The 72,089-nt window shown below is 37.0% G+C and overlaps 1 protein-coding gene and 1 long non-coding RNA gene across 4 annotated transcripts; one reads left to right on the top strand and one right to left on the bottom strand.

Moving 5' to 3' along the window:
- The first annotated feature begins 17,743 nt into the window (after positions 1-17,743).
- On the top strand, positions 17,744-20,854 carry LOC110778126 (uncharacterized). Its single transcript, XR_002530674.2, has 4 exons — positions 17,744-18,086; positions 19,796-19,968; positions 20,172-20,264; positions 20,398-20,854. It is a non-coding gene; the product is annotated as an uncharacterized lncRNA (long non-coding RNA).
- Positions 20,855-23,727: 2,873 nt separating this feature from the next.
- On the bottom strand, positions 23,728-40,013 carry LOC110778124 (RNA pseudouridine synthase 2, chloroplastic). 3 transcript variants are annotated; one of them, XM_056828218.1, is made up of 9 exons: positions 39,646-40,013; positions 38,657-38,713; positions 31,144-31,287; positions 30,165-30,419; positions 29,851-30,053; positions 27,357-27,435; positions 26,246-26,421; positions 25,922-26,162; positions 23,728-23,942 (listed from the first exon to the last, which is right to left on the bottom strand). In XM_056828218.1, the coding sequence occupies exons 1-8, from the start codon at positions 39,994-39,996 to the stop codon at positions 26,063-26,065; spliced, it is 1,365 nt and encodes a 454-aa protein (XP_056684196.1). In that variant the 5' UTR covers positions 39,997-40,013; the 3' UTR covers positions 23,728-23,942; positions 25,922-26,062. The 3 variants fall into 3 exon arrangements, with proteins under 3 accessions (XP_056684196.1, XP_021838373.1, XP_021838374.1); XM_021982681.2 differs by lacking the exon at positions 23,728-23,942 and adding an exon at positions 24,493-24,950; XM_021982682.2 differs by lacking the exons at positions 23,728-23,942; positions 38,657-38,713 and adding an exon at positions 24,493-24,950 and having other exon boundaries at positions 39,646-40,011.
- Between the last annotated feature and the right edge of the window lie 32,076 nt (positions 40,014-72,089).

Genomic DNA, 72,089 nt, shown 5'->3' with positions numbered 1-72,089 from the left:
ACCTCCTTTTACGGCATGGCGTTTAACAACGTCAAGGTTAAAATAATTGTCTCATGGTTATTAAGACACACTCATGTCTCGGGAATCCACTAAATATAGAAGTTTGATTCTACTTTTAGAATCTAGTTAGGTCATGTCTCAATGCATCAAGTATACATTCATATAATCAATTAGACATTACTATGTCTCCATACCCCATAGAACTGCACTATCAATTAATTACATTTTAGTCTTCACATAAATCACTTATGTACAATTTGAGACTAGGGACTTTAATAAGTTGTGATTTCAGTTCACTTTATAGGGTTCCATTATCAAAATGTTTTCGATAATCCTAATTAAAAACACAAGTTATGCGGACATTTTATTTAATACTAAACCAGGCGATTAAATAAGATTGAATTTTTATTGATAAACATTGAAATCATAATAAATGTCTTTACAATTGTAAACATGAAGTAAACAACCTAAAGTCATTCTCCCATATGCCTAAGCCCCATATGAAGGAAATAATGCCCTTGGTCCAAGTATGCATTCAATGCTAAATCTAATAAATGCGGTTCAGTATTAATTATGCAAGTTAATAATTCAGTGAGATCAAGTGAACTGTATGCCTAGCTAGAGGCCGTTTCAATTCAAGTGGAATTAATAATATTAATCCACAGCTTACTCTTGACTGAACCCGTAGCACAAATAGTACGTGAACGGATCAAGTATTTAAGTAAATTAAAACTCCATTTATGGATATTCGGAATCGACGGATCTCGGTTCCAGTGGGAGCTGAAATCGTCAAAAGGCAAATTATGAATACTCCGGAAACGATGATATTGCCGGAAACAGAAATATGGATCGTATCGGAAATATAAATATCATCCAAGTCGTAGATGTTGCCGGAAACGGAAACATGGTACGTATAGGAAATTATTATCGGAAATGGAAATATTGCCGGAAGCGGAAATATTACCAGAATCGGAAACATTGTCGGAATCGGAACTATTAAATATTTATTCGAAACGGAAATTAATTCCGGAATCGAAAATATTAAATAGTGTTCGAATAGGAAATGAATTCCAGAATCGGAAAACGAATCGGAATCGCGACGTACGAAATAAACATCGGACGAGCTTGCTAGACGCAAGGGCCATCACGAAGCTAGGCCCCCGCCTAGCGAAGCCCGCGCAAGCGAGCAGCAACAAGCAGCACAACCCGCCAAGCAAGTAGGCCCAGTCGAGCACGAAGCAAGGCCAGGCCCAGCGAGCAAGGCAAGGCAGGCTGGCAGCGCCCTTGCAATGGGCCGCGTGCCAGCGCTGCTGGGCCGAGCCGCGCGCGCGCACAACGCCCCTCGTGGGCTCCTCGTGTGTGTGTTGTGTTCGTACATGCTACGAATCCTTAGACGCTTAGGATTTGTCCGGTTAGTTGTTTTCCTAAACACTAAAATACAAAGGATTTATTTTAATAGAATTCTAATCGAATTAGTAAATTGAATCCTAGTGGATATCTAAGTCCGATAATTCCTTCCTATAAATAGATGATACATAATCACAATTTATAACACATAATCATAAGTATTCATATAGTTTTAAGATTAAACTAACCTTAATAATTTTCCAAATAATTAAGTTCGAATAACATAAAACCTTAGACTATATTCTAGTTAATTGAATCTAAGGCGGATCCGAACATGATGTGGACTATCTACGGAGGGACTACACTTGAAGTCCTAAACTTGTTCTTGTTCGGTTCGGAAGCAGCTAGGGAAGGCACGCGTCACATGTATCTATCCTAAATTATGCTAATTGACTATGTGGCAATTAATTTGGATTCTTGGCTTTATGGTTTTTCCGCATGAAATATATGTTTTATATTTGTCATAACCTAACAGTGGTATCACGAGCCTCTAATTAATTCCATAATCAATTTTAGTTAACATGGTTAAATTTGTAAATTTGCAATGAATTAAAGGGGTGATTAATTTCGTTGAATGTAATTAATTGGAAATTCGTGCGATTATTTAATTATATGTTCGCAGGATTTTCGGCAGTTTAGTCAATTATGGTCGGAAACGTATAATTTTATAATGAATTTCGCATGTAAACGACGTTTTAAATTTTGACTAAAATCAAGGATTTGATGCGGAACCCAGAATTCCCAAATTCAAAGCCTAACTATGACTTTTCAGAGGTTTTAGTTTTTCGAACGCAAAATTTATAATTTTTATGATGTTAAATTAAATATTTGCGAATCTTGTATGTAAATCTTGAATCTATGATTGACCTATTGTATATGTTTAACAATTTTAAAGCCTAATATTGTTAATTATACAACCTAATTTGTAATTGTAATTAATTTGTTGAAATTCGAATAATTTAGAATTTGATTTGATTTTCATAATTAATTAGCAATTTAATTAGGATCCTATGATTAAAACCACCATAAAATTTGTTACATTTGGTAAATTTTAAAATTTTATGACCTAGATTTGAATCCATGAAAATAAACTTGATCGGAAATTAATTTGAATAATAAATTTTTGATTTTTCGCCCTAAATTTATGAAATTAATATGATTTATTAATTCCTCTATAAATTTAAATTAAAAAGTTTTGATTTTTATGTTATCTGCTCATAAATCTTGCAGGCACAAAGCAATGGACGCTAAGTGTTACCCTTAAGGGGTGTTGTATAATGCGGGCATGCGACGACGAGCAAGGGAGTTCATCGCCCATGCGGTACAATGTAACGAGCAAGGCCGTGGCACACGCGCGCAAGGCAGCAGCCCTGCTATGCGTTGTGTGCTACGTGCACGTGGGCGGAGAGGCGAGAAGCAAGGCAGCGAGCACACATGGTCGCGCGTGCGGGCAGCGAGAGATGGCTCGACCATCGAGCGCTGCCCAGCCCAGAGAGGGATGCCTCGCCACAGCGAGCGTGCTGCGCGCAGGCGTGGCTTGCTTGGCTTGTTGCGTCTGCCCGTGGCTGCTCATGTCTTACGGTACGATCAGTCGAGTGGCAGCCCAATGGGGGCTGCTGCTACGTGGGCTCGACGAGGCATGGGCGCGAGCCCATGGCCTTGTCTTCGCCCGATTGGTTCGTTTTTAAAATTTGATTTTTCGGTTGAAAACGATTTTAATTAAATTTAAATCCGTAATTTAATTTTTTTCTCGGAATTTAATTTTGAATAATTTAATTATTATAAATTTATTTATACTAATTATTTTACTAAAATTTAAACCTTGATAAAATTTAAATTAATTAATTTAATCAACTGAGAATAAAATAAAGGATTTAAATAATATTTTATATGAGTTTTAAATTTTAATTAAATTTGTAAGTTTCCGGTTGGACTAGGAAATACAATTTTATGTTTATAATTCGTAAAGCATGTAAATTTCTTGGTTTTAGTGGGAGCGTTTTAGTCATAAACTCTTGATTAGGTCTACATTCCTTTAAGGTTAAAACAACTCGATTAGAATTAATAAGGATTGAATAATTTGTAGATTATTGGAAGCCTTGATTAATTGTTGCAAATATTTATGTGATGCATAATATGTTCTACTAACTTGCTATGTGGGCCATTCATTGATAAATGAATGGGTGAATGGTATATTGTAAATGTACTGTTTTGCAGGTTATGGAAAGTGACTAGTAATGCCCAAATAGGATAGAAAATATGGTATGCGTACCATTAATTTGAATGTAAAATTGGTCTAATGCACCAAAGTTTTTTATTTAAATATGGTATTCGTACCATCAAATAGTTGTAATTAGTTTAAATTATAGCTTATCCTATTTGAAGAAAATGGCGCCTCCCATGGTGAAATTCAAGACGGAGTTTCCAATCCATTTTCAAGACGGAGTTTGAAGTTGAAGCTTCAAGATGAAGTCGGGCCATACTAGATCACATTCATATCTTATGCATGCTTTAAGTTATTTATTGCTTTAAATATGTCTTAAATATGCATGAGATTATGGCTTGATTATGTTGCATGATTAAGGATTTTAGTTCACTTAAAATCTAACCAACATAGTAAGAGCCTTAAGTTCCAAACTTTAAAATTGAGTTAACAGGTGCCATGCCAAAATAACACTTACTTGGATAACCTTTACATCAATCTTAGTAATAGTTTTCCGCCATAGCGAGGTGTTACTTAATGATCCTAAAGGGGTAAGGTACACAAATAATTGTGAGTACATGTTAGTTTTGGTGAAACTCGACGATATAAGTAAGGAGTCCTTTTATGTCGTGGCAAATGAGATAGGTTTACCTAATAAGTTCTTAGACGTACCTAACAACCAAGAGTAGTTTCTAGACTATTAGCAAAGGATTTGCTTGCCTAAAATATTTTAGAATTGAGTCTAAATACATAATGTGCTTAATTCTTCAATGATTTAAGGATCTTGGAATCATTTTATTCACACCTGCCGGAACAATAAAATCGAATAAAATGCCAATGACTTGTTTAAATTGCATGATTGCTTTAATTTTCAAGTTATTACTCATGATAAATGTTTAGACTTTGCATGCTTCAATGTATGTTTTAATTATTGTTTATAATTAAATATCTTGCACTGCAGTAAATCTTTTTAGAAAGGTAACAGTAAATTTCCTCGATTGGTAGTGAATCCAAGAACGATTCACGGAAATGAGAGAAAGTGAGCAATTTAAAATGTACGTTTCTTTGAGCGACTTTTATGGTTGTTTTCGAGTATCAAAGTCGAATGGCAAACCGATTGGTGCTTGTGAATTCAAAATACAATTTAGTTTTGAGATCATAAAGCATTGAGTTTAAACGCTCAACATTACCAATGGTTAACAACCTAATATCTTTGTCCATTTAAATTCTCGAATGAGTCTAGTCCCTAGACATTCGAATATATCGATGCTTAAAGAACTTTAGAAGCTTCTGGTAAGATCATCTAGTTGAAGCATAAAATATTCAACATAAATTAAATGGTAAGAACTTTGTTGGAGTGACATTGGACATGTCTAACAAAGTATAAAAGTCAACACTAGAGAAGTCAATTCTTAAGACTATAAGAAAGGGTACAAGAAATAGGAAAATAAGGAACAAATGAAAGGGATTTACAATTCTGTTTCTACCTAAAAGTTTATGTTTAAAGAGAAGTGACCTAGCAATCAAACTTCTTTGGTATCATATACCGCTTGAGGTGTTTACTTCGGTAATAACTCAAACAATGGAAGGTAGGATGCACTAATGACCTACAAGTGAAAAAGCATGGCATTGCTACATTAGTTGTAGGGTCATCTAGTTTGTTTTAAGTCCTTTCTAGGCTGGAACTTAATGGCTATTTTGTTCCATAATCAGCATACCTAAATTTCTGTTTCAAACACAGAAAGACTCACATTCAAGAAAAAAAAAACAATGTTTGTTTGTTTATTTGAATAAAATGGTCATTTACGGGTTGAGTCAATATGTTTGATTAAAACAAACAAATCTTTAACAATAAGAAGTTCACTAGGTTCAAATCAATCTCTTGATTTGAGTTCCACAAACCTTTAGCATTGTTTCTTAGACCATGTCAACAAGTTAACATTCAAAAGCTCTATTTTGATGGACTTTCAAAAGTTGGTTGATTTCTAGATCAATTCAAGACAAGCTAGTCTTACTTGTTGAAAGTAACAAAAGATATGAACTATTGTTAGAACGCTTAGACGATAGAGTTCAAAGTTAAAGAAAGATTTTATGACTTTATTATTTCAAATGGTTTTGAGTGAATATGGGTTTATTTACTCAAAGTGATATAAGTTTGAATCTGTTTGGCTAGTTCAAAGATTCATTGAAAAGTATAAAAACGTCCACTTGGTAAGAAATCATAAAGATCTAGGTTAGATCATGTTGATGATTACTTAAGTCAAGAATGATCATCAATGATTGTGTGTTTTAATTTCACGATCGAGCTCCATAAGATATGGTTTATCTAAATTGGAATGATCGAAGTCATGAAGGAAATATTTCCTTCACCCAAGGTGCATTAAGTCTAATACCAATGTTCAAAATAATTGCGAACAATTAATTCAGTGAGATCAAGTGATCGGAACAGCTAGCTGGAGCAATGCTTCCGATCAGTGAGTTCTAATGAATATTAAGCTCACAGCTTACTCTTGACTGAACCTACAAGGTCACACCAATGACACGTAACAGATCACCGGATTAAATGAATCGGAAATTCATTTAATAGCTTTTCGGGAATTAGTTGGAAAACGTATTATACGATACGACCTTGCATGGTAATCGTATATCGTATCGCGAATATTCGTAAGCTAGGCGAAACGAATAAATCGTATCGTACGACGGTGATTCGTCGTATACGAAACGATAAATAATATATCGGAAATATATTTAATCGCGGATACGAAGAGCGGCCCACGAGCCGAGTGCACGAAGCACTCAAGGCCTATGGGCGCGCTGGGCAAGCAAGCAGGCCACGACACAGCAGCGCTGGCCCATGGCCGAGCAGCTGCGTGTGTGTGCGCGCGGGCCAAGGCAACGACACAGCAGCAGCAGCGCGGCCCACGGCCCAGCTCGTTGTGCGTGCTCGTGTGGTCTTGCGCGGGCTTGCTGGCCGGCCTTGCCTTATGGCTTGGTCGGTTAGTAAGGTTATGTTAATAACCTTCTAACCCTTTTTCCAACACAACACAATTCAGTCACACAAACCCTAGAGTCACAGAGAACCCTAATTTTCTCTGTGCCTCCAAAGTGTGTTCATCCCAAAAAGAAAAATCTCTTGATCGATTGTCTAAGCTGCGATAATCAAGACGGATCTGATCGTGTCGGTGAACCAAGTAGAGGAAATTTGTGGAAAACACGCTTCTAACGCAAGTCTGCTTAATCTGTGCTTTATACATGCTTCCTGGCTTTGGGGATTGTTTCCGCACATGTTATTATGTTTAACTGTATTCCCCAACAGTGGTATCATGAGCCTTATGTATTCAAAGCATGTTTTAGCATGATTTATTTGTTTTTGCATCTGTCGAAATTTTGGATTTTTTTGTTGAATTTTCGGAATTTTTACGAAATATTGGATGAATTGCATAATAATCTGTTCCGAAATAAAAAAGATTCGGTTTTTCGATTTTTAAAACCCTATTCTGGTTGAAAACGATTTTCTAAGATCAACTCAAGAGAACGGAATTGCAAAAACAGGCCTCGAAGTGTCGTTTTTTAGGCGTTTTTGTTAATTTTTTAATAAAAATTAAAAGTGTCGGACAGTAATTCAATTAAAAGGTCGACCTAAACTACTCGGAATTGCTTGAAATTTTGACACAATGTTTCTGGGTATATCCTTGATCAATGGTCATTCAATGTTTGCATACGTTAACTCTCAATTTTGACAGTAATTTAATTCAATGTTTCTGGGTACATTCAGAAATCTAAACTATGAGAATAACCTGAACATAAGTTAACTCTCAACTTTAACACCAACACACTGCTCAGGAAAAAACAAAAAACAGAACCAAATTACGAATCAGGTAAAAAAAAATTGCATACGAAATACATAATCAATTAAAATTAAATTGCTCAAGAAAAACAAAAAACATAATCAGACAACGTTGAAGCACAAAGGATGCGAAAATCAATTCATCTTTGAATAAAGTGAACCCATTGAAATTGCAAAGAGATGACAGGTTAAAACCCATGATTGCAAATCATCAAAATCCTAAATAGCAAACCCTAAACGCAATTCAGGACAGAAATTTAATCAAAATAGGAAACCTTAACGCAATTCAGGACATAAATTTAATCGAAATAACAAACCTTGCGAGAGTTTTTGAATCTGATGTACGGGATTACTGTTTGAATGGGATGACCTGTCTCATTCTTTCGTCGTCCCCTTCCTTCTTCGTGGTGATGTTGCAGGCCTTCTAAACCCTTCACTTGCAAATTGCAGATACTGTAAACCCTAGAAATGTGACTGCGAATTGCGAATCCTAAATTGCGAAGAAGGAGCGTCGACCTAATTCATGAATTTCTCGAGTCTCCCTCCTCTCTCTAGAATAATTAGTCTCTGTGTTTTTAATTTCTGTTTGCCATTTCTTTTCTTTCTTTTTTTTTGGTAACAATTCAAGTTGTATGAAAATTTTGGGTATGAAAATTTTGGGTGAAATTTTACAAGGGCGGGGGTTTAAAATTTTGGGGGGAAAATACAAGGGGGGTTTTAAAATTTTGGAAAACAATGGGAGGGAAAAGACTAATATTATGACAATTTAATGCGTGGTAATATTTATTTTCACAGGCGTTACATTAGCCTCAAAAGGCGTTGTATTAGACAATCTAATGCGACGGTTTATCACAACCATCGCATTAGTCCAACTTCATGGTGTATTATAGAGGAAACCGTCGCATTAGCCTCATCTATTACGACGGTTCCACGTGAGGTGTCGCATTACACCTTCTTAAACCGTTGCATTTGATTAGAAATGTAGTAGTGATGGTTCTTCATTGCAAAATGCGTAGAAGCACTCTTGAAGCAAGAAAGACTAGATAACAAAATAAACATACTCAAAAGATCTGATCATCCTATCTCGAAAAGCATTCGATGAAAAGGATATTAAGATTGGCAAAGCATGTAACTAAACCTATGCAACAAGTGAAATAACTCTCACATTGTGGCACTGGAAGTCAAACATAGTTTTGAATTCCTTTATTGTGTAAAGATGGGTTTGAGGCCCGTGGTTGTAAAACATTGGGGTTGAACATTTATCATATATGAAATGTATTTTCATATTCCATTTAATCTTGGTTTAGTATCAAATGATGAGTCTCTTCAATTTGACGATATATTCAAGATAGACTGTCAGGACCAGTCCTGTGACTAAGAAATGTCTATCAAGTGAACTTGAATGTCAAAGTTGAAAAAGGTCCCTGGTCGGAGTTTTCTATAAAGGTGGACGCATAGAAAACACGAGACGATTAGAATGCAAGATGAATAGTAGTTTTGTTTCTTGAACTATGTGGACATGGCAATGTCGCAATCATTTGCATAGATACATACTTTGAGAAGACTAGTATCGGAAAGACCTATGAAACTTTACTGTAAGAGATGAAAATCTGTCATAAGTAAATTTCATTACATTATTAGACACTAATCCTCAATACCTGAGTGATTTGAGATTACTTGTTTGAGAACTGATTACTTTGACGTTGTCAACCGTCGCACCGTAAAAGGAGGCTATAACGGCAACGCTCGGGTAATCACCTATCAAACGAAGTCTAACCTCAAGATCGCAAGATTGGGATTTTCCTCCCATAAATCGGGATGAGATGCTGAAAGTTGTACAAGGCCACTCGGAGAGCTAGAAACTGTAAAATGCATGGCCGTGCTTAGATGAATCATAGACTATGATTATTTGTTTATTTGATCAGTTGAACTCTGAAACCGAGAAATACCTCTGGACATAATAAGGATGACAACTCTTACCTTATGTTCATGAGCAAGCATCAAGCGACAAAAGGAATTAGGCAATGCACACTTGTCCCTAAGGACAAGTGGGAGACTGAAGGAAATAATGCCCTTGGTCCAAGTATGCATTCAATGCTAAGTCTAATAAATGCGGTTCAGTATTAATTATGCAAGTTAATAATTCAGTGAGATCAAGTGAACTGTATGCCTAGCTAGAGGCCACTTCAGTTCAAGTGGAATTAATAATATTAATCCACAACTTACTCTTGACTGAACCCGTAGGGTCACACAAATAGTATGTGAACAGATCAAGTATTTAAGTAAATTAAATACCCCATTTATGGATATTCGGAATTGACGGATCTCGGTTCCAGTGGGATCTGAAATCGTCAAAAGGCAAATTATGAATACTCCGAAAACGATGATATTGCCGGAAACGGAAATATGGATCGTATCGGAAATATAAATATTATCCAAGTCGTAGATGTTGCCGGAAACGGAAACATGGTATGTCTAGGAAAATATTATCGGAAATGGAAATATTGCCGGAATCGGAAATATTGCCGGAAACGGAAATATTACCGGAATTGGAGATATTGTCGGAATCGGAAATATTAAATATTTGTTCGAAACGGAAACTAATTCCAGAATCGGTAATATTAAATATTGTTCGAATCGGAAATGAATTTCAGAATCGGAAAACGAATCGGAAGCGCGACGTACGAAATAAATATCGGACGAGCTTGCTAAACGCAAGGCCCAACACGAAGCTAGGCCCGCGCCTAGCGAAGCCCGCGCAAGCGAGCAGCAACAAGCAGCACAGCCCGCCAAGCAAGCAGGCCCAGCCGAGCACGAAGCAAGGCCAGGCCCATCGAGCAAGGCAAGGCAGGCTAGCAGCGCCCTTGCAATGGGCCGCGTGCCAGCGCTGCTGGGCCGAGCCGTGCGCGCGCACAGCGCCCCTCATGGGCTGCTCGTGTGTGTGTTGTGTTCGTACATGCTACGAATCCTTAGACTCTTAGGATTTGTCCGGTTAGTTATTTTCCTAAATCCACTAAAGTTAGTCGTTTGATTAAACACTAAAATACAAAGGATTAATTTAATAGAATTCTAATCGAATTAGTAAATTGAATCCTAGTGGATATCTAAGTCCGATAATTGCTCCCTATAAATAGGCGATACATAATCACAATTTATAACACATAATCATAAGTATTCATATAGTTTTAAGATTAAACTAAGCTTAATAATTTGCCAAATAATAAGTTCGAATAACATAAAACCTTAGACTATATTCTAGTTAATTGAATCTAAGGCGGATCCGAACGTGCTGTGGACTATCTACGGAGGGACTACACTTGGAGTCCTAAACTTGTTCTTGTTCGGTTCGGGAGTAGCTAGGGAAGGCACGCGTCACATGTATGTATCCTAAATTATACTAATTGACTATGTGGCAATTAATTTGGATTCCTGGATTTATGGTTTTCCCGCATGAAATATATGTTTTATATTTGTCATAACCTAACACCATATACCTAGTAAGACTCTCATGCTTAGGTTGAGCAAGCGGTTTAGTCAGAGGATCAACCACATTATCCTCAGTATGAACCTTGCTTACTTTCACATCCCCTCTTTTAACGATCTCTCGAATAAGATGGAATCTCCTGAGCACATGTTTGGACTTTTTGTGTGATCTGGGTTCCTTGGACTGAGAAATGATACCATTTTTTTTACAATATAACTCAATGCAATTTTCATTGCTAGGAACTACACCAAGTTCAATAATGGACATTTTGTTCCAAACATGTTATTTTGCTGCATCACTTGCTGCAATATACTCAACCTCTGTTGTAGAATCTGCGATGGTACTCTGCTTAGAAATCTTCTAGCTCAAAACTCCTCCATTAAGACAAAAATGAAACCAGATTGTGATCGGAAGTCATCTTTTTCACTCTGAAATTATCTCCACCATAAACTAAGAAATTATCCTTAGTCCTTCGCAAGTACTTAAGGATATTCTTTGCTGCCATCCAATGCACCTCTCCTGGGTTTGACTAGTATCTTTTGCACATACTCAAAGCATATGCAACATCCGGTCGAATGCATACCATGGAATACATAATGGATCCTACTGCAGAGGCATAAGGAATATTACTCATACGCTTGACCTCATCAGGTTTCGAAGGAAACCGAGTCTTGCCAAGTTATATGCCATGTTGCATGGGAATGAAACCTCTTTTGGAGTTTTCCAGCTTGAACCTTTCAAGAACCTTATCAATATAAGTCTATTTGCTAAGTCCAATCAGCCTTTTGGATCTATCTCTATCGATCCTTATTCTCAAGATGTACTTAGCTTCTCCCAGGTCTTTCATGGAGAAACAACTTTTAAGCCATTCCTTGATCCACTCAAGCATGGTCTTGTCGTTTCCTATGAGAAGTATGTCATCCACATACAAGACAAGGAAAGCAATACTAATCCCACTCAACTTCTTATATATACAAGATTCCTCTTCATTTCTGAGAAAGCCAAAAGATTTGACTGCCTCATCAAATATGAGGTTCCAACTCCGAGATGCTTGCTTTAGCCCATAAATGACTTCTTAAGCTTGCAAACCTTCCTTGGACCGTTTGAATCTTCAAAACCTTGTGATTGTGTCATGTACACATCATCTTTAAAGAACCCATTCAAGAAAGCAGTTTTGACGTCCATCTGCCAAATCTCATAGTCATGAAAGGCAGCAATCGCAAGGATTATCCTAATGAATTTCAGCATGGCTGCCGGTGAGAAGGTTTCATCATAGTCAATACCATGAATTTGTCTAAAACCTTTTTCCACTAGCCTTGCCTTAAAGACATCAATGTTTCCATATTTGTCCTTTTTCAGTTTGAAAATCCATTTTCAACCAATGGGTTTAACCCCATCTGGCAAAAGAACCCAGTCCCATACTTGACTTTCAAACATCGAATCCATTTTGGATCTCATGGCTTAGAGCCATTTATCGGAGTCTTGACTCGTCAAAGCATTTGTGTAGCTAGTAGGTTCCCCATGTTCTAAAATATCTATTTCACAACCTTCAGTCAAAAGGAAATCAATATATCTCTTTGACGGAATGACGGTCCTACTAGACCTACGTTGGGGAATAACAAGAAAAGTTTCTACCTTGTGAGGTTGAAGGACTTTTGCATGGATTATCTCCAAGTGCGACGGTAGAAGGCGCGTGAATGGAATGCACCGCCTCCAGAGCATTTTCATGTTGGGTCGCCTCTGACGAGGTGTGAACCTCATCCATTTGCTGCTCATCTTGAATTTATTCGAGATATACATTACTCTCACTTGTTTTTCTGGAAATGAAATCCTTTCCAGAAAGACACCACCGCGAGCAACAAACACTTTGTTTTCGCTTTGGTTGTAGAAGTAGTAACCCGTTGTCTGTTTTGGGTAACCCACAAAAAGACATTTATCGGACTTGGGTGAAAGCTTATCAGAGAGTAAACGTTTTACATAAACTTCACAACCCCATGTCCTTAGAAAAGACAATTTTGGAACTTTTCCGGTCCACATGTCATATGGCGTCTTCTCTACTACTTTGGACGGAGCTCTATTGAGTGTGAATGTTGATGTTTCAAGTGCAAATCCCCAAAATGAGACAGGAAGGTCAACAAGACTCATCATGGACCGAACCATATCTAATAGAGTTCGATTCCTTCTTTCGAAAACCCCATTCAATTGTGGTGTCCCTAGTGGAGTCAATAGCAAAAGTATGCCACAATCTTTCAAATGATCGCCAAACTCTTGAGATAAATATTCACCATCACGATCAGATCGTAATGCTTTAATTTTCTTTCCAAGTTGGTTTTGTACTTCATTTTGGAATTCCTTGAACTTTCCAAAGGATTCCAACTTATGCCGCATGATGTAAACATATCCAAATCTGCTCACAGCATCGGTAAAAGTAATGAAATACCCGTACCCTCCCCTAGCCAAAGTACTCATAGATCCACACACATCAGTATGTATGAGGGCTAAAAGATCATTGAACATTTCACTTCATTTTTCCCATTAAGAAAAACTCACATATACTTCAAATGATTTGAGAATTACATCCTTATGAAGTTTCTCTATGCGCTTTGAGCTTATGTGGCCTAATCGGCAATGCCATAGGTAAGTAGGGTTCAAGTCATTTGGTTTATGTTTCTTCTTGTCTATGTGATAGATATGGTTTTCTAAGTCTAGCACATATAAACCATTTGATAATTTAACAGAGACATAGAACATACCATTCAAATATGCTGAACAACAATTATTCATAATTTGAAATGAAAAACCTTCCGAATCCAAAATCGGAATCAAAATTATGTTCTTGGTTATAATCGGATCGTGATAACAATTATATAGTTCTAATATTAAACCAGAAGGCAAGCGTAAACTATAATCGCGTATAGCTAAAACAACAACTCTTGCTCCATTGCCTACTCGGAGATCCACTTCGCCTTTGCTCAAGCTCCTACTTCTTTTTAGTCCCTGCACATTACCAATAATGTGAGACCCACAAGCGGTATCAAATACCCAAGAAGCAGTAGTAGCTAAATTAACTTCTATGAAGTTGAAGTACCTGTCTTCTTATCCTCCAGATACTTGGGGCAGTTCCTCTTCCAATGGCCAATCTTGTGGCAGTGGTAGCACTCATGTTGAGCAGCTACCTTAGCCTTAGGAGTGGTCTTTGGCTTGGTTGAAGAGTTGTCATTGGCAACCACCTTGCCCTTGTTCTTCTTCATGGGAGCCCCTTTCTTCTTGAACTGCTTACCTTTTCTAACCATTAAAACATCCTTATGTTCAGGTTCACTTGGTAAGTTCCTCTCAGCCTGAACCAACAAACCATGCAACTCTTGCAGGGTAGCCTCCCTTCCTTGCATATAGAAGTTTAACTTGAAGTTACGAAAAACTTCAGGCAAGGATCTGATGACTATGTCAATTGCCAAGTCCTTGGGATAAGGGAAGCCCAATTTCTCCATGGTCTGAAAATGTCCAATCAGATCGAACACGTGCGGACCAACGGACTTTCCCTTTTCCAACTTGGAATTCAGATGTTAACAGTTTGCTTAAAATCTCTCCAATCTAGCATTTTTCTGAAACAAAGTTTTCAGTTGCTGGATTATGGTGTAGGCATCCAAACCATCAAAACGTTTTTGATATTGTGGTTCAATGCAAGCAAGCATCAAGCATGTTACTTGCAGGGAGTTATCATCTAGAGTTTGTCTAGATCGCTTTTGAGCTGCAGTAGCATTTTCTGAAGGAAATAGTGCCCTTGGTCCAAGTATGCATATAATATTAAGTCTAATAAATGCGGTTCAGTATTAATTAACAAGTTAATAATTCAGTGAGATCAAGTGAGCTGAATGCCTAGCTAGAGGCCGCTTCAGTTCAAGTGGAATTAATTATATTAATCCACATCTTACTCTTGACTGAACCCGTAGGGTCACACAAATAGTACGTAAACGGATCAAGTATTTAATGGCATTAAATACTCCATCTATGGATATTCGGAATCGACGGATCTTGGTTTCAGTGGGAGCTGAGATCGTCATAAGCAAGAAATGAATACTCCGGAAACGATGATATTGCCGGAAACGGAAATATGGATCGTATCGGAAATATAAATATTATCCAAGTCGTAGATGTTGCCGGAAACGGAAACATGGTACGTATCGGAAAATATTAATGGAAATGGAAATATTGCCGGAATCGGAAATATTGCCGGAAACGGAAATATTGTCTGAATCGGAAATATTATCGGAATCGAAAAATAATTCCGGAAACGGAAATATTAAATATTTGTTCGAAACGGAAATTAATTCCGGAATCGGAAATTTTAAATATTGTTCGTATCGGAAATGAATTCCGGAATCGGGAAATTAATCGGAAGCGCGTCGTACGAATTAGCATCGGACGAGACTTGCTAGACGAAGGCCCAGCACGAAGCCAGGCCCGCGTCCAGCAAGCCTGCGCGCCACACAAGGCAGCCAAGGCCACGCCAGGCCCAGCGCAAGGCCAGGCCCAGTAGGCCAAGGCGCGCATACGAGTGGGCTGCGAGCTGCGCTGCTCGCGTGGGCCGCAAGGCTTGCGTGGGCTGAGCGCTCGCGAGGGTCGTGCTCGTGGGTGTTTGTGTCCGATACAAATCCTAAATCTAAAGGGGTTTGTTCAAAGATTAAATTCCTAATCCTAATAGGATAAAATAGTTAATAAGAGTTTTAATATAATTCTAATTAAGCTAATTAGTATCCTTAGGATTCCAATTCCTTTCCTTAAACTCTATAAATATAGGCCTAGGGTCACATATTTAACAGACGATTATTGAAGTATTCAAGGTAAGATTTTAAGCAAAAATCAGCCAAACACTTGCACCCAAATAGCCGAAAATCTAAGAACCTTAAGGGCGATTCTAGTTGGTCAATCTTAAGGCGGATCCGGACGTACTGTGGACTATCTACGGAGGGACGACACTTGGAGTCCTAAAGACTTGTTCTTGTTCGGTTCGGGCGCAGCTAGGGAGGGCACGCTACAAAGAGTATGCATCTTAATTATGCTATATGATTATGTGTAAATAATATGTTTCCTGGCATTATGGTTTTTCCGCATGATTTATGTTTATTCATATGTATCATAACCTAACATTTTCTTGCAGGGGTTCAGCAGGGAGAGGATTGTCAAGAACAATTTCTTTTCCTTCCGCTCTGAGATCAATTCTCACAGCCATTTGCCATTGTAGGAAGTTGGTAGAATTTAGTTTTTCTTTTTCAATTAGAGGGTGCAAGTTAAAAGTAGAGTTGTTGTGCACCAGGCATGACAACTACAACAAAATAGTAAAGCAAGATTCAATAAATGTTTATCAAAAGCATCAATTAAACAAATTTAATTAACTACTACTACCCTTATTCAAAATTAGAAGTCCCCACTGAATAAAGAAATAACCAAGATCCCCTCCCACTACAATCAAACGGACTTTGGCCCTGCTTCTTTAATTTATAATAGTTGAGGTAAGTAAACATTTTACTAATTATAACTCTTGGTAGACAGGTTAACAACTCTTTGTATTTTCCTATCTCTTAGCTTCAAAACCCAAAACTTTGTCTTTTGATGTTTTTTTGAGTTAAACCAAACATTAACATGTAAGTTTCAAAACCCTACCCTACTATCCCCGGAATTACGAGAAACACCCTACTTTGGCAGAACCTACTACTCATGATCTAAGGCTTTATAGGTGTTGTATGGAAAAGCACTTGGGACCTAAGTTTACTATGTTGGTTAACTAAAAGTGAACACATAGCTTAAATAACCACATACATAAACTTAATAAGCATTTTAAGGAAATATAAAATGCATAAAATTAAATGTGGTCCTAGTATGGCCCCTAATATGTAAGCTCAAATATTCTTCGGTTCCTATTCACCTTTCTTGGATCTCCATCCTTGATTTTCTGATTGAACCTTCTTACTCCATTGTGCTTACAATAGTAACTTTAGAATTTAATTTGAACATTTAAAATTAAATTATAATTATATATAACGATGCTCGGATCGTATTTAAAATTTACAAGAATACACAAACGATAGCAGATCGTATTTTCTATCATATTTTGGGCTATACTAGTCACTTGCTTGTAACAAAATATCATATATTCCATATACACATATTATATCAAAATATAACAAACACAAATTACTTGTTAACTGTTATTCCCTCTGTCCCAGATTAGTTGTTACACTTACCTTTGCACAAAGTTTTAGGTGATAAGTGGTTGTTTGGTTATCAATTGTTATTTTATTGAAAAAATAGATGTGATAGTAGTTAGTGGGGTATTTTTTTAATTGAATGAGAGAGGGTGTGGGGCCAAAAGAAAGTTAGTGGAAAGAGAGAGACAATATAATAATTGTGGGTTCATTCCTAATTTAGAAGTGTAACAACTAATCTGGGACGGACGAAAAAGGAAAATGTAACAACTAATCTGGGACGGAGGGAGTAATAAGTAAACAACCATTCAAAAACAATTATAAAATTAAACAATTTGAGTTTAACATTATTTAGAAAACTTTATTATTTTAATTCAATTACGGTGTAACATTTAAATATGGCTAGAATAATCTCATTAGTCACTAGTTTACATTTCAAGAAAACTTATCAATTTATGCTCAACTTAGAAAATATAATTTTCCAAAATATAATAAAATATTATTAAAATTATCAAAACTGATTTGGGAAATTGTTCAATTTATAAAGGTTGATTTTGGAACTTTTCCAACTTTTTGAACCTGAATTAAGAAAATATGATTTTCCATTTTAATTTTTTTTTATTGTGTGAGTTAAACGCAGCAGCAACAATAACTTCAGGGGACGGCTTTCCCAAAGCCTTTCAACATGGACAGCTGGCCAGAAGCCACCAAGGTCGCAGGTCATCTTCCACGGGCATAACATAGCCACGTCGGCCGACCCGACCACCAGCAACTGCCAGGAGCAAGACCAACAGCGTGGCCAGGACAACAGCAACAGAGCATCAGCGTTTGGTTGCTCTTTCGCCGCGATACCTCCGACCGTCGCCCTAATCACCGCCGGAACACGATCCTAATTCACCCTCCACCGTGGTCCACCGTCGCAGGTGGGGACACCCATCCATGGTGGGTAATTCTTTAAATTTGTGCAACAATTACCCAATTTAAATTAATCTTTATCCAACATTTGTGTAAAGATTAAGTAATTTAATTAGGGTTTAATAATCCGAAAATTATGGCAAAATATTCGATTTAATCAACAAACCTTAAACTGAATTTTAGGGTTTTTAAGAATTAGATTTCAATTTATAATCTCTATTAAAATTAAATCTAATAATAATACAAAATTTAGGGCATATTATCTTACTTTTTTCAAAAAATTCAGAAAAATAACAATTTCGAAAATTTTGAAATTAAATTTTCTTAACAAATAAAATCAGAAATTTTAACTGTTACCCTTAAATTTTATGATTAATCGAATTAAACATAAAAATTAACTAAATTCAATAATTAATATAGAACATTCTGAAAACTAGTGGAAAAATTACCAAAAAATTTCTGCTACTATATAAAAATCAGGGGATGATCAGTAGATTTATTTAACAAATTAATAATTAAATCTTTAATTATTAACAAATTATTTTCATGATTTTTATTAACCAATAAATTATTTAAAATCTAACGAATTTAATTTTAAAAAATTCCGAATTTTTTTGGAAAATTAACTTTTAATTTCGGCCCTACATTAAAAAATTCGGAATTTTATAAAAAAATTTGAGCATGATTTATAAATTCCAATCAATTTATATCATATGTTAACTTTGTAAATTCAAGCCGTAAATAAATCTTCCCTGAATTGAATTAAAATAATAATGTTTCATACAATCATGATCACAAAATATTATGCAAGAGGTTAAAACTGATACCACTGTAGGATAATATAGATGCATAAAGCGAAATTTTAGGAAATGATTTCCTAACATCTATCACAGGATCACATACATAACAATAATATGAATCAGATTATAATGAAACAATAATCACCTTTATAGCGTGTTCTCCCGTTTGTATGCAAACTTCGAATATCTTAGAGCCCCAAGTGTTACTCCTCTATTTAGTCCACGAACACCAGTTGAACACCAACATCGGCTATAACGGAAGAGAAAAACTTCTCTTGCTTTTGGTGGTAGTCTAAGGGGCGTTTACAAGGGAAGGGTTGTTTCAAATTTACTGATTAACTTGTTGTTCGTAAAACTTAATATTGTATCAATATATAATATTAGAGTTTTAGGTTAATTAGGAGAGTCAAATCTCCATGCCCTTTCCCTTATGGTCGGTTGGTACAAGGCCTACTAATGGGATTGTTTGCTTTTGTTCAACTAATGTTGCAATGTGTGACCTCATAGGATTAATATATTTTAGTTGTAGGTCCAATCAATATTGTCCTACTAATCACATATATTCTCCAACAAGCAGATATGATTACTAAAATAATTAACTTATTATCTTCATAATTAATTTCTTTTTATATTTAGTGATTGCCAGAAATGTCTAAGGACATAATTCCTTCAATAATATGGTAACAACTAAATTCAAAATTGAAGGAGAGAATATTACAAAGTATAAATACAAACTTTTAAGTAAGGCGGTCTTACAGGAAAGACCGCCTTGATGGCACTGATAGTGACACGTAATTACTGACATACTGCTTATGTCAGCAATATATATAGACATTTTTCTTCCCTTTTGCAAACCCTAATTCATTTTTTTCCCTCCCCTAAACACTCTGATCCTCTCTCTCTCTTAAACACTCTGATCCTCTCTCTCCTCTCCAGACCTAATGACGGTTGTCGGAGGCAAGAAAGTGAATCTCCGCCGCGATCGACGCCAGCGAAGTGAACAAATTTAGCGTCGCCGTTGACCGTTGTGATGAGTTCGTGGTTGCACGAGGAGCCATCAGCCCATCAATGGTCGCGTTAATGGTTACATGGCCAGGGTGGTGGTTAAGGTAATTTCCACCTCTCTTCTTCATCTCTCCTCCATTCTTCTTCCTCATGTAGTTTTAATTTCGAAATCTTGACTTGGATTTTCGATCGATTTTCGATTGATTTTTTCGATTGATTCAGGTTTTTGATCTTTTATGGTTTTTTAATTTTTTTTAAAACTTTGTTGATTCTAGTTTTTGTATTTGATTAATTTTGTCGATCGAAGGTGAGCGGGAGCATCCACCGCAAGATCTGTTCCTTCGGTAATGCGGCGGCGCATAAGCTTGACAGATCTTTGATGGCGGAGCTTCGAAATGAGGTAGCGTAACTCGTTCATCTCTCCTCCATTCTTCATCAATAGTTTTAGGTTTTTGATTTTTCAGCTTTTTAATTAATTCTGTTGATTTTACAATTTAGGTTTTTGTTTGATTTTTTTTTTATTTTTCTAGCAGGTGGTGCTGTGATGAAGGTGGCGCCGGTGATCGCCTTGTCGCAACAGCCGTCGGAGATGGGAAAAGAGAGAAATGGAATGGAGGACCGAGTGGCGGTGGCTGAGGTGGAGAAATAATAAGCGGCGAAGGAGATAGAGAGAGTCGCGGGGATGCTGGTGGCTGTGGTTGCGCGTCGCCGTCGAAGATGGGAGGAGAGCGGAATGGAACAGCGTCGGGCCTGTGGTGGCTGAGGTGGAGAAAGAATGAGCCGCCGCCTGATGCTGAAGGTGCTCAGTCTTGCCATAGCTGCGAGGCAAACGAAGGGAGTTGTTGATGTTGGTGATTTAATTTTTTTTAGTTTCAGTTAAGAACTGTGATCTTTTAGTAATGCTTTTGTTGGATTTAGTTAAGAAATAAATGGTTTTAGTTGATTTTTTCTGAATTTAAGTCAATTATTGTTTAGTTAACATTTATTCTCTTTTAGTTAAGAACAGTTTTGTTTTAGTTATGTTGATTTCATTTTAGTTAAGAATATTGCTGTTTTAGTTAAGATTTTTTTTTGTTTTAGTTAAGAATATTATCTTTTTAGTTGTGGTTAAATTTGTTTTAGTTGTGAATAATTTTGTTTTAGTTAAGAATTTTTGAGTTTTAGTTACGCTTATCTCGGATATAGTTAAGATTTTTTGAGTTTGATTTACGTATTTTTGTGTTTCAGACCAGTTTTAGTTAAGACCACAATTTTTAAACAATGAAACTAAATAGTTCAGCAATAAAACCAATTAGTTAAGAAATAGAATCAATTAGTTAAGTAATAAAACTAATTAGTTAAGGAATGAAACTAATCTAATAACTGATAAAGATTTTTTTTTCTTTTGAAATCAATTAATTAGCATTGAAACCAATTAGTTAAGCAATAGAACCAATTAGTTAACCAATAGAACCAATAAGTTTATATAAAGAAAGTATTGTTAAGCTTGAATTCAATTAGTTATGCAATGGAATCAATTAGTTAAACAGTGAAATCAATTAGTTAAGCAGTGAAATCAATTAGTTAAGCAATGAAAGCAATTAGTTAAGTACTGAAACTAAGTAATTAAGCAATGAAATCAATTTGTTAAGATTTTATGAGTTTTAGTTAATAAGAAGTTTGTTTAAAAATAATAACTATTCGACTCATAAGTTTAACTAATCGACTCATAAGTTTAACTATTTTGTTATTCAATTAGTTATGACATTTATTACTTTTAGTTATGTTTTACACTAGTTTAGTTAATATCTAAAAAATTGAAAATTTTAATTTCCAAAAAAAATTCGAAAAAAAAAAATTCGAATCGAAAAAATAATAATTTAAGCCTGAAATCCAATTAGTTAAGTTTGAAGTCCAATTAGTTAAGCCTGAAGTCCAATTAGTTAAGCCTGAAGTCTAATTAGTTAAGCCTGAAAAACAAAATTCAAAATTTTTTTTTTCAAAAAAAAAAAAATTAAATTTGTTTTTTTAAAAAAATTATATGCTGACGTCAGCATGACGTCAGCAAATGCGCCCACATGGCTGCCAGCAAGACTGCCAACAAGGCGGTCTTTCCTGTGAGGCGGTCTCACACAAAAGTTTCTCAAGTATAAAAGATGTTCTATAGCGCTTTTACGTATTGTTATAGGCTTATAGCCATGCGCGTTTAAATCCTCTTTAACTCTATTAGGTAAGTTCATTATATCACAACCATCAAATGTAACCAAAGATTAAAATGGCACTTATAGGAAAGTAGAATATAATACATGGGTGGGGTTTTTAATGCATTTTTTTTTATTAATATAGTACATGAGAAAGTGAGGATCTTAATAACCAAAATTAGAAACATGACTGTAATTTTGAGACACCCGATTTGAAAAACGGGACTATAATTTTAGGATATAATAGAGTGCAAATTTTGTTACAGTGGGACTCAAACCTGGCCCGTCTAGACATTTGATGAGGTTTAAATCTAATGTCTAATTGCTTAATATTATAACTCTACACTATGGAGTTAATTAGAAACTCTAGACTCAATCATATTTTTATCTTGCTCTCTGATCCACCTTATGGCACTTATCCTTGCATACCAAACCTGATTTGGCACGAAACCACTAACTACACTTACTAGTGGAGTTATCCGTTTATTCCCTTGGGATCTATAGGGAATCACGAGTTTTAGATCGTTGCTTATTGTAATACCATAAATGTATACTCCCTCCGTCCCGGAATACTCGACCCGGTTTAACCGGCACAGGGTTTAAGGGACTTGAATTGACTTATTTAATTTAATAGGTAGTAGTTGATAGTGGAGTATTATTTTAATGTAGTTAGTGGGAGATGGGTTAAAAGGTGGGGTTGGGGGAGAGTAGGGGTTGAATTTTTAATTATTTTTTGTATGGAGTAGGGGGTAGGTGGGTTAATAGGGGTGGAATGAGAAATAATATAATATTGTTATAATATTTCCATTTTTAGAAACAGATCAAGTATTAAGGGACGGCCCGATAAGGAAAACAGGTCAAGTATTCCGGGACGGAGGGAGTATGAAAAAGTTACTCTAAAAATACAACTTTTAAGTGGTCAACTTATAAAGGGTTGACTTTTTGTTTAACTAAGAATAAATCAATGTTTTAGACCTTTCTTTTGTTAAAAGGCTCCCCTCAATAATGACTTACTACAACACGTAATATGAAAACCCACTAGACAAATTAAACACTTTGTCTTTATAAAATTAACCAGAAGATTAAAAAATATTGTAATTTATTACTCGTTGTAGCAAGTCATTGTAGATGAGAGCCCTTTAAAAGAAGATAGGCCCACAAATTTATGTTACTTTTAGTTAAACGAAAAATCGGCCCTTTTTAAACAGAGCGCTTAAGTATATTTAGAATCAATTTTTCCAGATGTATATGTGTAGTATTTCCTCATTTGTTTTTACTCGCAACGTTGATCACTTTCACGTATGTTAATGCACAACTTTAATAATTAATATCTTAAATTCTCTTTAAGAAAAAATTATAAAAAGTTGATATTTTAAAAATACATGCATATTAAGATGAATTTAACAAGATCCAATATGAATATGTTTTATCCTACATATAAATCACGAACAATGGTCAAAGTTAAATATGTGAATTCAAACGTTACGAGTATTAAAAAACGGAAGAAGTATATGTTACTGCACAATATTTTAGTGTTATGGTGGAAATTTTACAAAATGCCATTGCTGCTTGATTTAATGAAAATTGTGATAAGGTAAGAGCCCCTGTGGTCAGTTAGCTTGGGTTAAATGAACAAGAATAGAAGAAGTAGAGTAACCATCTACTTCAAATGCAATTATCTAAAAGAAAAGACACTTCCCTGATGATCTCAATATTCTCTTCCTTATTTATACTGCTGTCACTCGTTACATCTTTCTCTTGTATTTTTAACTTGTATTTTAAACAAGGCATCTCATAACAGAATCTCAATATAATTAACTGGGATTCCCAATCTCAAGTGAATGCCCGTCCATTATATTTTATATCACCTCTCCATTGTCGAAAATTTGTTGAAGTCCCTACCAAATACATGTCATGTCAACTGAAGAGTTTGACAATATGATGTCCAGTAGCGGCAAGAGCTGGACTATGCAAAATCCAATTCAATTCACATAACACATCAAGAGAGCATATAATAGTTAATTAATGGTAAAATGAAACATGACTACATACATGTCATCCCATCACCACGGAGCCGTGAAGAGTGCAACTGGTAAGACGGGTTATGGTGATGGGTAACTAGGCGGTTGATATGGAAGAATGATTTTAGTTTTTTTTTTTTATCCATTTCTTTTATATTCCCTCTATTTCTCTTTACTTGCACCATCCCTTTGTGCATAAGATTTCAGGAAAAACAAGTTGGTGAGTCACACGAGAAATATGCAAGAGAGAAGCAAAAAAGTAGGTCTTAATTATTACCACTACCTTCTTCTTTTGTCATGCTCAAATCCCAAACTTAACCATAAAATCAAGGAAAAAAGAAAAAAAATATGAGAAATACAACCAGTTCCCTTCCCTTAATTTCTGTATCAGCCTACTGAGAGTAAATTAGGCGTGATGATTCATGTGTAATGGTAAAGGAGTTCACTAGTTAGTATTACTCATTTGAATAAATTGTGTTTTAGATTTTTCAGTATAATTAATATACACATGGGCACTATACTAGTTTACATTATAAATAATCCTGAAATCAAAGAGTGCAATTAAGAGCAAACTACTAAGCAATATAGATTAACCAAGCCCTTAGAATTGCATGGTAGGGCAAAGGGTGTTGCAAAGAGTAGCTATCAGAGAGTTTGAGCACTACTCACTATCCAAGGAATAAACTTCAAGCCTGTCCTTGAAAAACTGCTCTTTGACAAACCTCCCACCCCCTCCGCAGAAGAAAACTAGAAAAGTGCAGTTGAACATGCACCCTTCCTAGCACGTGTTCAGTTCAAAGGGGAAGCATCTGCCCCTCTGGTGAACGAGCTATGAGGGAGAACGGTGCTTCATACTATACGAGGGTTGTCAGCCCCTACAAGAAACTATAAAAATAAAACTCAGTAAATATGATGTATTTTCTCAGTTCACGTTTAGTTTTAGTTGCAACAGTTTGACTTTTGCACTTTTCACAAAGTACCTCTTAACCATTTTGGTGATTTATATAAAGGTAAAATACAATCGTTGATATTGTTAGATTCATTTCAATGTATATTTTCAAAATATCAACTTTTACACTTTTTGCCTAGAATGTGTATTGTTCTGCGAGAAAGACAAATTGCTACAACTAAAAGTGAAAGGAGGAAGTAGTAAGTCAAATTGTTGCAACTAAAAGTGAAAGGAGGAAGTAGTAAACTTTCTTTATTCAGTGGCAGTAGTTGGAGATCCCCAAAGTCATGACGTGTAATGCTAGAGGTCGTGAGATCAATTCCCAGAGTTTTCATTTTTTTTATTTTTACTTCTTCCAGGTTAAGTTCTCCTTTCAAGTTATACATCCCACTTTTTTAGTTTACATCCCACTTTTTTAGTTATGAACTTTTCACTTGATTTTTGTAAACATAATGTATTTGATAAAGTAATTTAGAAGTCTAAAACTTAAATGTCACGTTGTCAGCATAAGCATACTTTTCACCTAATAAAATAAAAAAATCATAATTAGCACTTTCTTTTTGTCTTCTTTTTTTATTATATAATTTTACCCTACATAAACAGCACAACAATCTTCTTTATAATACTCCAAATAAGAAACGTTTTAATTACTACATTATTTCGACATTCAGGTTATCACTTTAGCACTTAAACCTCAACACCCCCCCCCCCCAAACAAAAAATAATAGTTCCTTGCTATGGCCATTGGGAGGAATTAGTGAAAGGTATATGCAATGGAGTTTTTGAATAAAAACATTTACTCTACAGCAGCTCTGTCTCTGTCCACTTGGTACTAACCTAAATGCATATAATGAATGGTCTAACGTATATTTCTTTTAAGTGATACAAAGCATTGGTTAGTTTTTACCTGCTTGATCGTTGCCTACATTCACTGTCGCTATTTGCTTGACCCTTGTAAGAAAGGGTGTGTTGGAGCACCACTCAGTGGATCTTGAGTTCTTGACAAGTACTTGTGGATTTGTGGTATCAGCAGAGTATGGGCATCTTTCTACTTTGAGATATTGCGCAGCTGACTCAATATTTCAGCAAAATCAACAGGTGGAGGGCATGAGAAGTGCATGTATTTGCCAGTACACGGATGCTTAAACCTACAAAAGAGCAGTAAAATTGTTATGTACTTTACATCTGTTGCTCAACTTCAGGAAAGGGAAGATATAGGTTCTAATCTCACCCTAGAACCATAGCATGGAGGCAGGGCCTTTCTATGCTGGAAACTAGATTGTCGAGTTGTAAATGACCAACGCATGGGTTTTTTTGTCGAAGCAACGACAGGGTCATGTCCTTGGTTCCACCATACAGTTCATCTCCCACTAGCGGAATGCCCAAGTATTTTGCATGCACTCGGATCTTCAAATAACAGGAGGGAAGAAATACACAGCAAATTTTATGAGAAAGAATACAAAAATAAGTTCAGATCAATTTATCACATCTTTCCAGATCACATTACAAACTGAGTGGCCACATTAAAAAGTAACTTCACTTTTTAATTTTTGGAAGATAAGATCTGATGAACAAAGCCAAGTAATCAATGTTTTACAAAGAGATCATAATTCTTATCATACATGTAAACATGTAATAATTCGCCTTCAATCTATTTTACACAAAGCACAACTTCAGGCAATATAAATTGCTCCCAAACAAAAACTAAAGAAGGAAGTTTAAGGAAATAACTTGGGCACACTTTTACATGGATAAGAAGTGAAGTAATATGGTAAGGCATGATCATACATTATTGTGCCAACCAATGGAAAGTAACGTATATTTACATACAATACTACAAAGTACAAACTATTAATGAGCACACCATACACAATCTTTTTCTTTTACTTCAGGAATTGTAGTACAGCTGACAGATCCACCTAAACAAGAATATGACGACAATTCACTAACGAGTTTGATTATTTGAAGCACATTAACAACAATTGTTTTAGTTGTTTCACCTTAGCAGCTTATACAGCCAATGAAACTTGCAAGCGCAGATACTACTAAACACTTTCAAGATTCTTGTAAACCACAAGCCTGATAAAAGCTTCTGCTTAAATAATCATCATTACTCTGTATTCTTTAGTGCTAGACTGAAAAATAAGGTTATCAGACTTCATAGCCACTTAGCTTGTGGCAAAGCACACCTTCTCGAGTCACCGTCGATGAGATCTCAAAAGCCATATCAGATTTGCAATGCAGTCAATAAACAGCTAATATATTGAACACAAATCAATAGTTTTATTTATCCTTTATTCTAATGGGTCAGAGAAATTGGAGTTATGCAGTGCTTCCTATACCTGATGTGTACGCCCAGTTTCTAGTCTCCATTCAACCAACGCTGCACCACCATTGGCTAATACTTCAAGCACTTTGTACCTGCAGGTACAGGATGCAGAAAGGAAATAAAATGGTATTCATCAATTAATAACTGTAAGACAAAAAACCACAAACGGTATCATTGACTTATATGATTGATTTAAAGAAAAAAATTAGTTGAACACTTCTCGATCAAATCTAAAATACACTGCCCTTAGATTATAATACACAAATCTGACCCATTACAAAGGCTAGCTACAGATAATGCTTACCAAATCCATCAGCCCGTCTTAGATGACATTTCACTATAGTTTCCGGCACTTGAAACAAAATACGAATTGGCGAGACTCGGGGAATGAAAGGAACATAATTACTTTGGGGAGGGATGATAAAGGATGTGTTGTACAAAACCTTCTGCACTCCCGTATTTCTGTATGGAAATTCTTCTTGCTCATGAAATCTGCACCCTTTATTTATCACAAGTTCTTAACCATCACTTATCAAATTCCTAGTTTTGACCACCTTTCTCCTCCCACTCACTCTCTTTACCATTTTCTTTTTCCACAATATACTTCTTAAGTTTTTACTAACTAAACAATAGGAAAGACAGATTATACAATATTACAATTACATTCGCGTTCATGGCAATGGTTGGTTGTACTGCAAAAGTGGGACATATGGCAGGTGTTACATTGCGTTTCATGGCTGTCGCGGACTCGTGGGACAAAATGACAAATTAGAAATTCACTTCACCGTTGTAATTTGAGAGTTTTGAACTTGTTTTTTTACCCCCTACCCCAGTTGCCACAAATATTTTATTATGGTTTTCAAGAATCAAGACATGACTTTGAGCATGGGTTGGAATATTTTAAAATGTTGCATATATTGAAATTACAAATTGAGATGAATATAACAAAATCCTCCATGACTATATATTCCCCCTTATATTGAAGAGAATATACTGTCGAAGTTTGAAAATTTTGGCTTTTGAAAAGCATTTGTGGCACCTAATTTTTGATAGAGGGAGTTAAACTCAGGGTACCTTACCTTGGTATTTTGTTAAGAACTTAAAGGTTCTAAATGGCAGCAGCGACCACAATATGAGTTTTCTTTACATAATTTTTAAGGTTTTTCTACACGAGGCCATTAGGGGTATATATAAGTATTAAGTATGTTTCTAAATCCTAACATAGTACTGCGTAGTAATTTTGAAATTTAAGACAACGCACAACGCACATCGATCAGCGTAATGATGCTTATTTAATGCAATATTTCTCATTTATCTTTATACAAACTTGTACAAAGCCCTCAAGGCTATGTAAAGAAATTTTTATCTTTTAATTTTATCAATACGCATCACGACAAAATGAAACATTTGGTGCATAACTTCACTTTTTTTTAATAAGAATGTAATATGATTTTCAAACACATGTTACATATAAACTTCCCAAGGCGCCATAAATAGCAAATCCATTACCAAGATGGTCTTTACATAACAAAATTACAAAACAACCTTGATATAATTCCGGAACCTAGTTACCTGGTATTTTCTGAACCATTCTTCCTTGCCATTCTAGAACTTTTTTATTTTCTCTTTTCTTTCCTTTCTGTCATTCCCTTACTTTTTTCCCCGCAGATTTTCATATTATTGGTCCTTTTCAGGAAAAAAAATTATACTAGTGAACCTTGATATTGGAAGTAACATTTAAGGCTTTCTCAAATAGTTGAGACTCTGTTTGAGGTACCCGCACATTTGAATTGGTTTCACTTGCTTATCCAGAAAGACTAGTTCGACTAAAAAATCAACAACAAGTCAACAACAACAACAACAAAAACCAAGCCTTAGTCCCAAAAAGACTGGCGTCGGCTAACAAAATCAAAAATTCATATTTATCTATTATACTACTCCGTAATACTAAAGTGGAGGTTTTGTTTCCCTCTAAACTACCACTTTCCTACCCATACTTGCACATTTTTTTTAGAATTAGAAAACCAACTTCTGCCAATCATTAATTAGCCTTATTTACTTCTGCAACTTTTTAACTTTTGCCTATCATTAATTATTCTACGACTTTTTAACTTCTGCCTAGCATTAACAGTTTGATACTGTGATATACTGCTCATTTGCATTCCAATTGTGAAGTACAGAGTACTTATTTATTTGATAGAAAATGTATACTAATTTTAAATTGACTATATAAGAAACTATAGTCTAATCACCTATTTTTACTTTGTTTCTAGATTTAATTTGAAAAACCCATTCATGTTCGGGTATTATCTACTCCATAGTAACATAATACGTACAAATACCAATGACTTTTAATTCTAAAAGGAAAAGAAACTTATAAAGAAAATATTTATGTATATGAGGTACTCTGTACAATGTTGTGTAAACTAGCCTTTGTTTTAATCCGCTGCTTATTCTTCTATCAGAACTTAAGAACGTTATGATGCAGTGGTAGAGACGTAATTTACCTACTAGCAGCATGTCTTGAAGATCCGGAGTATTTATTTCCAGTAATAGCAGTCATCCGAATTCGGTTATTTAAATCACGACCGATGTGAACCTCAACGCGACCAGAAGCAGAAGTAGGCAGCCCAGAAGTGACACTCAAGTAAACTCTGTTAACTGTATGGGCTTTAAATTGCTCTGCCAAATTAGCATGAGAGTGTTCATTCTGTCAACAAAACATAATCATGTACAATATTCAGATTTTGCCTGAACCATCATCTCGTCAGTTGCAATAAAAACAAAACATCCTGCACAAAAAATAAATTAAAAAACAGACCTTAGCAACCACCAGCAATCCACTAGTGCCTTTGTCTAGCCTGTGCACTATCCCAGGGCGAATTGAGCAGGGATCTGTCTCTTCACAAGTACTTTGATTTGTAGGATGGACATCTATATTCAGATCATCCTCAGAAACATCATCTGCCTCAGAAAGCCATTCAGCATCAGTTAATGCAGCATTGGGAAGACTGCAATGGTTCAAAACTGCATTAACAAGAGTGCCTCTTGGATTTCCAGGTGCAGGGTGGACAACCTGATGACAATACAGATATTCACAGTATTAAGCCAAGCAGGAAATGATGATGAAATTTGTAACCCCCGAATCAGACATCTTACAACTTTCACTGCTAGAAATAGGCATCCATCACAACTAAAGATACCAGTCTTTGGTTACAAACATCATTCTGGAAGTCTTTGACTATATCCAGTTACTTTTTGGAATCTTTGATCATCAAGAAGCTACTAAAATTTCTAGTAGTACTTCCATCCAACAGGAAAATACTCTTAGGATGGAAGGTGCATGACAAACAAGTTTGATACTTTAATCTGTAACAGAACTAGATTACAAGATCCTCTTATATCAAGGAAAACAATTCAATATTAACCCTCTTGCATTGAATTTTCCGCCCATGATAAGTTGAGAAAGGTTTAACATTCATCACATGTTAATAATTCTAAAAGCCTAAATTTAGGACGAGATCAAGAATGTTATGAACTGAGAGGTCTCACTAAAGAATCCATAAGGATATACTCTGTAACAGTTTTCCGAATTTCCATACAGCAGTAGAAACCATAGAACGCTTAGGCGACGGACGATCTCATATCAAATAACAACCAGAATTATGTAAATTTTAAATAAGGAGAAACACAGTTATCACGCTGCACATATTCCTAAAGTTAGTATACATCAAAAGATAACACAGCTAATTAATGGTGTATGAAAGACCTTCAACAAAGCATGACTTAGTAATCCTTACCATATGTGGAGGTTTATTCACAACTAAAACATGATCATCCTCATATATAATATCCAAAGGTATATCCTCTGCATCAGCCCTCAATGGTTGCAATTTTGCTATAGTGCAGTTGACTTCATCGCCTGTTCTCACGGCATATGATACCTGCAAAACCAAAATCCACCCTGGTGAGAATTTCAACATAGTTTAAAATGACTATCTCGGACAAACAATAAGGTGCATTTCTATTTTAGACCGTCCCAAAATTAGTACTCCCTCCATCCCACATTACTCGTTACACTCACCTTTATACAAAGTTTTAGGTGAAAAGGGATTTTTTTGGTTATAGTGTTATTTTATTGAAAAGTAAATGTGATAGGAGTTAGTGGGGTATTTTTTAATTGAATGAGAGACAGTGTGAGGACCAGACTTTTGTTAGTGGGAAGAAAGAGATAATATAATAAGTGTGAGTCATTCCTAATTTGGAAGTGTAACAAGTAATGTGGGACGGATGAAAAAGAAAAGTGTAACAAGTAATGTGGGATGGAGGGAGTATACCACTTGAAGAGATTGATAAAGGCAAATTTTAGATAAATAATCCACATTATTCTTAATATTACAAAAATAATCCCAACTTCAAATAATTACCATAATAATCTTAGCTGTCAAGGATTCTTACGGAAATACATTCTAGGTTAATAAATGTAACAAATTAAGCGGGATTTGTAAGGTTTAATCATTAAGGCATCACGAGGAGTTCAATTAGCGCCAAAAACTAATCTCAGTTATTATGATCGCTTACATTCCTTAATCTCTGTTTTATCATCCCTACAAGGATGCGACCATAACCCTTGAAGAATGAAACCTCAAGGTTGCAAAAAAAATGAGGAATTTCTGCTTAACAAAGGACATCCCAATGTGCTGCAATTGAATAAAAAGGTAAGTTTCTATTAAATATAAATTATTAAGGTTATGGTTTGTTAGTTGTGATGTGATGATTATTTTATAGTTATGATTTAATGATGATCTGCCAGAGTTTGGATTAGATTTATTTTAGTTAACTTAATTTATGCAGGAATTATGGAAGTTTTTGCAAAAACTCCTAATTTAGAGTATGTACGAGTATGAAAGAGAAGGCCCTAATGAGTTGTGTTACTGGTGGTTGATTAAGTTAGCTAAAAGATGTGGTGCTTATAAGAATACAAAAAAAGCTTTACTTCTTGCAATCTCGGATTAGGGATGGCAGTGGGTCTAAGGACCCTACCCCACAATTAGGGTTGGTGTCTTATTTTTTTAGACCCAGCAAGGGTAGGGTATGAGGTCTATGAGGTATCAGGTAGGATAGGGTAAGGGTCCAATGTGTTCAGATCCGGACCCTACCCATGGAACCTTAACAGACCCTACCCATACCCAAAACTAGACCCCTTCAAATTTTATAAACAAATTCAAAAACAAAATAAAACCCTAAGCATAAATTCCGTAAGAATCCTTGACAGCCTCTAGCAGTCCGGGGAATTTTTTTCCAGAGTTATAGCTTACCCAAACTCCGTGAGTGAAAGAAACCTCAAACTCCTACAGCGACCCACCCGCAAGCAAGTGAGGCAGCCATGTACCAAAGACCAACCTCAAACATTTTTGTAGGATGTTGATGAAGAAGTCAGTGGTGATAGGGAGGAAGACTACTAACTGGAAGACTATTAACTATCATTGATCTTGTGTAGTTGAAAATTTTGTGATTTGTGAACTTAGTACTTTAAATTGTAATGTGCCTAAGGAAAGACAAGATGTTTGTGGAGCTATTATTCAATTAGATCTTTATTTGTTTTAAATGTCAAATTAATCGTCAGTCTTGCATTTTTTTTATTTTTTGCAAATTACATACAATTATATTAAAAAAATAGACAATAAAGTTATAGAAAAAATAGGCGAAAGATTCATTTCGAACCCTAGAATTGGGTCTGGTAGAGTATGGGTATAGGTAAAAAATTAAGGCTCGGGTCCGTGTATTACTAGACCCTAACCAGACCCTATCCATTATATTTCCTACTCGAACACTAGAGGATGGGTTGAGAAAGATTTAAGACAAAGAAGTCTTGGAAACATGTAGTGATGGAAAAAGGTTGGATGCATCACCCTATATGTATTACATGATATAGGTGAACTTGAAAGCACAACAAAAAAAGCCACCAATGTCACAAGTAAAAGTAATACAGACCAAACATGACAAACAAAAGCTCTTACTAAAGATTTAGTTACCAAAAGGGTCAATGTAATTATCCAATCCTTGAAGAGTTGAAATATGTAGTGACCGTCCATGGTGTATTAACGAGCTTAATGAGAAGTATGATTCATAACGTGAAAACATAAATATAAAATTCCTCTCAAATACAAATTTAAAATAAATCAAATGGTACAACAAGTGAGTGGTTATAGGAGGAGGATGAAGATTTTGAGCTGTTGTTTTAAAGAGGAGTTGGTTGGGTCTGATAATGATCACACAAGTGGTGATGATGAGTGGAGGAAAGCAAAAGACATATGTTCTTGGAAACAAACCACAAAACAACACGCTAATTTGGAGAAAATTCTGGTTTAGGAGATAATTGACAGCTGAGAATTTTGGAGATTGTACTAGTCATAGAAATTATACACCAATATTTTGGATTAAGTACGTCAATTTTGCCTTTAATAATCAATATTTCAAAATTTCTGAAGAAACATGTGATCAATTTAACCAAGATTGCAGTCCCTTAGAGCTTATTACATGGATGCATACATTGTAATATTTTCCTAGCTACCAATTTATGTGTGTATGTTATAGCTGTCATGTGTAAAGCTGTCCAAATGAGATGGCATTCGTTGATAGGACAACTCCTTGTATAAAAGGTAGAATACTAGGTCATTATTCCTAGGTTGTACGGCGCAGCCATCACAATTCAACACTGAAATAGAAAACAAAAGGTAGCAGATTTGCTTCTTGAAATCTATTACATTATACTAAAACAGACACCAGGAATGACACATGTCATTTCCTGGTGCAATATTTTCCCGCCAAAAGTCACTTTCCTAAAAAAAATCTAATTTATTTTCTTTCCCTTTGTATAGACTCTTTATGTATGAGAAAAAAGTCAGTATTAGAAGATTTTGGTAATATGTTTAGTCAAATAGTCATATGAATAATAGAAAATATATTTAATCAAAATACTCCATAGGTAAAATTAACATATTAAGCCTATCGAATATTTTGGTCAAATTATCATATTAAACATACAAATTATATAATACGTAATAGGATAGTTTAATAATAATTTTTAAAAATAATACGTAGTAGGGAGGAAACTGCGTATTATATTATTAAATGAATATGCTCATGATTTATTAACTACGCATTAACTTTAAGGGATAAATATTCCATTTAAATATTTATAAAAAAAGATGGTCGAATAATAACTTTTGAATATCCGTGCATGCACGGGACCTAATCTAGTTGGAAATATTTTTCATACAAAACTTAAAACTTTAACAAAGCTGTGTCGAATTTCTTTATGGTTGATTATCCTGGTATAAGCTTCAAACAAACCCTTGTTCACTAAATTCAGTGTGAAAGGCTTCAATCTTTTTCTCACAAAATGGGAGAATCAACTCAAAATGCAAACTTGAATCCATAAAAAGACGTCTCTTTGTTGTTGTCAATGAGAAATTGAGAATGCTTCTACTTCTTTAGGAACCATAATCTTCGATGGAAATAACTTTCTCAACTAGAGCAGGAACGTGAAGATAACTCTGGAAGCTAAGAACAGGCTTGCTTTTCTTGAAGGAAAGCATCCAAAGCCTACTGAGGGAGCAGATGAGATTCAAAAGTGGACCAAATGTGACTATATGGTAAGATCTTGGCTTTTTGCTAATATGAAACCTGAAATAGCGAGTGGCATAAACTCTATTCAGTCTGCAAGAGAGGTGCGGGTTGAATTAACAGAAAGATATGGTCAAACAAATGCTCCACAGCTTTACCAACTTAAGAAAGAACTATGGGAATTCAATGGAACACTCTATCCGTTAGTGATTACTATATGTTCTTGAAGTGATTCATCAGCTGTAGTGTATTGCAGAAATGTACCTGTAGTTTGGTGAAGAAAATGTTAGAACTTAACCAAACTGACAAGTTGATTAAGCTTCTGATGGGTCTGAATGGCACCTATGATCAAATGAAACCTAATTTTCCTGGTGTAGATCCACTCTACCTTTGAACAAAGCTTACACCTTGGTGCTTCAAGTTGAGAGGCAGAAACAAATCACAGGGGAAATGGTCCAACAAACTGAGTGCCTTTCAAATTAGCAAGTTTTCAGAAAAGAGATTTTAAGAAAGCTAAGGTAGATATGAAATGCAAACACTGTGGCATGAAGGGTCATGTCAAAGAAGGTTGTTCAAGATCATTGGCTACCCTGAATGGTTCAAATGAGCTAAAGGGAAGCAAAATGTGAGACTGGCAAATATGTCAGAGTGGAATCTACGAGTGATATTCCTTTTGATGAGTTTGCTGAACGGAGTTCAAGCAACATTAATCTCATATCTGCAGTTGTTCAAGAGGTTATGAAAGCGTTCCGGGAGAAACAAGGAAATGGAGGTCTCACAATAGAAAATCCAACATGAGTAGCTTACAGCCTCAAAATGCAGCTACTTTCAGTTTTCACGATATTTTTTATTGCAATTCACGGATAATAGATTCAGGGGCTTTGGATCCCAAGGCTAGAAATATGAAGTTGTTTAGTGAACTGAAAATACAAAGAAGCCTCTAAGTGTGATACTTCAAGATGAAACCTTAAGAAAGGTCACTCAAATTGGTGTTGTGACTTTAGCACCAGAAATAAAACTACTGAATGTTTTTACCTACCGGACATCAGGCATAATTTTTTTCTTTAAGCAAGCTAATCCAAAATAGCAGCTTAAGGATACTTTTTGATGAGAATGGGTGTACCTTTCAAGGTCAAGCATATGGTGGCAGTGGCTTATGGAATGGAAGGGAATGGCCTAAATAAGTTTAGCTTGGAAAGAGAAAAAACAGGAGGTAGTTCTACTGATAAATTCAGCAGCAACATGTTCTAGCTGCAAATTCTGTTAGAGACTACTCCCTCCGTATTTAATTAAAAGATACACTTTCTATAATTGGCCGTATTTAATTAAAAGATACACTTTCTATAATTGGCCGTATTTAATTAAAAGATACACTTTCCTTTTTTGGCATGTCATGATCCCCCTTCCAATTATATTAATATTTCTCTCCTTCTTGTAGTCCCCACACTTACTCACGTCATCTTTTTACTACAATAAATAATTCACCCACTATCCCACTTTTATCTTATTTTAATAAATTCAACTCACTCTCCTAAACCTACGTGCCGGTCAAAGTGTATCTTTTAATTAAATACGGAGGGAGTACAAATCTGTTGTCTGTAATAATTCGATTACTTTGGATGTTATGCACTTATGCATGCTAGGTTGGGTCATGGATCTTTATCAAAAAGAGCTTTGAGGATCCATGTTGGGTTACCAAAGCATCTATGGGTGAGTGCAAAATGGCTGCAACTCATCTCATTAATTTTTTGCTTACAGGGGTGGATCCAGGATTTATAAAATGGGGGTCCAAAAATTCTAACCATTACTAACCATATTTTTAACCAACTAATAATTGTATTTTGAACCTAGTCAAGCTACCATACGTCCATACCTATTAAATAAATACATAAAAAACAACTAGCTAGGTCGTGAATTTACGTACAAAAATGTTAAAAAGATTCCCTAAACCAATCAATAAAACCATAACTCGGAGTATGGAGTACTCCATATTAGGCAAAATTAACATTGTAAAGAACATTTTCTTTGTTTGAGGGGACACGTAACAAATAGAGACCAAGTTACCTTTTAGTGACTTGTGAGAGAAATAGCATTATAATATTAGATGGTAAAAAAACAACTCAATGGCTTCAATTCACGTGACCAACACTTATATTGAGAGGACATGTGCTTGTAGCTTATATTTTGCTATAAAAGGAAAAAGCATTCTGACACAAAATTCTACTATTGCAGCTTACCATGGACATTAAATATGGGAATTTTTTTTTTCTTACTTTGTAGTTCACGTTTTTTTTTAATAATGGGGTCCAAAGGGACCCCATTAGGTCTGCATAGGTCCGCCCCTGGTTTCTTAGTAAGCTAATAGAGTGGAAAAATCCTTATGAAAGGTTAGTGAAGAAGAAACCAGAATATGAACATCTTAGAACAATAGGGTGTTTATGTAAGTACTTAAGTGGAACTAAGAAGAGTTCAGATAAGTTTGATGAGAGAGGAATAAGAAGCATACTGGTGGGATATCCATATGCACAAAAGGGATACAAGCTCTATGATTTAGAGAAGAGAAAATTGTTTGTCAGTAGAGATGTAGTCTTTAAGGAAAACATATTTCCTTTCATACACCTAGGAGAAAATAGAAATGAACTTAACGCAAGGTTAAATGATTAACCCTTGACAAGTTCTCCACTAGAGATTGATGTAATTGACGAACATCAAGGTAATGGAGTTAATCATGAGACTCTGAATCAGATGGATACAGTAGGAGGGAATGAAAACAATGACACTGATATTCAGCAACATGCAATACAACAAGAACTTGAGCATGAAAATGCCTTACAGCAAAGAATAGAGATTATTAATGCTCCTGAAACGAGGAAGTCTGTGAGAGATAGAAGAATTCCAGATAAGCTGAAAGATTATCAATATAAATTACCTCCTAGTAATATGACAGATCATGATGATCTATCACCCTCATTTTCTGCATACAAGTTGGATGATTCAGATTCTTACAGTGAAGAATATATTGCTCCATTTAATAATGTGATAAAGATGACAGAACCAGTAACATTCACAAAAGCAGCCAGTCAAGAAGGATGGGTAGATGCTATGAATGAGCTTAGAGCCATGGAAGAGACTGGAACTTGGGAATTTTGTGACCTTCCACCAGATAAAAAGGTGATAGATTCTAAGTGGTGTATAGAATAAACTTATAAAGCATGACAAAGATGGGAAAGATTAGGCTTAGAGCCAAACTGGTGGCTAGAGTAGATAGACAACTGAAAGGGAAAGATTAACCGCACACTTACTCTCCAGTTGCTAAATTTGTAACAGTTAGAAATTTGATCTGTTCATACATACAGAATGGTGGATTGCAAAGCAGCAACATCCCCATTTCCATCTAGCGCTAAACTTTCTATAGAAGATGGAGATGTGTTGGGAGATTCTGAGAAATACAGAAGGCTAGTTGGGTAACTACTATGTCTTAACTTGAGCAGACCCGACATCTCATTCTCTGTTCAACAACTAAGTAAATTCATGGCTTGCTCAAGAGAATCACACTTGAATGCAGCATTACATGTTTTGAGGTATCTCAAAGGCATACTTGATTGGGGATCGTTCTATCCTAGCATTCCCTTCTTCAACTGGTCGCCTATTCTGATGCAGATAACGGTTCATGTACGGATGTACCTTCACTGGAAGGTCCTTAACAGGATGGTGTGTGTTCTTAGGAGCCTCATTGGTATCCTGGAAAACAAAGAAACAGAAAACTGTTTCTCAGTCATCTTGTGAGTCATTTTGGTATACAGAAATATAGTGAGATAGTTTGGGTTGATGGTGTCCTAGAATTTCTAAAGATCCATATACCTAAAGCTATGTTACCTATCACCATGTTTCGTGATAACAAGTATGCTATGCATATTGCTGACAACCCTGTCTTACATGAGAGGACTAAACACCTAAACAAGGACTGTCATTATGTTAGAGAACATGTTGAAAATGGTATCCTTAGTACTGCCTTTGTCAGATCATCTCTGCAACTTGATGAAATCATGACAAAGGGATTATCTAAACAACAACACAAGTTTCAATGGGGAAAGTTGGGACTGATCCCTTACATCCAAGTCCAACTTGAGGAGGGGATGAAGAAACATGTGATCAATTTCACCAAGACTGCAGTTCCTGGGAGCTTATTATATGGATGCATACACTGTAATATTTTCCTAGCTACCACTGTTTGTTTCAGTTATAGCTGTCATGTTGTAATGTGTAAAGTCGTCCAAATGAGATGGCATTAGTTGATAATACAACTCCTAGAATAAAAAGTAGAATAATAGCGCAGCCATCACACAATCAAACACTGAAATAGAAAACAAAAGGTAGCAGATTTGCTCCTTGAAAAATGAAAAACTCTTCATACAAAACTTGGAACTTTAACATAACTGTGTTAATTATTTTTTTTTTACTTTCTTTATCATCCCACATTTCTTCCACCACTTCATTACCATTACGAAATAAATCCGTTAACATTACTGCTTTTTATTACCGCCTACCAAACCGGCAATCTACCAATTACCAAATTGTTAATTACAAAATTTGACTAGTAAAATACCACAGCAAAGCTACAATTTATGAAAACCCAATCCAGAAAATGAATTAGAGAGAGATGAGAGTAATACCTTATCGACAATGCGGCCATTAACGCATACAAGGCCAGCGCGTATACTGGATTGAACCCTAGCTCGGCTGATTCCGTTAATTTTGGTAGAAATCCAAGTGTCGAGCCTAGTTTTCGCGGCGCCTTCAGCTGCCACTTTCTCCTCCAATTTAACTCCTTCATAGCTTGTTCTTACGCCGGCGTTGCAGTCGGCGGAAGTGGTGGAGGAAAGGGCTTTGACAAGGGTTGAAACCCTAAATCGAAATGTATGGCGCGGAGGGAATTGGCAGAATGTGGGAGATGAACTGAGCGCCAGCATTTTATCTTTTTCTTGAATTTCACTGACGATTGGATAATATCTCTGAAGCAGCATATACCGGGATATTTTGGGCTATTTGCAATTTTGCATTAGTTAAACTTTTCGACTCAAACAAGTTAGTGACCGTGTGATTTTGCATTAGTTAAAACTTTTCTGACTCAAACTAGTTAGTGATCCAAGCGATGTCCCGAATGTTATTGTTATTGGTATTTGACGGGGGAAAATGCGGCAAATAAACCCTGTTCTGGACAAATTCTGCTTAGAGTCGAATTTGTCTTAGAAAGATGCTAATAATCGTTTGAGCAAGATAATTACGAGATGATGAGAGTAATACGTTTAAGCATAAAAGAGTGTATTATTAGGAAGCAATGTTCTATTTACAAAATGATAATTCGAGGCCTTATATGGCCTTACATGAGGATGTAACGTACAAAAAGGCGGCTTAATTAAGCCATTAATACCCCCTCCCTTAACTCAAGCTCCTATTTAATCATTGTCGTAACCGCTGTTGTTTACATAACCGTTGTAGGCGAGCTGGTCAGTCGCCATTCACGCCTTGTTGGCTGCCATGTATGTCTCATGGTGGCACATTTGAGCCACGTCACTAGGAGGGTAATTTTTCCCCTATCAATTGTCCTCAAACCCATTTTGAATTTGTTCCGGGAAGTTCAAAAGAAAAATGGGTTTTCTTTTCGAAAAAAGGGAGGAAATAACCTCCTGCTCTCCCAATGATCGGTGTGATGTAATGATGGTCTAGAGAAGCCAACCGCCAATCACTTCAATAAATACATATCTACACTTCCACTTCCTCACGCTTCCTCTCTCTCTCTCTTCCCAACTGCAAAAATTCGGAGTTCTTCTCTCTCCAGAACTCAGGTAACCACCTGTAATACCTCGTATTTTTCTGTATTTATAAATATATTTTATTATATTTATAAAGTATTTTTATGATTTTTGGAATTTAAATCGCATTTAAATATTATTTAAATGTATTTTAAATTAATTAGAATATTTATTATTTTAATTAATTACCAAACGAATTTATTATTTCAAGTTGGGAATTTAATTGGGTTTCAAAAGTAAAACGATTTTAAATTAATCTAGCCCAATCCAATTCCAAGTTTAAGTCCAAACAAACTAAGCAAGCCCATCTTATTGTTTAATGAATCCCGAAAGGGAATCCTAAACCCTAACCCATCTTATTGTTTAATGAATCCCGAAAGGAAATCCTAAACCCTAGCCCATCTTTGAGTTTCCTAAGCCTATAAATATAGGTGCTCACCCTCAAAATCTCTCACTATTATTCATTAAACCTAAAAGTAAAACCCCAACCCTAAATTCTTCTGTCTTTCGTCAAACTTATGTTTGGCTATTTTTCTCCTACTTCCATTCGTTTTCAGAAAAAGGTTTCTTCTTCAAAGTTGTAGATCTCAAAAAATTTTGAACTTTACCTCAAAAATCGATCGATTTCGAGTTGTAGATTAGACGTTATGAGCGTTCTAAAATCCTGCTGCAGTAATTCACTCCCTCTTTTTCTCTCGCCTCTCACGCCCCTCGACCCTCACAACAGCACAGCCGCGTGCTGTTGCTGTGTGTTGTTCTTGTTGTTGCTGTGCGTTTTTGGCCTCGCCCACACACGCTCGCCTCTCTTTTTCTCTCCCTCGTGCCTGTCGTGCACCAAAGCCGAAGCCCTGTTGCTGCTTCCCTTGCCTGCCGCGCACAATACACACTCGTGTGTGTGTTGTGTGTGTTGTTCGTTGTTCCGTATACTCCGTATACTTTTATCCCTTTTCCAATTCCGTATTTAAATTATTAAATTATTATTATTATTTTGGATTATTTAAATTGCTGCGAACGGTTATGAACACCGTGTTTTAATGTTTTCGTATTTAAATTGAGGAGATTGATTTTAATTACACGAACTATTATTTTCAGATTTAGTAATGAATTAAAGTGTCAATTTTTATGGTCAAAACATGGTTTTATTGATGACCTATTGATAGAATTTTATTTCCAATGGTTTAGGCGATTGATTCACATAATTTAATGACGATTTAAATTATGGGAATCAACTTAAATTTTCAGATTTATTATAAAGCTTTAGAATGTTGATTTTTAATGATTTTAAGGTCAAAAAGTCAATGTTTTTATACTAGGACTTAAGTTGACTATTTGAGACTATCAATTTAATGAATAACGATTAATTTCTAATTAAAGCAAAGGTTTTAGAATCTTAAATACTTGTTGGAAATTTAGTAAACATGGATAATAATTAAGTTTCTCCATTGTGTATGGGAGTTGATTTCTAGCTTTGGGTCGTGATTCGCACAGTGTCCCCCGTACTTAGGTATTCCAGGTACGTACAAGACTAGGGTGACCACCCATCCCTTGAGGACTTTATGAAGTGTATTGAATGCGAATCATGTGTTTGGAATTCATGTTTGATGTGTAGACAAGCATGTGAGAATTGTTATTAAATCTATGTGAACGAGCATGTTATGAATTGAATTATGCTTTATAGATTCTGTTGAACTATCATGTTATGGACTTTTATAATCGTTGAATTATGTCAAACATGTTGTTCAAGTTGGTTTGCATGTTAGGTTATGATACATATGACAATTCATAAATCATGCGGAAAAACCATTTAGCCAGGAATACATATTATTTACACATAATCATATAGCATAGTTTAGATGCATACTCTTTGTTGCGTGCCTTCCCTAGCTGCGCCCGAACCGAACAAGAACAAGTCTTTAGGACTCCAAGTGTCGTCCCTCCGTAGATAGTCCACAGCACGTCCGGATCCGCCTTAAGATTGACCAACTAGAATCGCCCTTAAGGTACTAAAAATTTCGGCACTTTTAGGCAAGGAATGTGTCTGAATTTTTCTCTCAAAAACTCACTTTGAATACTTGAAAACTTGTTATAAATTGTGAACCCAGGCCACATATTTATAGGGGTATGGAAAGAGAATTGGAATCGAATTAGGATACGAATTAATTAAATTAGAATCATAATAAAACTCTTATTTAATTAATTTATCAAATAGAATTAGGAATTTAATCATTAAACGAATCCTGTACGTTTTAGGTTTCGTATGTGAACACAAACACCCACGCACGCACAGCAGCCCACGAGGGGCGCCATGCGCGCGCGCGCACAGCCCGAGCATCGCAGCCCACGACTGCCGCAGCCTTGGGCGCGCGCTGGGCCTGCCTTGCGGTGGGCCTGGCGCAGCCTTGGGCTGGCGTGTTGTGGCGCGCGTTTCCCTTGCTGGACGTGGGCCTGGCTTCGTGCTGGGCCTTCGTCTAGCAAGCTCGTCCGATGCTAATTCGTACGACGCGCTTCCGATTAATTTTCCGATTCCGGAATTCATTTCCGATACGAACAATATTTAACATTTCCGATTCCGGAATTAATTTCCGTTTCGAACAAATATTTAATATTTCCGTTTCCGGAATTATTTTCCGATTCCGATAATATTTCCGATTCAGACAATATTTCCGTTTCCGGCAATATTTCCGATTCCGGCAATATTTCCATTTCCGATAATATTTCTCGATACGTACCATGTTTCCGTTTCCTGTAACATCTACGACTTGGATAATATTTATATTTCCGATACGATCCATATTTCCATTTCCGGCAATATCATCGTTTCCGGAGTATTCATTTCTTGCCTGTGACGATCTCAGCTCCCACTGAAACAAGATCCGTCGATTCCGAATATCCATAGATGGAGTATTTAATGCCATTAAATACTTGATCCGTTTACGTACTATTTGTGTGACCCTACGGGTTCAGTCAAGAGTAAGCTGTGGATTAATATCATTAATTCCACTTGAACTGAAGCGACCTCTAGCTAGGCATTCAGCTCACTTGATCTCACTGAATTATTAACTTGTTAATTAATACTGAACCGCATTTATTAGACTTATCATTGAATGCATACTTGGACCAAGGGCATTATTTCCTTCAGTCTCCCACTTGTCCTTAGGGACAAGTGTGCATTTCCTAATTCCTTTGTCGCTCGATGCTTGCTCTTGAACATAAGGTAAGAGTTCTCATCCTTATTATGTCCAGAGGTGTTCCTCGGTTTCAGAGTTCAACTGATCAAATAAACAGATAATCATAGCCTATGATTCATCCGAGCACGGCCATGCATTTCACAGTTTCTAGCTCTCCGAGTGGCCTTGTACAACTTTTAAGCATCTCATCCCGATTTATGGGAGGACAATCCCAATCTTGCGATCTTGAGATTAGACTTCGTTTGATAGGTGATTACCTGAGCGTTGCCTTTATAGCCTCCTTTTACGGTGCGACGGTTGGTCAACGTCAAAGCAACCAGTTCTCAAACAAGTAATCTCAAATCACTCAGGTATTGAGGATTTAGTGTCTAATAATTTTAATGAAATTTACTTATGACAGATTTTCATCTCTTACAGTAAAGTTTCATAGGTCTTGTCCGATACTAGTCTTCACAAAGTAAGTATCTATGCAAATGATTATGACATTGCCATGTCCACATAGTTCAAGAAACAGAACTACTAGTCATCTTGCATTCTAATCGTCTAACGTTTTCTATGCGTCCAATTTTATAGAAAACTCCGACTAGGGACCATTTTCAACCTTTGACATTCAAGTTCACTTGATAGACATTTCTTAGTCACAGGACTGGTCCTGACAGTCTATCTTGAATATATCGTCAAATTGAAGGGACTCATTATTTAATAAACCACAAATTAAATGGAATATGAAAATACATTTCATATATGATAAATGTTCAACCCCAATGTTTTACAACCATGGGCCTCAAACCCATCTTCTAAAACAATTCATGGAATTCAAAGCTATGTTTGATTTCCAGTGCTACAACGTGAGTGTTGCTTCTCACTTGTTGCATAGGTTTAGTTATCATGCTTTGCCAATCTTAATATCCTTTTTATCGAATGTTCTTCGAGATATGATGATAAGATCTTTTCGAGTTTGTTTATTATGTGATCTAGTCTTTCTTACTTCGATGGTGGTTTTACTCATTTTGCAATGAAGAACCATCAAGTTAGCAGACGTTTTTCTTGCTTCAAGAGTGGTTCTACGCATTTTTCAATGAAGAACCATCAAGCCAGCAGATAGGTGATCTACCCAAGTTCAGTGAAGAACTTTAAACAACCCTGTTTTATTGCTTCTTAGGCAATAATTACTTTTACTTCAACTGTATAGGTTGCTAGTGATGCTTTGTTTGGATTTTCCTATCCAGGCAGTTCATAGATATGTGGAAGATTCTCCAACTATATCTTAGAACATAGAAATTATTATTTTAATTTCCCACGCAACAACTCATGGTCTCCAACCCATGTTGCCATTTTCAAAACACGATGCTCTATAGCTCGTCCTTATCAATGGTTAACTCCAAAGGGTTTTGCTTGATCCTTTGCCAGTGTTTATGTGTGTAGCATCAATATTTAGCATATCTTTATTTCCTTGAATCAAGAACTATTCCTATGTACCTTTTCAAGTACCATAAGTATTCTTGATCTCAATCTAGTTGATCTTTACTTAGATCAATAGAGATTGGTATATGTTCGTCATGGCTAAAGTCATACGATACGTTTTTGGCGATCCTCATATTATATCATATATGATAAATTCTTTTGCAGAATAATTCCCAATTGAATTCTATTCATGTAACTTTAGCTCATCTAGTTTCAGTAGATACTAAATCCAGCTAAATTCTTTGACATATAATATAGGTTTAAGAATCTTACTTAGATTCTTTGATGTTTAACTTAGTAAATGCTTATACATAGTTCAAACATCCTTTACTTAGATTTATTCATATGGGTCGAATATCTCCAATGGAGTCTTTCGTGTTTGATTTAGTAAATGCCATTACTTAATCCAAAACAATATCATAAGATCTTTGTAAATAGATCTTAATACCCAGTATGTACTAAGTTTCGCCATGGTCCATCATTGATGAATAATTTCAAATCTAAGTCATTAGCATTTGAATGTTATTTCACAATAGAGAGATATGTGTGTGATACACATAGGACCAATTAAGTTTTACGTACTCCCACTAAACTTCTTATATATCTATAAGAATCATGTATATTTTATGAAACTAAAATACTTATTAGCTTCACTAAAATACAATTCCAATTCCCAATTGCTTGCTTAAATCTGTACTTAGATTTCCTAAGCTGGCATTCATTTCAAGCATTATTTGGATCCACAAATCCTATGACATGCCATGTACATAGTTTTCTTCCAACATTTGATTGAGGAATATGTTTTGTCATCCAATTGCCATATGTACCAATATGCAATCATTGCTTGATTTATAGACTTGAGCATTACGATTATGCATGAGGTTTCAACACAATCCACACCGTGAATTTGCTTGTAACTTTTTAGCAACTAATCTAGCTTTGTGTGTGAACACAATTTCATATTTGATGGTTTTTAAACAAACTTGTAACCAATAGGTGTGAAACTATTCTTGCAAATCAACAAAATTTTAATTTTGTCATCAAAACATTGAGTATGTTTTATGGCCTTTAACCATCTAAAACATTTGAGTCTATATATGGCCTCTAACCATTTTAGGGAATCTGGGTTTCGTCATAGCTTTCTTACAGGTCACAAACTCATTAATCTACATGATAATAGTTTGACTGTAAGTTGTAGGTTTCTTCACTATCTAATAGAAGAATTGCATAGTTTCAGTGACCTGAACTCCATGTTTCTTCACTATCCAATAGAAGAATATCATAGTTCCAGTGACTTGAACTCTATGCCTACTTTGGGTATAGAACATCAAACAAATAGAATATCAATAGCCACTTAAAAGTCCTTTGAATATTCTGTTCTCCTTGAAGCACTTGTAAAGTCTTCTAAGAGATGTCTTCTTTAAAGCCACTTCTAAAGTCCTTAAAGAATACGTGTTCGGATTTTCTAAAGAACTTCGAAAAGCCTCCGGAATGTCCGTTTATGTTTGTTGTTCGCCTCGAAGACTTTCGAGGTCTATTTTCTCCCACTTGTCATTTTGGAAACGAATCTCCAAAAGGACATCATTTCGAGCAAACAAACATTATGTTCTCAAAAATTCGTGGTAGAAACAATACCCTTGTGTCTCATTTGAATAAATCACAATGAAACATATATCTATACTTGGGGCCTTAGTTTGTTGAATAACAAACACTAAGCTCCCACTGAGTTTTGCAACTCTCTAGATATATTTTATGAAAAGTTATTCTGAAATTACTTTTCAATAGCTTTGACGAATTTGGTTTAGTTTGGTGGTAGTTGAGCATTTTGTTTTAGAAATTATAGGAAAAGTCTTTATGATTCATCATTGATCGAATCAAGTACTAATTGACTTCGATCATTCCTACTTAGATATGCCATATCTTATGGAGCTAGATCGTGAATTTACAACACACAATCATTGATGATCATTCTTGACTTAAGTAATCATCAACATGATCTGACCTAGATCTTTATGATTTCTTGCCAAGTGGATTTTATACTTCTGAATCTTTGAACTAGCCAAACAGATTCAACTTATATCACATTTGAGTAAATAGACCTATATTCACTCAAATCCATGTGAAATAATAAAGTCATAAAATCTTTCTTTAGCTTTGAACTCTATTGTCTAGGCGTTCTAACAATAGTTCATATCTTTTGTTACTTTCAACAAGTAAGACTAGTTGTCTTAAATTGATCTAGAAATCAATCAACTTTCAAAAGTCCATCAAAATAGAGCTTTTGAATGTTAACTTGTTGATATGGTCTAAGCAACAATGCTAAAGGTTAGTGGAACTCAAATCAAGAGATTGATTTGAACCTAGTAAAGTTTTATTGTTAAAGAGTTGTTTGTTTTTAATCAAGCATATTGACTCAACCCGTAAATGACCATTTCATTCAAATAAACAAACAAACATTGTTTTTGTTTTTCTTGTATGTGAGTCTTTCTGTGTTTGAAAACAGAAATTTAGGTATGCTGATTATGGGACAAAATAGCCATTAAGTTCCAGCCTTTGAAAGGACTTAAAACAAACTAGATGACCCTACAACTAATGTAGCATTGCCATGCTTCATTTCCCACTTGTAGGTCATTAGTGTATCCTAGCTTCCATTGTTTGAGTTATTACCGAAGTAAGAACCTCAAGCGGTATATGATACCAAGGAAGTTTGATTGCTAGGTCACTTTTCTTTAAACATAAACTTACAGGTAGAAACGGAATTGTAAATTCCTTTCATCTGTTCCTTTGTTTTCCTATTTCTTGTACCCTTTCTTATAGCCTTAAGAATTGAATTCTTTAGTGTTGACTTTTATACTTTGTTAGACATGTCCAATGTCATCAACAAGGTTCTTTCCATTTAATTTATGTTGAATATTTTGTTTCAACTAGATGATCTTACCAGAAGCTTCTAAAGTTCTCTAAGTATCGATCTATTCGAGTGTCTAGGGACTAGACTCATTCGAGAAATAAATGGACAAAGATATTAGGTTGTTAACCATTGGTAAGGCTGAGCGTTTAAACTCAATGCTTTATGATCTCAAAACTACATTGTATTTTGAATTCACAAGCACCAATTGGTTTGCCATTTGATTTTGATATTCGAAAACAACCATAAAAGTCGATATAAGAAACGTACATTTTAAATTGCTCACTTTCTCTCTTTTCCGTGAATCGTTCTTGGATTCACTACCAATCGAGGAAATTTACTGTTACCTTTCTAAAAGGATTTATTGCAGTGCAAGATATTTAATTATAAACAATAATTAAAACATACATTGAAGCATGCAAAGTCTAAACATTTATCATGAATAGTAACTTGAAATTAAAGCAACCATGCAATTCAAACAAGTTATTAGCATTTTATTCGATTTTATTGTTCCGGCAGGTGTGAATAAAATGATTCCAAGACCCTAAAACCATTGAAGAATTAAGCACAGTTTGTCGACTCAATTCTAAAACATTTTAGGTAAGCAAAAGCCTTTTGCTAATAGTCTAGAAACTACTCTTGGTTGATAGGTACGTCTAAGAACTTATTAGGTAAACCTATCGATTTTGCCACGACATAAAAGGACTCCTTACTTATATCGTTGAGTTTCACCAAAACTAACATGTACTCACAATTATTTGTGTACCTTGCCCCTTTAGGACCAATAAGTAACACCTCGCTGAGCGAAAACTATTACTAGATTGATGTAAAGGATATCAAAGCAAGTGTATATTTTGGCATGGCACCTTTTAACTCAATTTTAAGTTTGGAACTTAAGGCTCTTACTATGTTGGTTAGATTTTAAGTGAACTAAAATCCTTAATCATGCAACATAATCAAGCTTTTGATCTCATGCACTTTAAGACATATTTAAAAGCAATAAATAACTTAAAACATGCATAAGATAAATGTGATCTAGTATGGCCCGACTTCATCTTGAAGCTTTGACTTCAAAGTCCGTCTTGAAAATCTCCGTGGGAGGCACCATTTTCTTCAAATAGGATAAGCTATAATTAAAACTAATTACAACTATTTGATGGTACGCAGACCATATTTGAATTGAAAAACAACTTTGGTACTTTAGACCAATTACATTCAAATTAATGGTACGCAGACCATATTTTCTATCCTATTTGGGCCATACTAGTCACTTCATAACCTGCAAAACAGTACATATACAATATATACCATTCACCCATTCATTATCATGAATGGCCCACATAGCTGGTTAGTAAAACACATTATGCATCACGTAAACATTTGCAGCAATTAATCAAGGGCACCAATAATCTACCAATTATTCAGTCCTTATTAATTCTAATCAAGTTGTTTTAACCTTAAGGATTTGTAGACCTAATCAAGAGTTTATGACTAAAAAGGGCTCCCACTTAAACCAATAAATTCATATGCTTTACTAATTTTAAACATAAAAATGTATTTCTAGTCTAACCGGAAACATACAAATTTAATTAAAATTTAAAGCTCATATAAATTTATAATTGAATCCAAAAAGTTTAATTTAATTTCAGTCGTATTTAAATTAATTCATGATTTTAATTTTAGTAAAATAATTAGAATAAATAAAATTTATTATAATTACAATATTCAAAATTAAAATCCAAGAAAATAATTTAAATTATTAATTTTAAAATTAATTAAAATTACGTAAACTGAAAATTTCAAATTAAACATTCAAAACGATTTAATCGCAACGCAAACACCTCACACATCACACGCCCATGGGCCACACGCACACAGCCATCGCTGGTCATGTGCGCGCAGCCCATGCGCTGCGTCGCATAGCTGTTGCTTCTACCCTTCGCAAGCAATCGCGCGAGCTGGTGCTCGCTGCGCGCGGGCCAGCGCTCGATGCACGCGAGCCATCGCTCGCTGTGCGCGCTCGCCAGCGCTCGATGTGCGAGCCAGCGCTCGCTGCGCGAGGCATCGAGGCTGGGCGCAGCACTCGTGGCACATGAGCTTGCGCTCGCTGCGCGCGAGGCTGCGCGCGATTGCGCGAGGCAGTGCGGGTTGTGGCGCAGCTCGCTTGCTGCCCACACGCGACTGCCGTGCCTTGCCTTCGCCCATGCCCATTCGTCCATTGCTCATTGCCCACGACACAAGGCAGGGCTGCTGCCTTGTGCTCGTGCACCATGCCCTTGCTCATTGCATTCGTGCCGCATGGGCGACGAGCTCCCTTGCTCGTCGTCGCATGCCCGCACTATACAACACCCCTTAAGGGTAACACGTAGCGTCCATTGCTTTGTGCGTGCAAGTTATATGAACAAATCGCATAAAATTTAATAAATTTATATTTAAAATTAATGACAAATTAATAAATTAATATTAATTTCATAATTTTTTAGGGCGAAAAATCGAAAATTTATTATTCAATTGATTTCCGATTAACATGGATTCAAGTCTAGGTCATAAAAATTTAAAATTGATCATAAATTTACAATTTTTATGGTGGTTTTTAATCATAGGTATCTAATTAAATTATAATTAATTATGAAAATCAAATTAATTCTAAATTATTCTAATTTTCAACAAATTAATCATAATTACATATTAGATTGCATAATTAACAAGGCTAGGCATTCAAACTTGTTAAACATATACAGTAGGTCAATCAAAAATTCAAGATTTATCAACAAGAATCGCAAATATTTAATTTAACATCTTAAATTTACGAAATTTTGCATTCGAAAAACTAAAACCTTCGAAAAGTCATTATTAGGAAGCAATGTTCTATTTACAAAATGATAATTCGAGGCCTTATATGGCCTTACATGAGGATGTAACGTACAAAAAGGCGGCTTAATTAAGCCATTAATACCCCCTCCCTTAACTCAAGCTCCTATTTAATCATTGTCGTAACCGCTGTTGTTTACATAACCGTTGTAGGCGAGCTGGTCAGTCGCCATTCACGCCTTGTTGGCTGCCATGTATGTCTCATGGTGGCACATTTGAGCCACGTCACTAGGAGGGTAATTTTTCCCCTATCAATTGTCCTCAAACCCATTTTAAATTTGTTCCGGGAAGTTCAAAAGAAAAATGGGTTTTCTTTTCGAAAAAAGGGAGGAAATAACCTCCTGCTCTCCCAATGATCGGTGTGATGTAATGATGGTCTAGAGAAGCCAACCGCCAATCACTTCAATAAATACATATCTACACTTCCACTTCCTCACGCTTCCTCTCTCTCTCTCTTCCCAACTGCAAAAATTCGGAGTTCTTCTCTCTCCAGAACTCAGGTAACCACCTGTAATACCTCGTATTTTTCTGTATTTATAAATATATTTTATTATATTTATAAAGTATTTTTATGATTTTTGGAATTTAAATCGCATTTAAATATTATTTAAATGTATTTTAAATTAATTAGAATATTTATTATTTTAATTAATTACCAAACGAATTTATTATTTCAAGTTGGGAATTTAATTGGGTTTCAAAAGTAAAACGATTTTAAATTAATCTAGCCCAATCCAATTCCAAGTTTAAGTCCAAACAAACTAAGCAAGCCCATCTTATTGTTTAATGAATCCCGAAAGGGAATCCTAAACCCTAACCCATCTTATTGTTTAATGAATCCCGAAAGGAAATCCTAAACCCTAGCCCATCTTTGAGTTTCCTAAGCCTATAAATATAGGTGCTCACCCTCAAAATCTCTCACTATTATTCATTAAACCTAAAAGTAAAACCCCAACCCTAAATTCTTCTGTCTTTCGTCAAACTTATGTTTGGCTATTTTTCTCCTACTTCCATTCGTTTTCAGAAAAAGGTTTCTTCTTCAAAGTTGTAGATCTCAAAAAATTTTGAACTTTACCTCAAAAATCGATCGATTTCGAGTTGTAGATTAGACGTTATGAGCGTTCTAAAATCCTGCTGCAGTAATTCACTCCCTCTTTTTCTCTCGCCTCTCACGCCCCTCGACCCTCACAACAGCACAGCCGCGTGCTGTTGCTGTGTGTTGTTCTTGTTGTTGCTGTGCGTTTTTGGCCTCGCCCACACACGCTCGCCTCTCTTTTTCTCTCCCTCGTGCCTGTCGTGCACCAAAGCCGAAGCCCTGTTGCTGCTTCCCTTGCCTGCCGCGCACAATACACACTCGTGTGTGTGTTGTGTGTGTTGTTCGTTGTTCCGTATACTCCGTATACTTTTATCCCTTTTCCAATTCCGTATTTAAATTATTAAATTATTATTATTATTTTGGATTATTTAAATTGCTGCGAACGGTTATGAACACCGTGTTTTAATGTTTTCGTATTTAAATTGAGGAGATTGATTTTAATTACACGAACTATTATTTTCAGATTTAGTAATGAATTAAAGTGTCAATTTTTATGGTCAAAATATGGTTTTATTGATGACCTATTGATAGAATTTTATTTCCAATGGGTTAGGCGATTGATTCACATAATTTAATGACGATTTAAATTATGGGAATCAACTTAAATTTTCAGATTTATTATAAAGCTTTAGAATGTTGATTTTTAATGATTTTAAGGTCAAAAAGTCAATGTTTTTATACTAGGACTTAAGTTGACTATTTGAAACTATCAATTTAATGAATAACGATTAATTTCTAATTAAAGCAAAGGTTTTAGAATCTTAAATAGTTGTTGGAAATTTAGTAAACATGGATAATAATTAAGTTTCTCCATTTTGTATGGGAGTTGATTTCTAGCTTTGGGTCGTGATTCGCACAGTGTCCCCCGTACTTAGGTATTCCAGGTACGTACAAGACTAGGGTGACCACCCATCCCTTGAGGACTTTATGAAGTGTATTGAATGCGAATCATGTGTTTGGAATTCATGTTTGATGTGTAGACAAGCATGTGAGAATTGTTATTAAATCTATGTGAACGAGCATGTTATGAATTGAATTATGCTTTATAGATTCTGTTGAACTATCATGTTATGGACTTTTATAATCGTTGAATTATGTCAAACATGTTGTTCAAGTTGGTTTGCATGTTAGGTTATGATACATATGACAATTCATAAATCATGCGGAAAAACCATTTAGCCAGGAATACATATTATTTACACATAATCATATAGCATAGTTTAGATGCATACTCTTTGTTGCCTGCCTTCCCTAGCTGCGCCCGAACCGAACAAGAACAAGTCTTTAGGACTCCAAGTGTCGTCCCTCCGTAGATAGTCCACAGCACGTCCGGATCCGCCTTAAGATTGACCAACTAGAATCGCCCTTAAGGTACTAAAAATTTCGGCACTTTTAGGCAAGGAATGTGTCTGAATTTTTCTCTCAAAAACTCACTTTGAATACTTGAAAACTTGTTATAAATTGTGAACCCAGGCCACATATTTATAGGGGTATGGAAAGAGAATTGGAATCGAATTAGGATACGAATTAATTAAATTAGAATCATAATAAAACTCTTATTTAATTAATTTATCAAATAGAATTAGGAATTTAATCATTAAACGAATCCTGTACGTTTTAGGTTTCGTATGTGAACACAAACACCCACGCACGCATAGCAGCCCACGAGGGGCGCCATGCGCGCGCGCGCACAGCCCGAGCATCGCAGCCCACGACTGCCGCAGCCTTGGGCGCGCGCTGGGCCTGCCTTGCGGTGGGCCTGGCGCAGCCTTGGGCTGGCGTGTTGTGGCGCGCGTTTCCCTTGCTGGACGTGGGCCTGGCTTCGTGCTGGGCCTTCGTCTAGCAAGCTCGTCCGATGCTAATTCGTACGACGCGCTTCCGATTAATTTTCCGATTCCGGAATTCATTTCCGATACGAACAATATTTAACATTTCCGATTCCGGAATTAATTTCCGTTTCGAACAAATATTTAATATTTCCGTTTCCGGAATTATTTTCCGATTCCGATAATATTTCCGATTCAGACAATATTTCCGTTTCCGGCAATATTTCCGATTCCGGCAATATTTCCATTTCCGATAATATTTCCCGATACGTACCATGTTTCCGTTTCCTGTAACATCTACGACTTGGATAATATTTATATTTCCGATACGATCCATATTTCCGTTTCCGGCAATATCATCGTTTCCGGAGTATTCATTTCTTGCCTGTGACGATCTCAGCTCCCACTGAAACCAAGATCCGTCGATTCCGAATATCCATAGATGGAGTATTTAATGCCATTAAATACTTGATCCGTTTACGTACTATTTGTGTGACCCTACGGGTTCAGTCAAGAGTAAGCTGTGGATTAATATCATTAATTCCACTTGAACTGAAGCGACCTCTAGCTAGGCATTCAGCTCACTTGATCTCACTCAATTATTAACTTGTTAATTAATACTGAACCGCATTTATTAGACTTATCATTGAATGCATACTTGGACCAAGGGCATTATTTCCTTCAGTTTGCATGTATGAGTATTGCGCATGCAAGTTATTATGGTTATGCTATAGTACGGGATGTCTAGCATATGTTGAGCATACTGAATATTGCCGGAGTGCATTATTTATTCCACCAAGGGGTAGAATATGTTTAGAGAGTCTATGTGAATTGAACTAAGGACAATTCATGCTAAGGGCACACCCCGCTTGTGAATAGGCAATGTCGGGTTATCTCAAACAGTGTTTTTGAGAAGGAACAATGGGAGTAATTTCACTTGAGTCCTATGTTTGATCACAAGTCTTAAAGGATTAAAATGAAGTGTCATTGTTGAGTTGTATAATTGTTTAATTGTTGGCATGTTGTGTCTTGTGTAGAGTCTTGAGTCGCCTTGAACATAACATACTAATTAACGTAAAGTGTAATCCGAATGAGCTTCAAAACTCTTGGAACGTATATACCTTGAGTATGAACAATGGGGGGAGTATGGTCGGAGAACTTGTACTCCTTGAATGATACAAGACGTTGTTTCATTCTTTTGTGTTAGGCCGTTGTGCATTGGAATTCCGTCGGTATGGTTCGACTGTCGATAGGAGTCCGACTTGTTATTATTTGGTGTATGGTGGGCTCCCATCACCCTTTTATTTCCTTTTGAGGATACTTTATTTTACCCGTTCGAAGCTACTTCTTTATTAAACTGTGAGTCAAGAGTCGTGTCAAGTGTCGAGTCTTGTCTCCATGTTTACTCGTTTATTAATTGGCTTTTGCATGTGGATTATTAATTCGTTGAGTGAAGCATGTTAGGATAGAATGTTATTCTAGCTTTCTCGTACTCAGCTTTTGCTGACTTCGTGCTTTATGTCTTTTGGTCATGGCCTTCGCCTTAATGACCCTATGATGATCCATCATTGCATTTGCGTTGTTGGGGAGTAGATTTTAATAAAGCAGGTTTGTAGAGATAACTTGCGGGAGAAGTTATCATGGGATTCATGTTGAGAGTTATTTCCTTCCCCTTTTTACAAACTCTATTTAATTTCTAATCATGACTACTACTTAATTTATTTGAACTATAGTTAATGGATTTTGAAATATTTATTACTTTGGTTTGGGCCTTGGTGGTTCCAAGTTGTTTTAATGACCATTAAATATTTAATATGTTTTGAAAGTTAGTTAAATTCCGCAGCGTAATTCTGGTAAATAGCCTTAACCGTTATCACGGTGGCGGTAATATCTTGGTAATTCCTTCGTTTTAAGTTGGAAAATATTTTATAAAAAGCAAGGAATTATTAGGGTATTACACCACCTCTTTCTCCTTCTTCTCTTCTGGTTTTCGTCCCCCATGTCGCATAGAATAGGAACCAAATCGACTCGTGCAAAGAATAAGAAGGTTTTCATTGAGTGCGATCTGGATGACGGTCCTCTGTATAGTCCGAGCAACATCCTGGATAAAAAGAATGCTCGAGCAGCGACTTGGGGAAACCAAGACGCGGCGGCGCTGAAGGCTGATTGTGGCTTCCCGTCGACGGCGGTAATTCGCTTGCCGCTGCCTGATGAGCGGGCCCATTGGGCATCGGACGGCTGGGTCTTCTTTTATGAGTATCCTCTTAAAATTGGGTACACCTACCCATTTACGCTGCTGGTCAGAGGCGTTCTGAAAACCCTAGGAGTGCCGTCGGCGCAGTTGATGCCACAGGTCTGGCGTGTCATGCACCTTGTCGACCACTTGGCTGACAAACTGGGGATGGAATTCCGATTGGAGGACCTTGGATACACTTATAAGGTCCGAAACTACGGTGCCGACAGGTACCTGTTGCATATGAAGGACGATAGGGAGGCGCTGTTGGGTTCGGATCAATCGAACGATAGAGGGTGGATAAGCCGATTTTTCTTTGTAGAGTTGGCGAGTTTGGGGACCCGACTCTGACTTCTTGATTGGGGAATGGAAACCCAGAGGTATTTTTTTTTGTGTTTGGGATTCTTGTTTGTAATTGACTTTTTCTCACTTTTTTGGTTTTGCAGGGGCGTCATTCGACTTGGTTGGGGTTGGTCTCGAAGCTGTTGAAAAGACTGCTGTCATTTTGGGGGTGCCGCTGAAGGACATAGCTTTCTGTGGGGAAAGGCTCGAACATGAGGAAATATCATAAGAGGAAGAGCATTTTGAACCTGAGGACATGTCAACTTCAACAGGTAAACGGGTTAATGTTAGTTACAAGTTGGATTCGTATTATGAAAATAAATACATATTGTGATGACGAGACTAAGTCGTCTGTGCTATATCTTCTTGTAGGAACTGGTCTGTCGACCCAATCTGGTAAGGCTCCGTCTGCGGAGGCCCTGCTGAAGAGGAGGTTGGAGGCGTTGGGGAGTGTTGCTCGACCTAAGCCCATTACGGTGGTATCTCCTCGGAAGTCGTCAAAGACTTCCCATGATACAACTGTGACCGACGAGACGGGGACGTCCATGGCTGCCGAGTTTAAAGTCTCGCCACCATCTCGGAAGAGAAAGCTGACGGTTGAATTCCCAGACGACTATGGGTCGGTCGACGCCCTGTCTTACCATCTGTGGCTGGAGGTGGACCGCTTGTGGGTGCCGGCGAGTCGTGAACGCCAGGAGGTCTTGTCCCCAGTCGCTGCAACTGTCGAGAGTGTCTCGCACGCCTGGAAGGTAACTTATTTTGTCCGTGTTTACTTGGTCGTAGCCCTGCTCCCTTTAGGCTCGTAACATTATGAGTATTTCTTTTGAATAGGCCTTGCAATATGCTCTAGCAACTCGCCATCATGTCATGTCCCTGGAAGACAAGTTAGTGAAAATGCAAAGTGACATGAAAATGGCGAAGAAAGAGGTTGGGCGACTGGATGGTGTCGCAAAGGAGGCGAAGGCCAAAGCTGATGCATTGGAGGTTGAGCAGGTGAAGTCGGTTGCTGATGTTGCGGCTCTGACTGCCAACAAAGAGGCGCTAACTGCAGAGGTCGACGAGCTGAAGGCATCCCTGGCCAAGGTCAAGGCAAGGATTTATGAATGCGCCGGCTAATACACCTGGAAGACCTGGACTAAGATGATGGGGGATTTCTTAGAGGGTAAGCATACGGAATGGACTCTAAAGGAAGACATTGCCCAGTTTAATACTGTATTCCCCGAGGAGTATGTCCCCCTGGTGCTGAGAGTGACGAGGAAGACATTGAGGAGGGCGCAACTGCACCAGCACTAGAGGAAAAAAGCTCAAGTGCGGGCTTATTTTAAGGGGTTAAGTGCGGGCTTTTACATGTGCAGCACATGGCCTACTCGCACTTGATGTTTTCTCAAGTGCTGCCAAAATATTGGAAACACTTGATACTCCAAGTGCTACCAATTTACAAAATGAGCCCGCACTTGACAAATTTGGTGCTGCCAATTTTGCAATATGATCCCGCACTTCACAAAGTTTGTGCTGCCAAATTTGAAAATGAGCCCGCACTTGACAAATTTTGTGCTGCCAATTTTGGAAATTAGCCCGCACTTGACATAAAAATGGGCAGCACAAGCATAAAAAAGAGCCGCACTTGATATATAAATGAGCCGCACTTGATCTAGAAATTTATTATAATTGATATCCTTGCTACATATATTATACAATTAGACCACGCTCACTAGTTAACCTCCATACATCACATAAAAAAAATATCCAATTATATAGATAATTAAATTGAATAGTATATAATTATAAATATAAAATTGATTACATTACAATCCTATGAAAAACTAGCATCCATAATCTAAGATTCACTACAAGAAAATATCAAAGACAATAAATGGTAATGAAGTTTGCCAACTTTTCTCGAACTTCATTTATCTACTCAATGGTAAAAAGGCTTCTCCCTTGGATTATTGAATACCTAAAGAAGATGGAAAATCAAGAAAAAAAATATGTTAGTTATATTATGAATATTGTATGGTACATTAAAATAAGACATAATTTGCTCACAACAATGAAATAATGAACCTCATAATAATAAAAATGGCTTATTGGAGGGGGGTCTTTTCGTATGCTTTTTTCCTTCCTACGGGGGCGGTTTTAGAACCTTTGTATCTTTGTATTTTGAAGGAGTCGCCACCAAACATTATTTAGGGTCTCGTTTGGAAAGACCAAAAAGTGACTCTATTAGGATAAGACATTGAATCTTAGAAACGGATGGGTGAGATCCGGGCAAGGGAACGAGATGCTTATTCCGCGAGGTTTAAAAATGATTCAAATGCGTGGCACAACATTTTCAAAAATACCCTAGTTTAGACTATGTGGGTTTGAATTTAGGACAAATAGAATTTCTACTTTGCATTGTGACCACTTTGATTTAAAGTTAATTTAAGGGAACCTAAGACCGATTTGTCTAAGAAATTATCCTTGTTAAGCGTGGTGTAACCTTGTATTTTGTTGTATTTAGCATGTTAGGTGATGAAAGCAATAAACAAGTACAGCAACATCACAATGGAAAATAGGTGCAAAGTTAGTAAAGTACAAGACCACCTAGAAATGGACTAGGAGGTGGAACCACATTGCCTAGAAGGACTAGGCAAGTAAAGTTGCGGAATTGAAATTGCATAATTGAAGTTGCGGAATTGAAATTTCATAATTGAAAGTGCGGAATTGAAATTGCATAATTTAAAGTGCGGAATTGAAATTGCATAATTGAAAGTGCGGTATTGAACTTGAATTTTAGCACATGAGATCCGAACGCCAAGCGACTCCTTAAGAATAAGTGCGCCCGACACGGATTCAAAGCAAAAATCTCTACTTTAGGTCAAGTTGCTCGACCTAAAGTGTCTTGGATTTTGAACATAGGACTTGAATTTGAAAAGTTTGAATCTTGAAATATTGGACTTGAAATATTGAACTTGAAATGTTGAACTTTGTAATATTGAACTTGAACTTGAAATATTGAACTTGAACTTGAAATTTTGAACTTCAGAGTCTTGAATCTCAAAGATTGGGCCTTTTAATGTTGAAAAGGTTTGATCTTTGATACGCTTTTATTTTGAAATGATCCTAGTTTAGGGAAGTGATTACAAACAACCCTAAACATTATTGGATCTTGAAACTTGAACTTGAAATTTGAAAGATGGAGTCTTGAATCTCGAAGATTAAACCTTTAAACATTAGAAAGGCATCATCTTTGATTACTCCATGTTTTGAAGATGATTATAGTTCAAGGAAGTGATTACGAACAACCTTGAACATCATTGAATCTTGAAAGTTTGCATTTTTGTATCACATAAAGTTTGGATTTTGTAAGAAATGTATGATTGTTGTAAGTAGCACTTTTAAGATTAAAAGTGCCAACTTACTAATCATTTTTGAAATAGAAAATTAAGGAAACATGATTGATTAGGGTTGGGATTCAGAATTACCTAGTTAGGTTTAGGCAAGAATTCCTTTTAGAGCTCCCAATTTCTTAGAACTTGGAAATTGTATGAGATTTTGGAGGATTTTTGTATTTTGATTTGAGTGGCAATTTTTGTATTACGACGTTGTGTTTTGATTTTTTGCCTCCCCATAATGCTCAGAATTAGGGGTTTAAATAGGAGAAGTTGCTGCTAAACGCCAGCTCACGCCAGCTCACGCCAGCGTCCAGCGCAGCTGCCAGCGCCAGACGCTGCTGACGTGGCGCAGAAGCTGCCAAACAAGGACGAAAGATGCCTCCTTGTTTTGGCTTGTAATATATGGTGTATGTAGACACCTAATTTGTGTCTTCCCTCTGGGATGATGACGATACCATTATCCTTATTAGGCGGTTGGAGCAAATCCGTGCGGAAATTCCAATTGCTAAGAACATGTCCAAAATCCAAGAGCCCAAATCCAATCCCCGAGGCCGTTCCCCTTCCGGAACTCGGTACAAAATACAATTTTCAAAAATCAATTTCAAAGTCCAAGTACAATCTCACCCAATGGACTATCCCATTGGTTTTACAAGGCCTTTTCCAGTCAAAATGACATTAAGCATCCAAATTCGGGCGTCGACCCACAAAACCGAGCAAGCCGGGCCTCGTCCCGTAAAACCGAAATTCAAAAACCCGAAACAACTTGTTTTTAGACGCAAATCAAGTCTTAATCCCCAAGCAAACACTACGTGCCAAACTTTGTACGAATAGTACGAAGGTACACCAATACAAGCAAAGCAAGGACATAGCACGCGTCCTTGTTTTGGCAGCATCTGCGCCACGTCAGCAGCGCCTGGCGCTGGTGCTGCGCTGGACGCTGGCGTTGGCTGGCGTTTAGCAGCAAATCCTCATATAAATACCCATGATTCTAAGCATTAAGGGAGGAAAAAATCGAAACATAACGTCGTAATACAAAAATTGCCGCTCAATACAAAATCCAAAAATCTTACAAAATATCATACAACATTTCAAGTTCTAAGCAATTGGGAGCTCTAAAAGGAATTCTTGCCTAAGCCTAAATAGGTAATTCCGAATCCCACCATATTAAATCATGTTTCTTTGATTTCCTATTTCAAAAATTATTAGTAAGTTGGCATTTTTAATCTTAAAAATGCCACTTACAACAATCATACATTTCTTCTAAATCCAAACTTTTCAAAATACAAAAATGCAAACTTTCAAGATTCAAGGATGTTCAAAGTTGTTTGTAATCACTTCTTTGAACTAGAATCATTTTCAAAATGTGGAGTAATCAAAGATGATACCTTTCTAACTTTTAAAGGTTTAGTCTTTGAGATTCAAGACTCCATTTTTTTTCAATATACAAGTTCAAGTTTTCAAATTTCAAGATCCAACAATGTTTAGGGTTGCTCATGACTACTTCCCTAAACTAGGATCATTTCAAAGTAAGAACTCATCAAAGATCTAAATTTTTCAACATTAAAAGGCCCAATCTTTGAGATTCAAGTCTCTTAAGTCAATATTGTAAGTTTCAAGTTCAATATTTCAAGTTCAAGTTCAATATTTCAAAGTTCAAGTTCAATATTTCAAAGTTCAACATTTCAAGTTTCAAACTTTTCAAGTTCAAGTTCTATATGTAAAATTTAGGATACTTTGGATGAACAATCCATCCTAAGTTGAGATTTTTTAGCTTTGACTCCGTGTCGGACGCACTTATTTTTAAGTAGTCGTTTGGCGTTCGGACCTCATGTGCTTAAATCATATTTCAATATTGCAATTTCTATTCCGCAATTTCAATTATGCACCTTTCAATTCCGCACCTTTCAATTCCGCAATTTCAATTCCGCACCTTTCAATTCCGCAATTTCAATTCCGCATTTCAATTCCGCACTTTCAATTTCGCAACTTTACTTGCCTAGTCCTTCTAGGTAATGTGGACCTACTCCCTTGTCCATTTCTAGGGGTCTTTACTTTACTAATTCCGCACTTATTTTCATTTGTGATGTTGCTTTACTTGTTTATCGCTTTCATCACCTCACATGCTAAGTTCAACAAAATACAAGGTTACACCATGCTTAACAAAGATAATTTCTTGGACAAACCGATCTTAGGTTCCCTTAAATTAACTTTAAAGCAAAGTGACCACCATACAAAGTATAAATTCTATTTGTTCCAAATTCAAACCCACATAGTCAAAACTAGGGTATTTTTGAAAATGTTGTATCACGCACTTGAATTATTTCTAAAGCTCGCGGAATAAGCATCTGTTCCCTTGCCCGGATCTCACCCATCCGTTTCGAAGATTCAAAGCCTTATCCTAATAGAGTCATTTTCGGTTTTTCCAAACGAGACCCTAAACAATGTTTGATGGAGACTCCTACAAAGTACAAAAATAAAAAGGTTTCTAAAAAACCGCCCCCGTAGGAAGAGGAATCAAAAACTAGTCCTACAATTCTCGGCTAACTGCAATACATCAGTAGGTTCATTTCAAAGCTCACTATGATCTGTGAACCGGTATTTCAAAAGCTCCGCAAAAGCGAACCCAAAATCTGGGACGAGGATTGCCAGCAAGCATTCAATACTATCAAAGACTACCTTTCCAATCCGCCAGTGCTAAAGCCAGCCATGCCAGGGATTCCCCTCAGGCTCTACCTTACAACAACATAATCAGCAGTCGGGGCCATGCTCGCCCAGGAAATTGAAGGCAAAGAGCCCGTATACTACATCAGCAAAAAGTTAATCGAGTATGAGACCAGACACACTCAGCTCGAGAAACTCAACATCGCCTTGGTTTGGGCCACAAAGAAACTATGGCACTACATGCTCTCCCATACAGTGCATGTAATCAGCAAAGCAGATCCTCTCAAGTACTTGTTCGAAAAACCACCTCTCAACGGACGATTATCCAGATGGTTGGTCATGCTAGAAGAATTCGATCTCAAATACACTCCGCAAAATTCTATCAAGGGTTCAGCAGTCTCAGACTTCCTAGCCGACTGCCCTGCCGAGGCTGAAGAGGAGGATTATGACTTACCCGACGAGCGAATCTTAATGACCAGTGATGACAGTTGGTCGATGCATTTTGACGGTGCTTCAAATCAGAACGGATGTGGAGTTGGAGTAATTCTAGTAGCCCCAGACGGTACCCACATTCCAATATCAGCAAAACTGCAATTCAACGTCACAAACAATGCGGCAGAATATGAAGCATGCATTATGGGCCTGGAAGCCGCCTTAGCATTGGGTGTCCAGAAACTTCGAGTCTACGGGGATTCCTCCCCAATCATCAATCAAATTTTCGGCAAATGGAAAGTAAGGAGCGAGAGCTTGGCTCCATACCAGTCCTATCTTGAGAAGCTGCCTGAGCAGGTAGAAGAGCTTCGCTATACATACCTCCCGAGAGAGGAGAATCAATTTGGCTATGCACTGGCAAAGCTGGCCTCAATGATCAACATTCCAAACGGCAAGGCTGAAATGCCACTTACAATTGAAACGCGTCAAGAAGCAGCATATGTCCATGCTATTGACGACATCGAGCCTAACAGAGAGGAACCTTGGTTTACAGACATTTAAAGGTATCTGCAAAATTCTGAATATCCCCCACACTTTTCAAACAAGAATAAAAGGGCTTTACGACTACAATCAGCAAATTTCGTCATAGAAGGCGACGTTCTATACAAGAGGACCCCTAACGGCCTCAATCTTCGATGTGTTGACAAGCACGAAGCTCAAACAGTCATGGACACCGTACATGCCGGAGTCTGTGGAACCCACATGAATGGGAAGATGTTGGCCCTCAAGATCATCAGGGCTCGATATTACTGGACTACCCTAGAACGGGATTGCTACTTCTTTCTCAAGAAATACCCTACCTGCCAGAAATGTGCAAATCTAAAGCACATTCCCCCATCCTTGCTTTATTCTCAGTCATCACCATGGCCATTCTCAGCTTGGGGTATCGACGTCATCGTCAAAATCATTCCAACAGGCACCGGGGGTCATGAGTTCATATTGGTTGCCATCGACTATTTCACCAAATGGGTCGTGTAGACACCTACTTTTGTCCCCATTCCCGAAAGGGAAAGGTTCGATGATAAAAACATAAATCTCCACTTGACAACGCATCTCCTATAAAATAACGAATCTCAATTCCCCTTTTCATTTCACCCGAAACCTGCTATTTATAGAAACCTGCTAAAAATAGTAACTGCCATAATGGGCAGCTGTTAAAAGTGGCAAGTCATAAAAGATAGAAACTTGTCAGAATTAGGTGTTGCACTCCAACATAAATCCTAAATGAGATAGAAACTGCGAGAGAATCCTATTCCTAATACGATTCGAAAATAAGAGTTACGTATTGATCGAAATCCTAACGAGCCTAGAGTTCGTAACGGGCCCCAGACGCATTCCGTCATAAAATTAATACGCACTAAAAGACTCGATTAAGTCTCATACACTCCGGATTCTAAGAGTCCGAATCTGACAAAGAAACGGCCCAAACAGCAATTTCAACGCCCAGCCCTGGGCGCTGAAATTGCCTGGATCCTATTTTCAACGCCCAGAGCTGGGCGCCGAAATATTCGGCGCCCATGCCTGGGCGCTGAAGATACCTGGTACGTGTTTTTTCCTAATTCCTCGTGGATTAGAGTTCTGCAATTCTATCTTTCCACGAACTCTTTTCTATAAATAGGGCCTTAAGTTCGGCGTGAAAGGAACACACAACAACACACAATTATATTCTGAGTATTGACTCTAAACCCCTAAGCCTAAGCCTCACGCTGCAAAACTGATCACGCGTTCTGTCGCAATCGATCCATAAATCGAACAGAACGTATCCCGTCCCATAATTTGAGATTCGTTAAATAAAAGGAGAAATAGCAAAGTCAAAGTGGTTAGTTTTCTGAGAACCGTGACGCACCTCTCAAGGGTGCGTCGTAATGTGTCCCTTTTCCATGGTTTAATTGTTTTCCTCGCCCTTTTATGAACTGTTAAACTAACTAAATCTGATTGTTCGATCACGCCTAATAAATATGATATTTTTGGGAAATTGGATTATCATGCTAGGTCCCTTAAAACAATCTAAATCAGATAATCGCGCTCGATCTAGTACTATATGTTGCATATTGATAAAATCAACTCAGATTAGTTTAATAGTTAACGCATGTCCCTTCAATTATTTATGCTGAGCTAGTAAGGATATCCTGCCTCTGGAGTTATCCAAGAGCGAGTACTGCTCTCGGTAGTTACAGTCCCCCGAACCCTCAATCTCTACCCTGCGGGTGTACGTTGAGCGATCCCCACCACCAGGGATCACAAGGGAACCTACGGCCGTCGTGGTCAAACATAATTGCACTCCCTTTATGTCACGATAACCTGGTTTTGTCAGTTTTTCTCATTGTCGTTAAAAACTGAATGGCGACTCCTATATTACTAGTCAATTGGGTGTAAACTCATAGGAAATCTAATTACACTTGATTTGACAAAAAAGAAGCGTCACACCCACGAGGGACGAGGTCACGCATTAGCCTCGTGCTTTTTCGACCCCCTCACAGTGGCGACTCCACTGGGGATAGTGAAGGAAATATTCGTGCTTGTAGGTAATCAAAATAGCCGAAGGGTGAAACGATCCTACCCCGCGTTTATTTCCCAATCAAGTTGGGACGACCTGAAAATCAGCATATTAATGTGAACGGACAGAACCGCATAACGAATCTTGGCTCCCTTGGTGTTTCATCTTGGGAGTTGGGACTAAGGATACCCATCACCAACCGGGGGGTGCATACGCTTCGAATGTTGTCCACTCGACACTTTCGCTAGTAGTACACCCGTCCCAAACCCAATCGCTTGCTCATTAGGTCCCTCTCGCCTGCATGCCCTCTTGGCTTGCACTTGCGGGTTGGCCTCTTGAGCGAAATTCGTCTGTTGAAGACACTACCTCGACCGGGGCATGTGTTGGATCTACGATAGAAGCGGTACCAAGCCAGGCGCAAATAACTACCCATAGAAGCCTATCATAAACTACATGACATGTTATTATTGCCTCATGATGGAATGTTAGTTATGTGTAGCGAAATATATGATTGTGTGTGACAAACTATCCTAGAAAAACCAACGACCTTAAAAACTGCCCAAACATTCATAAACCAATTTGCCAAAGAGTTATACCGAAATACGTGTTCCGCAAACCCGAACGATCGCCACAAAAATAAGCGACGCTCGGGATGGCCTATAACGAATCCCACAAACGCTGCACAACGTGTAAAGGACGTTATTAGGCAAGCACGCAAAATCGAAGTCGCATAAACAAAAGTAGACGCAAACAGAAAACGAGAACCAGCCAGGGACGCATTTTCAACGCCCCTGGCTGGGCGCCAGAATTTCTCACGCCCAATGCTAGGCGCTGAAGTTGCTGCTTGGCCTTCTGGTCAGGCACAGCAGCCTCGGTGCCCACGCATGAAGAAAATGCGTAGCTAAAAACTTATCGTGAATTTTTTTTCTACGAGGGCGTATGAAAAAGCACTCGATTCCAAAAGCGACTTATATATAAAAAAAATAACTCTTTGTGTCGTTGTTAGGCCTCCTACGACGACAATGCTCGACATCAAAACCGAACATGCTAATAACTATGAATGTCACATGGGTAAAGTATTCAAAAAATAATGTTCAAACGAAGTTTTCAAAGGAAAATAATGTTCGAATAAAAAAATAAATCCGAGTCTAGACTAGGCTATGCCAAAGTATAATCTAAATCCTAAGTCTTAGTTGTCTTATCCATAGAATCGGTCCTAATGCTTGGTGTCGTTCTGCAAATAAAAAGGTTAAAACAATATTGAGTCTCCCTTCCTAAGATTTAAATCAATAAGCACCCATATGTAATTGTCATCCCTTTCTAAGAATCTACGGTCTCAATACTCTCTCTCACCAATAAAAATAATATATTATAGTATTTGCAAAATGGAAACAGTCACGTTCTGGAAATCATTCCCCCATAGTCGCACAACCCCCAAAGTGAACCTAAGGTGTCAATACCATTAGCAAGAATTAATGGCCTCAAGGCTTATGATCACATTGGGTCACGACTATCATAGTCCTCTCGAGTCACTCACTCCTTGAAATACTACTAAGTACGGACTAAAAGATTTTCCATGAATGCAACATGACCAACCATGAAAATACCCAAATCGGGATACCGTAAGGCTACCATTGGGGTAAAGCAATACACGCTAAGAGGGAAGCCGCACTAATGATTCTAGTCTCGCAAAAATAAAAATTCGATCTCCCCAACTAACTACCTTGCCAACATTAAGCAAAATGGCGCATGACAAATGAACACCCAAGGGTTAAAATCTAAAGTGTCAACCAACGAAAGGTATGGTCCAATTAGCCTAAGTCTGAGAGTCGCTTGGTCAAGTGTTATAGGCTTACGCCACGTCATTATTTTGAGTATAGGCCACCTCCTTGTATTCATACACGAGTTATAATCAGAAAGATTAATGAAAGTTTGAGTCTAAATCACAACTTCCAATTAAATCCCAGAAACTGGAGTCTGAAAGAAACAAAAAAAATTTATTTTCGATGTAATTCTTTCGTTAAATTTCAATAAGGTAAAAACAACATTTTGAATCTACGCTATTTGCACATTTTAAGAAACGACTAAATACGCTTGCAAAGTAAGACAAAATTAAAGGTCCACCCTAGGCCAACTAAAATTCCACCCTAGGCCTACTAAAATTAAAGGTCCACTATAGGCCTACCAAACGAGGCTCACTCAGTCTCGCCTCGTGACTCAAAGACCACAACCATCTACCTTTTAGCCCAAACAAAAAAAATTGATTGAAGAATTTATGTTGGGGAGAATTCCCAAGCAAAAAGAAAAAAATAGAAAGAGAAAAGGGAGAGCGAAAAGAGCAAGCCATGAAATACTTAAAAAGAAAGAGAAAAGGGAGAGAGAAAAGAGCGAACCATGAAATACTTAGCCCGTACCTCCCAAAGTGCGAAATTTACCCAAGTAAACGAAGGAAAAGAATTGAGTCAACCAATCCAAATCATAAAATTCTACGATGTCTACCCTTTCCAATCCTTATGCTCTTAGACGCCTTCGCTCTGGGGTCCCTGTTCAGCTCATTTAACCCATCCATGTTCTCATTGCCATAACCCAAGAAACCATTACTTCAACTCTTGCTTCTGAACTTGTTGTCAACTGCAAACCACGTACGGCCATTGACACATGCGTCGTACCCATTATTTCCAAAACCTGCTCTTACACCACCATTAGCATAATAACCATATACCTTGTTTGGATGCATCCTGTTGATATACCCTTGAGCCGTCCCTATGCTACTCATTGGCCTTGATTGATGTAAACTCGTGACACTAGCTTGAGGCCGCGAATTGTGAGTCCTAACAGATATAATCCTCATGCTGGACCAATACATATACAAATTATCCTATCTCATTCAACCCATCTTTCAAACCGTCTTGAGTCACGAGTAAAAAAGAAGACAAATGAAAAATACAAAAAAAATAATAAATAATAAAAAAGCAAACTTTGCAAAAGCGCCTCTAAAGTTGGTCTAAAAAAAAAAGAAGCATTTAGCGCAACAAAAAAGAATCCATCCCAGGAATAACTATCAGCGTCCAGAGCTGGGCGCCGGAATCTTTAGAGCCCCAGCCTGGGCGCTGAATCTCTTTGCTTGCCAAATTTTGTCCAGAAGTGCTCGTCATTTTATCCGCACATGCACGGAAAAATAACGAACACTTGGAGGGGTACAGCACGTATTCAGATATACGTACCACCAAAGAAATACATGTACTCAATCAAAAAAAATATAAAACAAATTTTTGGCTTACGGCAAGGCAGCAGATTAAAATAATAATAAACTTCACTTATTCTACCGTTTCAAATAATATGTTTCCACCTCAGAACATACTTATCGAATTCGGCATTCTAAGAAACCATTTTCTAGGCTAAGAACTACGCAAGACCTGATTCCAAATTAAATCTATTTAAGGCGGATACGTAGGCAATCCATGATTCGGTCCAACCAATATTAAAGCCTATAGAAAAACAAGAATAAAAATAGAAGTCCCTTATTGAAATTTAATTACTTGCAATCCAAGTCGAAAGAAAAATTGAAAGCACGAAGAAGAATCCAAGTCATCAAGATGCCAAAATGAGCACACATCGAAAAATAATTAGGGCACGTACCCTTGCCAGAAGGAGCACTCACACTCCTAGGCACTTAGCCAAGACTCAAAAAGATCGCTTTGCCTCAATTGAATGGGGGCTAGCGCAAGCGTCCATGACCTCTAAAGTACTCGACTTGACCCTCCCTAAAGCGAACTAACTCACTTAAAGACCTTCTTTCACCACTAGACATAGTCGTTCGCTTAAAAACCTTCTTTCACCACCAGACACAGTCATGATCGCCAACAAGTAGTAAAGGCAGTAAGCTTGCAATAAAAAGGATTGTTCTACGCATCACCCCATAGTTCCTTCAAACTCAGGGCACCCGTTCATGGTAATTCGAATGCTTGCTAATCTCCTTTGAAAAAAAAACAGACATTGTGAATAGGACTTGGCACTTAACCAAGGCTCACCCTACTCAGACATATGACACGGGCATCTAAAATCGAAATCTAAAAGCATCAGTAATGGGAAGACATAATAGCAATTGGGGGCAAAAAATTGAAATGAAAGAGCTAGGGAAAGAACTAAGTATACCTTGACATTTTGTACAGACATACACCAAGTAAATCTAAGTCAATTTGAAAACGGTTTATATTCCCGCAATTCTGGAAAAGATGGCCCTAAAAGCCTAAAGTAAATGCCAAACGGGCACAAGTGTATCTTGACGCCTGCACCCTGGCTCCCAGCAAATCCTTAGACAGCGTTCCAAAAATCGTAACAGTATTTTGATGTAATCCTGTACGAACCCTTCTATAAGTTAACCTACTTAGGACACCTCGGACCGTACACTGTAGGACTCGGATTTTAAATAATTTCCAAATAATTTTCAAAGACTTCTTCGAACATAATAAAGAGTCGTTGGTTTAATCTAAGTATGCGTTTATCTCGATGTTGCAAGTGAGTCAAAAAGATTTCTAAATATGATTATGGGTAAAGAAAGGCACCTAACTTTTGGTCAAGGCACACTTCCACATGTTACTACCTTGACCATGGCGATGTCGCATAGTACGATATTTACAAGAGAAGTAGCAGGTCACTACTCGAACGTACCTCGCACTAAACGAGTCTGGTTCAAACTATTCATGATCCATGTCACCATGAATGCATAAAGACGTATGCAAAGCATTATAGCACCAAGCCAATCCCGTAGCTACAATTGGAGGCTTGAGAAAAACACTCTAAAAATGCTCGAAATGACGATTTTATCGCAAATTCTCGACGCTATGCTATACATACGTCATAGGGGCACAATCCTAAGCTTTAATCCTGTAAAACGAACCTTAGAATGGCTACAACCCCTCCCAAATTCTAAGCACTACTTAGAATATATAAAGTCACCCCACTAACAAGGGTAACTGAAAATCGCGAGTCACCAAAACTCCGATCAAACTACTGCACATAACGCTCGCCCTACAAGCGCCTGTTACACAGTCTACGTCGTTCCAAAGAAAAAGCAAAAGAAAAAATCAAGGATAAGAACTGTCAAAATATACCCAGAGATAATTTTTAACGCCCAGAGCTGGGCGCCTATATCTTTAACGCCCCAGCCTGGGGGCTGAATCTTTCTGCTAGCCAAGTTTTGCCCAGATATAAAAATAAGAAAACACACCTATGAATCCTCGCATCGAACGAAGTAATAAGCCGTGCAAACCCTCGCGGAAGGTGCTACACTTGTTCGAACACTTGAACGAGGCATGCCGAAATACTCCAAAAAATAATAATGATATCCCAACACCTGGAGGAATGTTCTAAGACACGCCGTTAGGCCACACAAGCCTACGTTGCACCATAAGTTCAAACATCCCACGGTACAAGTCTAAAAAAAAAGAGTAAGGCATATTGCACTAATGTAGGCACGACCAAGAGCACGTGTAAAAGAGGCAAAGACTACTTATCGCCCAAATTCAAAATGCAAGCCACACGACTCCTACATTAAGGATTAAAGGTAGCAAAATATTACCTACCACGGAAAGGACAGCTCGCACCTACACGAGCAGAACCCCAAGACATCTTTCTCGAAAGAACCTACAAAAATCGTACGCCAAAAGGAAGCATCCCAACATGCATACTTGGGGCTCCAAGCTACGAAACGACCATAGCAAAATAAAAGATCTCGAAGCAAATGTTTGAACGATCGAAAGGGCACGATGCTTGAGCCCACCTCGTGAATGGGCCTGAACCCTACCAAAACTTCTAAGCAAACTATTCAAAATCAGTCATTGCTAAAAAAAAAAATGGTTCAAGCAAACTGATTAATGGACCTTACGCAAACGGCCATTCTATGAACGCTTGTTCGCACATACATATCATCATTCTAAGTATCGAACATTCACGAACGCGTTCAAAAGGAAAAATATACAACAACAAGAGCGGTCAAAGTCTTACGCCTCAAGGTATGTTCCTCGGGCCATATAGACTCGCCCAACTATCACAATAACTGTACGCCTTAAGAGCAACAGTTCCTTAAAATAATCGCCCCAAAGCGACAAGCACCGTAGTCCACCAATCGGCTACGGCTTCTCAAGAAAATCATCACGTTCTAAAAACAAAGAAAAAACAAAAGAAAAGAGAATACATAGAACTTCCAAGTGAAATAAACGAATGAACAAAAGGCCAACTGTGTCATCAAAAGACCAGCCCAAACAACACTTTCAACGCCCCACCTGGGCGTGAATTATTTCAACGCCCAGGCCTGGGCGCCGAAAATGTACCCAGGCTCAAAAAAGGCCCT

The sequence above is a fragment of the Spinacia oleracea genome, chromosome 5 (genome assembly GCF_020520425.1).
Source record: "Spinacia oleracea cultivar Varoflay chromosome 5, BTI_SOV_V1, whole genome shotgun sequence".
NCBI lineage: Eukaryota > Viridiplantae > Streptophyta > Magnoliopsida > Caryophyllales > Amaranthaceae > Spinacia > Spinacia oleracea.
This window is presented reverse-complemented; position numbering and strand designations above follow the sequence as displayed.

Bases quoted from the DNA above. Each gene is read 5' to 3' on its own strand.
- LOC110778124 (XM_056828218.1), bottom strand. From the start codon at position 39,996: ATGCTGCTTCAGAGATATTATCCAATCGTCAGTGAAATTCAAGAAAAA. The intron at 38,714-39,645 runs GTATTACTCTCA...TTTGTTTTCCAG, and splicing joins ATGGCCGCATTGTCGATAAG to GATACCAATGAGGCTCCTAA. The intron at 30,420-31,143 runs GTAAGGATTACT...TATTGTCATCAG, and splicing joins TGAATAAACCTCCACATATG to GTTGTCCACCCTGCACCTGG.